The sequence below is a fragment of the Convolutriloba macropyga genome, chromosome 9 (assembly GCF_964194025.1).
Source record: "Convolutriloba macropyga chromosome 9, txConMacr16.3, whole genome shotgun sequence".
Lineage (NCBI taxonomy): Eukaryota > Metazoa > Xenacoelomorpha > Acoela > Convolutidae > Convolutriloba > Convolutriloba macropyga.
The window spans coordinates 19,745,156-19,801,772 of record NC_134476.1 but is presented as its reverse complement, the minus strand read 5'-3'; the positions used below and the strand labels follow the sequence as shown (position 1 = coordinate 19,801,772).

Sequence of the window (56,617 nt, the reverse complement as noted above, 5' to 3'; positions counted from 1 at the left end):
ATATATATAAATATATATATATATATATATATATATATATATATATGTATATAAATATATATATATATATAAGTAAATAATTAAATTTATATGTATTCTAAGAGAACCAGCTTTGGACCCGTGACATTTGCTAAAAAGAAATCTGGCTTGTCGTATCAACACAAATAAATGTTTCGCAAAAAAAAGTTTGGAACACATCCCAGGTTGAGGTCCAGACCCAAATTTTTGTCTGGTCTGATCAGACTTTCTAGACCGAAATTATCTCTGATCAGAATTTCCAGATAAAAATTCCCCTGACCTTAATCAGACTATAATCAGACTCAAGTGAGCTCGAAATAGTCTGATCAGAGAAAGATTTTACTTATGAAAAAATCTTCTAATTTTGCTATAATTTAGTCATTTCATAAAATCTGATGTTTGCAGTATTTAATTCATCTAAGGAAAAATCAAATAAGAAAGTATTGCTAAAGAAAACGAAACCCAATTGTTGAGAACAAATTTCATTGAGTGTACCATTTAGTGTATATTTCTGACTCAATGGACGAGTTTAGACAGCTTTCAACAAGAAACATCGTGGTCTACAGTTGATCAAATATTCTTCTAAGCCTAATTTCTCCATGATGATCAAAACGCTATTAATGTCATTCTCGGATCAGTACCTCAAAGTGTGATAGGAAAGCAACAAACAAGTACTCCACTTTATGCAGGAACGTCCTTTGGGAGTGAGACTTTTATAAAAAGAGATTTTTCACTATAAGTTGCTTGAGATTTAAAATCCTGACTTTTTCAATTACCTTTTTCTTTTAAGTTTCGCTCTTCAAAAACTCTTTTAAATCCCCTTCTTTCTTAGCTTTATTTTTGTATGTAACTGAAGTACAATAACGACTTCTTTTTTCAGCCAGAGGACCTCAGTTCAAGAGAAGGCTTGATACTGTCACTAAACATAAATCAGGTCTTTCCAAATGCCAAAGTGAATGCCAGGAATGCACTTGTTAAGCCTAAAATTAAACCAAGTTTTGTCATTGTAAACGTTCACCACAGCATTACTGAAGATGAGGTAAAAGAAGAACTTTTAAATAACAACGCAATGAACGTCACCAAAGTTTCACAAATAACGAGTCGAGCAACGGGCCAACCAAGAAAATTAATACGCGTGATTACGGAACCAAACATTAAAGTCAACGCAGCTCAAAAACATGGCGTCAAGGTAGGCTGGCAGCTATACCGGTGTGAAGCAAGCCGAGAACCACCACATGTTATGCAATGCTTCAAATGTCAAAAATTTGGCCACTCAGCAAGAGATTTCACTAATGCAATTCGATGTCTTCGCTGCTCGCAAGATCGTAGTGTTAAAGAATGCACTGTTGCAAAAGAAACTGCCAAATGCTCAAACTGTGGCGGTGCTCATGAGACAGTTTATCGAGGCTGTCCAGCATATCAGCATAAGTTAGCAGAGGCCGCAAAAAAGATAAACGAGAACAAACTCTCAGCCGTAGCTAATAAACTGAACTCTCAAGCAAATACTGATCTAATGCCATCCACTGAAATAATTGCTGTTCTAGTTGCTGAAGTTTTGAACAAAATACGAACAGTTTTTAACACTATATCCTACAGTGACATAATAAATATTTTCTCTAACAGCGCCTCACGTATCTTCAAGGAAAAAAATGATGGTCAGAGAATACATTGCAGCATAAAAAGCACAAATACAGCTCCTGTTATTTCAATTCAAACAAACAATTTACCAAACAGCCAAACCTTTTCGCAAAATGGATAAGCTCAAGATTTAGCAATGGAACTGTCGCGGACTAAACAAAAAATTAAGTGATCTGATTTTGTTTTCAACAGAAGAAGAAAAAGATGTAATTTGTTTGAATGAAGTAAAGAACTGGAAAAAAAGAAACTCCCTCAACGGCTACATTGTTGCGACGGAAACCTTCAACAACGGTCATCATGGCTCTGCTATCTTAGTGAAGAAAAGCATTGTTATCAAGCAAATAGAACCAGTAGAAAAAGAAACTGATAGCAATGGAAGAACAGTAGAAACACTTCAAAATTTGCCTTAGAGTGCCCTCTTTCGATGAGTTTTGGATAAGAACTGCTTACAATTCCCCTGGAAGGCTGCTCTCGACCGATAAAATATTTTCAGGAAAATTGAAAAATGTCTTCGTATGTGGCGACTTCAATGCTTCCCACTATGAACTAAACTGCTCCTACGATTCTGAAAATGGGGAAAGGCTCCTAAATATTACTGACGAGGGCACTTTTAAACTGCTGAACAACGGTTATCACACCTATCAGTCGTTTGACGGAAAATTCAAAAATATGTTAGATCTGCACTTGTGCGATAATTCACTTGTTGCGCATTTTAACGACTTTAAAGTAGAAGAAGATTTAGGCAGCGATCACAAAGTTACAGTTACGACCCTTAACCTGAGAAAAGGTGAAGTTTTTCAACTAATATCAAAAATCAACTACAGAAAGTTTAGCTTCGGTTCGAAACAGTTCAAGTCAGTTTGTCGATCTCCGTTTTAAATTCGCGACTTACACATTGAAAGAACGAAGCTTTGGATCGACAAACCTGCAGAAACATAAGTCAACTTAGTGCAGTTAACTATTATCTTGAAGAAACAGGACATCAAAACGCGTGAGTTTGATCCCCACCCACGCCCATCGAGCATTTAAAATTTTCCCATTTCAATTTTATTTCGTTTTTGTTTTTGTTCATCATACTTTCCTGAAGAAACTATCACAATCATTTTAAACAATTTCCACGGGACTAGCCAAGAACGATCCACTAGCGTTTGTATACGTCAAATTCAGCCATTAGAAGTCCTCCATGGTACTTGAAATGGCTGAGTGCATCTGAGGAAGAGGAAGTCTTCTACTGCAGTTATATAGAACTTTAATACTTAACAAGAACTTCTCAAACTCATTTTTTTAGTTAAATAAAAAACTTCTCTGACTGTGTATATAACTGTGTATATAATTTCTTTCACCTCTGGTTGTACATAAATTGTATTGTATAGTTGATCAAATATTCTTCTGAAGGGGACCGGCCTCTGCTATCAGCTGGACTCCTTTTTTCTGATTTGAGCTATTGGACTTTAGACGAGTCTCTGAGCAGACGCTGCTTTATGGCTGCCTCTTGGCAGAGCCAAAATCTCTGAGTAAAAAAACAAAAACTTGAAAAAAAAATAATGCGCTCGAAATGGTCCCTGGTCAAACCCAATTGCGTTCGAAAAGTTTTCTGATCTGATCCAAGTGGTACGCTCGAAGAGGTTATTATCAGACCCAATTGCCCTCAAATCCACCTATGATCAGACTTTTAAGACCAAATCAACCTCTGATCAGACCATCTCCAGATCATGCAAGAAAATTACACATCATCAAATCTCTGGCCTGTGAAGTATCCAAAAAAGAATAAATTTAATCAGTTTAGCACCAGTTTAATTGAATTAATACACAAATCTTTGGAAAACTCATTAACAAGAAAGATTTCCCCTACAGTGTTGAGACGCAAAAACTGATAAAAATGATGAGAAAAAGGCGAAGAGAGCTCAAAATAGCAGTTAGCGATCACTATACCTCTTTTAGAACGGAGATAACTTACCTACAGAAAGAAATTAAACAATCAGTGATGCGATCAGAAGACAGAAAAAGGGCAAAGGTCTTGGAAAATGCATGTGATAAGGGTTGCAAAGGCTTCTGGAAAGCAATAAAAGAACTAACTAATAAAAACGAGTCCAAACAAAAAACAGCAGAAAACCCAAAATTATTCTACAAAGATTGCATGGCAGTCACCGACAAGGAGAAAACAGCTGCTAATGGACACAATGAAAAATCACGCAACGGAGTCATCAATAATTTCTGAACTCTTTAAAACTGAATAATATTGAATATGAAACAGAAGCAATAATAAATACAAATGAACATGCTGAACAACTTGGCATTGTGGTTACAACAAAAGAATTTGATGAAATCTTGAAACAGACGAGAAAAGCAAGCCCTGGGCCGGACAAAATCTGCTACAAAATCCTTGAAGAATTACCTGAGAATGATAAAGCCCTTGCCTGTCTCCTCATATCTAGCTCCATAAACAACTCGTTCGTTCCAGTTAACTGGAAAGAATCCCAGATAAAAACGATACCAAAACAAGACAAAGACCGATCGAAGGCTGAAAACTACCAACCCATTAGTCTTACAAATTGCATAGCCAAAATATGTGAAACTGTTGTGAAAAATATCGTTATGGAATATTGTGAAAGCCAAAATATATTCGGCGAGACTCAGAGTGCAGTTACAGGAAACACCGCTGCAGAGTTACAGGAAACACTACTACACCACAGAGAACCTCGTTAAACTCATTCAGCACGTCAGTGAAGCCTTTCAGTGGTCAGAAATGATTGGTTTTGTATGCTTGGATATCGAAAAAGCGTTCGATGCTGTTCGAGGACTCGTGCACAAATTAAACTCGATAGGGCTAAACAATTCATTCATAAGGAGGATAAATTCCTTCTGATCGCAAAAGATTATGTTCGTGAAGATAAACTTCACTGTCAGTGATAGTTTCAGCCCGACAGCTGGAGTACCTCAAGGGAGCGTAATTGCTCCCATTCTCTTTCTCATTTACGTCAGTGGTTTGCCGAAAACAAAAGCCCAGATCTCACAGTTCGCTGACGACTTTGCCCTCTACTATAGGCCATGATACCCCAAATTAATCTAATAACATCTCCAATCATCACTGAATAGTCTAATCAATTGGTGCGACTAATTGAAAATCGAAATTAACCCAAAAAAAACTAATTACCTGATCTTTAAAAACCTCTCAAAGAAAAATTCTTCTCTAGAGCCCAACATAAGAGGAATATCCATTCAGAAGACACAATCGATAAAATTCCTGGGTATCATTATTACTCCACACGTCAAGTGGAATGAACATTGCAAAGATTTATTAAGAAGAGCGAACAGCAGGCTATTTCAACTCTGGAAGCTTAGTGGCTTCAACTCTAGTGGCTAAGATGACAGCTCAGAATAGTGATCAACTAAACAGAAGGAGGATCAATCCCAGTTTAAGCCCGGAAATCAAATATCAAAGATCTTCATCTTTCAAACAACAGAAATGGGCTCATTGAAAGAAGAAAAGCAAAAACTGAGAAAGTAAAACTAAGGAAACAGGCAATAAAATACAACAACAAACTGGAAAACAGATTGACTGATAGTGCAAACGAAAAACTGGCAGTCGGATATTCAAAAGTAGCTGTCGAATGGCACAGTTTGAAGAGCACAAAAAATTTTTATAAAGTAAACACAAGAGCACAAAAAAAGTTTACTAAAATTAACACAACTACGGTTAGATTCGAACTCCAGCAACTTTACATTTTTTTCTTGAGGCTTTTCCTCCATCCATTGAACTGCATCAAATTTCTAACGTCTTGAACAAAAGGAAAGTGGCTTAGTTGTCAACAAAACGTGGATTAATAACGATAGAAAGAATATTTCTTTTCTCCGACCGCGGTTCTAGTCCAGCTCAGTTGCCTCCAACTTTCCTTATTATAATTAATTTTTTTAAAATATTAACAATATGGAAAACAACAGAACAATCAGACGTGTTAAATGTATTCGGCCAGCCACTCACCTAGTCAATTCGGGGCTGAACAGATCACGGCTGTCATCAATATCTCTATGCGTAGTTATTGACCAACATTTACGCCTTCTTTCGAAGCTTCTCGTTTCCACTTTATTGATGACTATTTTACTATTTTGCTCAACACTCCACTGATTTAAAAAGATATCATCTGAGAGATTAAACAAAAACATTCACTCTTGTGCTGCGCGTGGTTTGGTTTCAGTGGTTTTATGATTTGGGTTACCGTAGCACTTTTATTTGACAGTTTCCTAATTCTGTCACTTTTATAATAATGCTTTTTTAAGTCAGAAACTACGATTTTGTTGATTCTTTTGCTCCCTCTCTTCATCAATCATAACCGTTCTACGTCAATCGTTTCTTTTTTAACATCGAAGCAGGACTATTTGAAATCAGGGCCACCGATCTAAGCCCTAGCTATAATTGAATCAAGCGGACAGTAACATATTTGTATGAAAGCTGAACTTTTGTAACATCATACATGACACTTAGCGCGGACCGCTAATAAAACGGCACAACTGGGAGCTTCGGTTCGAAATCATTCAAGTCAGTTTGTCGATCTCCGTTTTAAATTCGCAACGACTTAAACATTGAAAGAACAAAGCTTTAGATCGAAAAACCTGCAGAAACATAAGTCAACTTAGTGCAGTGAACTATTATCTCGAAGAAACAGAACATCAACACGCGTGAGTTCGAGTCCCAACCACGCCCAACGAGCATTTAAAGTTTTCCCATTTCAACTTTATTTCATTTTTGTTTTTATTCATCATACTTACCTGAAGAAACTATTACAATCATTTTAAACAATTTCCACGAGGCTAGCCAAGAAAACGATCCACTAGCGTTTGTATACGTCAAATTCAGCCATTAGAAGTCCTCCATGGTACCTGAAATGGCTGAGTGCATCTGAGGCAGACGAAGTCTTCTACTGCAGTTATATAGAATTTTAATGCTTAACAAGAAATTCTCAAACTCATCTTTTTAGTAAAATAAAAAACTCCTCTTACTGTGTATATAACTGTGTATATAAAACTTCTTTCACATCTGGTTGTACATAAATTGTATTGTATAGTTGATCAAATATTCTTCTGACGGGGACCGGCCTCTGCTATCAGCTGGACTCCTTTTTTCTGATTTGAGCTATCGGACTTTAGATGAGTCACTGAGCAGACGCTGCTTTATGGCTGCCTCTTGGCAGAGCCAAAATCTCTGAGTAAAGAAAAACAAAAAAATGAAAAAAAAATAATGCGCTCGAAATGATCCCTGGTCAGACCCAATTGCGTTCGAAAACGTTTCTGATCAGATCCAAGTGCGCTCGAAGAGGTTATGATCAGACATAATTGCACTCAAATCCGCCTATGATCAGACTTTTCAGACCAACTCAACCTCTGATTAGACCATCTCCAGATCATCGTCCCATGATGATCCGATAACTGAAAATAAATCCAATTTGCCACTGTGCATACCAGAAGAATCAGGCATTTCACTTGTTTCTGCTGAAACTTACGCATCAATTTGTTCAGATATAACACATTGCAAAACCCGTTGTGTTCAGCCACAAGAGTAGGTTGCCAAAATCTGAAAGAGTAGGTAGCCAAAATAGGTAACAATAAATGCGGTGGCTGTGTTCAAGATGACGTTATTTGCCAGCTTGAAAACACCAAACTGGCCGTATTCCAAATTTAGTGTTGTAGGAAACCACAAAATTCTTGAAAATTTTGCTGGATAGTTCAGAAGCTACAACAAATTAAGCTGACCTGGAAGAGTTCAAGGGGGAGATAAGGTGTCTCACGAGGGCTGTTTGGAGGATTGTGCGGTCGTGAGGAAATTCTGAGTGTTTCAAACAACAAAGAGCTCAACTGGGTCAAAGAACAGCGAAAACTCCGTTACCATCTGTTCAAACAGCGCTTAGAAGGTGTAGCTGAACTTTTAATGTCAAGGTCAGATGCTTCTGTGTTATGAAGAAAAAATTAAATGAAATAATCAACCGATCAAAAAACAATTTTTGAGCAGAATTCTACTACCAAATTAGCTAAGCAATTTTTCAGGACAATTTGCGCTGACTCCCAATAAGTTAAAACTATGCGCATTCCAATACTTCTAGATCAGTCCGCATTTGGGAAACCCTCGCATTATATGACAAACTCTTTAGAAAAGTCAAATCACGGATCACAAAGTGACTCTCATACTAACTGAGCCTGCTTTATATTGCCATAAAAAGAGAGTTTTGAGAACTTTCAAAAAACGCGAAAGGGTAGCTCTTTTGAACTTGGGTCAGAAGTCTGCAATTAATGATGAAGACCCTAAGATCATTCGAAAATTGATTTCGGACATCCGATTCCTTTTCTTTGGTAATGAATCTTGAGTTTGCAGAGTAATGACTTTATCTAAAGAAGCAAAAATTTGTTAAATTACTAAAAATCAGTTTCAAAAAAGCGTTTTTATTTGAGGGGAAAATTGGGAATTTAATAGTGAACTATTTATTCCAGAGACAAAAGAGGAGGGGTTAACGTTCATTCTCATGATCGGATGCTGCTTGACCTTTTCTTTTTATAGAATACTCCGCTAAATGACAGAAATAAAAAAAGTTCAACTCATTACAGGAAAACTTGAAGACGCGGTCATTCTCAACTTTGCGGTAGCTCCTTGATAAACGTACAAACTATTAAATATCTGGCGCTATTTGATCATATAGCTGAATCAATACGAAGAAATGAAACACTAAGGGATCAAGAAAACCTGATGCGAGGAAGGCGGCACAATGTTGTTGCCCCTCTTTAAATTGAGCTCCTTGTCCAATAGCTTGATCGAAGTCACTATCAAAAGCAAAGAGGGCATCAATTTGTCAAACAAAACAGCTGACCTAATTATGTCGAGATGTGCAGTCGCACAGCACTGTTTTGTAGTCATTGATTTTCAATCAAGCACTGAAATCCGCATTAACACAGTCGTTCTAATAAAAACTCGAACCCAACAATTGCAATATGAGAAATAGAAAATGAATGCAACATGAGAAATAGAATGACTCTGTGAGTTTAGTTTTATTTGTGCTTTTATTTAGTAATTGATTCCCATAGTTCCATCACTTACCTTTTTTTGTTTAAACAAGTAGATTGAAAATATAACCCAAGAGTTAAATATTACAAGTTTAAAATTATATTTACAAAACTAGTACAATGTTAAAAATCAAAATGAGTGGTACCGTTTTTTAAAGGAAAAATTACTTTTGAAGCCACCATTGTTCCTTTCCAACGGTACAAGTTTGAATTGTGGGAGCAGATGCTGTTTTAACATGCGTTTAAACTTCGAGCGTGATCTGATAGTCCGGACTTCACGCAGAAGTTTATTCAATTTTGGATGCTTCTTTTTTGTAATGATCGACTGCTCGACCTTAGGACAATTAGCTGTTCAGTTCTGTTGTTTTCTCTTGCTAAGACATTACCACTTAGAAAAAACTCTCAGTGCCGTCTGATTTCAATAATGAAGTATCATTCCTAAGTTTTGAAACACTCATCTGGCTTACTAAAAGTTCTGCAGGCAAAATATCAGATTTTACTAAGAAATCTGCAGATCTCTCAAACTTTTTTCTCATATAGCTTAAATCCCCAATTGATTTGTCGATTTATTCGCTGCATTGCAGAGGATTTCGAGTTCTGAAAAAATAGAGCACTGAATTTTAATGGAGAAAGGAATAGTGATTTGAATAGCATCAACCGTGCTTTCAGAGGTAACTGATAACGTAAAAGGTATATTGATCTAATCGCTAAGACCATATTTGATAGGAATTTGTTGAGTTGTACACAAAAACTTAATTTAGAATCAATCATTCACCCAAGTATCTGCAGTGACTTTATGGCTTAATTTCCTGTCCCGAAAAACTGTTGGATCAAATTTTTTCATTTTCTTTCGAGACGCAAAGAAGTTTAATTTTACAGGTATTCATGGTTAATTTGTTTTGCTTTAGATAATTATCTGCTTTTTCCAGTTATTCAGGAACACATTTTTCCGGTTTGCTAACATTGTTTCTGCTAAAATAGAACTTTTTGTCATCAGCAAATTGAATAATTTTGAATAATGTCGCAGTATCCTTGTACCTTTTCTCGAAAATCATTAATGTAGAGAAGAAAAACTGGTGGCCCTAGAACCGTTCCTTTTGCAACACCATAAATTGTTTCCAACCATTTTGAGTAAGCATCATTTATCTTAACACACTGCTGTCTGTTTTTAGGAAATGAAGCAAATAAATCAATTGCATTTTCTGAAAAACCGTAAGCTTCAATCATTTTGGGAAAAACTTCAAAAAATTTGTCCGATATTGAACTAAATGCTTTAACCAGATCATTAAAAACAGCAATTGAAATTTTTAAGTTATTATAGTTTTCTTGAAACGCTTCAATTAAGTGCAAAACAGCATCTGTAGAGGACTTAAATTTTTTAAATCCAAACTGTGTACCGCTCGAATTTTTTTCTTTTTGTATAAGTTCGTTAATCTGATTGAGAAGTGTACGCTCAAAGAGTTGTGCAAACATTGGAGTAATTGAGATAGGCCTATAGTTCTCACAAATTTTTACGTCTCCCTTTTTGTAAACTGGACTAATGAAAGCAAGTTTCAAATTTTCCGGGAAAATGTTTTGACTGATGCATGTGTTAAAAACAAACTGCAAATGGGTTCCTATTCAACATTTTGCTGCCTTGATTGTCCACGCATTAAAAACGCCTGGACCCGAGACTTATTGTTGTCGAGTGAATCAATGGCATCATAGAGTTCCTTTAGTGTAACTGTTCTGAAGCAAAACTTTTTCCTAACTTCTATGGAGCGCTCACATATTGTCCATTGTATAAGACTAGTTTTTGAAAACTTCTTTCAAGACAATTTGCAATACCATGTTCATTTTCTACTTCTATTTCACCATCGACTAGTTTGTCTATAACGAGACACTCCATTTCTTTGCCAATTCTTTTTTTGATGAAACTCCAATGTTCTTTAATTCTTGGTAGTTCTTCGAAAAAATGTTTGCAAAACTCGTTTTAGGTTGTTTTTAGACGCCTATTAACAAAATTTCTTTGATATTTGAAAATTGTATGCGCTTGCTCCGGTAGGTTTTTTTCAGATAAGAAAAAGTCTATTTTGCGTCTTGATTTCTTCTCTCATCTCTTTTTTTAGCCAAAGTTTTTCAGCAATTTTTCTTTCTGGCTGGAAGTTTTTTGTAAGTGGGGCGTGCAACTCTAGAGTAGTACTGAACACAATTATGAAAACATTGTACATGCTATTTCCTTTTTCACTTTGATATACTCCAGACCTGATTTGAAAGATCAAGACTAAGTTTATTTGCATCGAACTTTCTTTTGTTTCTACTGATAAAACTTTGTTTCCTGTTTTTAGGTTCAACAAAGAAATTGGTAGTGTACGAAACAATCAAGTGATTCATTTCAACTGATGGGGAAAAATCTGAACATCTTGATATTGGTTTTTGCTGGAAAACCCCTGATCGATTAGTGTTACGCCTTGGTTGGTGGCTCGTGTTGGTGTTTCTGTGTTTAACAAGATAAGTCCGGAATTACTCGCAAATTCATCCAATAAAGTGGATTCTCTTTTGTCGAAATAATTGAGATTATAATCTTCAAAAATCAAAACTTTGTCTGTGATTGATTACGCCGAAAATGTCTCTGATGTCAATTAATCAATGAATTAATTTCCCAAGTTTTTTATTTGGAAAATACGAAGCAATAATTAGGATTTTGCTAACCGATAGCACAGATATTTCTACCCAAAGGGACTCAAAAAAGCTTTCATTGAGTACATTTAGATCATTTCGCTGTTTTGAAGATATGTCCCTAGGAACCCAGATGGCAACGCCCATCCTTATATACCTCTGTCTTTGATTACCTTGATTTTGAATAAAACTTGTTTTTCGGACTCAAAAAATTCTCTGGATAAATATATGTTTCATTCAACCAAATTTCAGTTAGGATCGCTATTTTGTTTTGAGTTAAATTTATCAAAAAGTAAGTAAAAAGTAATATTTGTTTTTTTAAACTGCGTGCATTGAAAAGACAAATGTTTAGATTTTTGCAACCTTTTGTAACTATGTCTAACAGCATGTCCGATTCGCAAATGTGACAAAAGGGACCCGGATTTAGATGAGGAGCAAGCGCATAAAGTGTAAAAGAATAATTTTGCAAATACTCAAAAATCGAAAAAAAAGTGGAACCTAATTTTCACATTATAATAATCATGCTTTTGGTTGTTTGACATAACCCAATTGATAAATTTTTCATTTGAAGGGCTAAGTAAAAAAGCAAAAACTAATAGTTCGGAAATGCTAATTTTTGCTGACAAAAAACATTAAGTCACACAACCAAAGGATTGATTAAAAACTCTGAAATTGTCGCTGTGCAAAGTTGTTTTGTGACAAAGTAATATTATGCGGTTGATAAAAGTTCCCAATACTCTTGACATTTTTTTGTACTCCAGCCAAATTTAAGTGAACACCCTTATTAGATATTTCGAATGTTGTACTGTTGCATTTCGAAACCTCTACTTTTGTCCATTTAAATTTTCCGTTTAACTCCAAAGCAATATTTCTCAGTTGTTTATTGAACACTTCAATTTTAATTTTTTTCGATTAACGCCTAAAATGGCCATTTTTAACTTGTGGAATTCAAGAAATTAGAACTCGGTGAGGTTTCAACTTTTTGATTGCCTTTGTAACAATTTCACATAATTGAGATGCTGCGGCCGCCCCCGAAACACCCTTATCTATACTATTATGACCCGCATGAAAAATGAGTGATTGGCATTTTGCTCCTGACGAATACTGTTGGACATTTTGTCCCAAATCAATAATTGTTACAGAGGGATAAGAATGAATCCCAATATCATAAGAAATATCAGATTGTTGTATTTTTTTGTATGTGCTGTCTGAAATATTAAGATGGTTAGTGTTTCTGTTAATAAAATTTGGAATAAACTTTGGTTCCGACCACTTCAAATTATTTGTTGAGTTTTGAATAATGTGACCCATTAAGTTATCTAATTGCGAACTGTTCTGATCCCGTAAATGTCCGACTTCCGGTTGGAATTGATCAATCATTCGACACTGGTACGGGTCTGCATTATCTTTCAATTCTATCTGCTGCTTTTGTTTTTCAATGACATGATTTTGTTCTGAGATCGTTTGAGCTTGTTTGTCGATTAATTGTTTCTGTTCTTGTACCATTTCGTTTTTTTTTTGCTTTAATTGTTTTCGCATGTTCTCGATGGTGTTTGTAACTCTTGAAAGTTCATTACTCAATTCAGTTTTAGTCTGTTGAGGCATTTTTAATCAAAACCTTTGTTTGGATTTTGATTTACGCAGCAAATTGCATTTACCAACTGTTCTGCTCTTTGACTTATGCTCTTTGACATTTACCAACTGTTCCACTTTTGACCTTTCATAGTGGAAAATAACACAAACCTTTTACCGCCAGCTGATGATGATTGCCTGCACCAAATTTGTCATTCATATTAAGCCTGCCAATAAACATCAAACTTTTCACCAGAAAAATAATCCGAACAATAAATAAAAAGTTCTTGGTTGACCTATTTGGTTAACCTACTTTTTGCCGCTTTTTCAACAAAATGTTCAACGCAATTTTTCTGTTGTTTTGGAGACCGATTAGTTTGTGGGGGTTTTATGTGAGATAGAAAGATTGTTAGTCAATTATGAATCAATTTTAAAAAAAAATAGGAAAGATCTGAAAAATAGGAAAGATCTGAATGCGGCTGTTTAGAAGAGCAGTTTATTGGGTGTTTATATGAAATAAAAGAGATATAAAAATTGTTAGTTAATTGTGATTTAATTCAACAATAATTTGAAAGATCGCAAATTTTAGGAAATTTTTAAAAACACACCATCATTATTCATGGAACTAAATTGTTAGAAAGATTAACCTATTTTAATTGCCCGGTTTGAAATGTGAATTTAGTTGATGCTCAACACAAGGATGTAGGAATTTTTTTATTTTAATCTTCAACAAGCAATACACAACATTTCGTGGATGGCCCGACATTTAACGTGACAGACAGCCAAATAATTATCACTTCTAAAGAGCCACAATAAGGAAAATTTGTGTTTTTTTCTATTATTGCACAATCAAATCTGTTGTTCAATCTACTAACTCCATAAAGTTTATAAATGCTAAATTTTTCTTCACAAGCAGGACCTTATTATAATAAAAAACAAAACATTTCTTGCTATTTGAAACTCGATGAAGTCACTGTGAGCAAAGGGGCGAAGAAAAAGCAATTGCTGGTGACATTCTGAACTTTCATGAGCCCTGCTCGCCGAAACCATTTCGAGATCATTCAGAAACCAGTGAATCGAGGAACAATTTTATTTAACCTTTTGATTAGCTGATAAGATAAAATTAGAAGCTTGTTTTAAGAAAAGTTCTTGTTGAGACAATAAAAATTTGCAAATAAGAGGAGATTTCAGAAACTATTTAACTCCTCAGTACCAGGAAACAAACCTAGGTGAAATTTGTGAAAAAAAACAGAAGGCGTGTCTTTCTTCTAGAATTCCAACTCCTGTGTCCAAAACTTGACAAAAGTACGCTGGAAGTTTAACCTGGCATATGCTCCTCAGAAGTGTTCAGATATGCAGGTGAATTTCCGCAAACACAGGAAAATTTTCAGTTGTGGAGGTGTATCGTTTGTGAGCATAAAGTTCGTCTTTTTATAGTTATGAAAACCTTTAAGCGATCCGTGACAAATCAAAAAGTTCTTTTAAATGAATCTGTGACTAAAAATCTTTTTATCTGTGACTAAAAAAGATTATGTTATATTCTATCCTTCTTACTTTCAATAAACTTTCATGCATCTTTTTTGTTCTTTGAAGCGAAAACAAAACCAGTTGAGATATTGGAGCCTCAGATCCCAAGGAAGTGCACAACTCTTATTGACCGGGTTTTGGAGTCTAATGCAGAAATCGTACGAGTGGTTAAGATGAGAAGTACATAAATGTAGCACCAGACTAAACTCTGGATGTCTCGTTGAAAAATAGTTGGTTAGTCAAAAGTGATATCATTTTTCTTAAATTTTACCCTAGAGCAACGGTAACAATGTGGTTAAAAACTTCATTTCAGAAAAAATTGCTGAAATGTTTTTCAGGGAGTTTTTCAAAGAGCTGAAGTTGTTTATTTCAAAAAGATGGAATACATTCAAACCAGAATTGGAATAGAAGAGTTGAAGCGCTCGCTTGATAATTACTCTGCCAAGACAGAAATGTTCTGTATCAAAAAATGGTTTGAAGGAATTTAACATTGATCAGATACCGCATCAATACAAACAGAAAGTTAGCAATTGTAACATATTTTCATTTAAAGAGTTTTTTTGGAGAATCAAAAGAAAATTCGGGTAAATTTGTAAAAATAAAGTTTTATGCGGTGTTCAGGAGTAATCTTCATATTCTGCACCATGCTAACTCATAGTATGCAATTTGGGTGCGTTAACTTGATTACAAACAAAACAACACAAGGCTGAAAAAAAAGAACATGAAAAAAGCATATTAAACTGCTGAAAACCTTTGGGGGAAATGTGAAATTATCAGTAAATTCAAAAAACTTGTGAGCAATTTCAGAAAAAGCAAAAAGGAGAAAGCTGACGAGTACCTTGTACAGCAGATAAAGTAGCAAATGATACCAGTGAGATTAATAAAGGACTATGAAAGCACTCTACCACTTGATGTCAACGGTATCTGCTGTTACAATTGCTTTGCATCAATGTAACATCCCGTATGTTCGACATTTAGCTGAGAAAACCGTGAACTCAAGAATTGCTTCTATCTATTACTATAATTTGAGGATTGTTGCAGAGAACGTTCTTACATTAGACAGTCTACAACAAAGTGAGCTTCAATTGCGCACCTCGATGGAAACAGATGCTTTGGTCAACTGTGTAATTTTGCTACGACAGACTTGAAAATGAATGTGCCATGAGAGAGTGCAATATGAAACTGAACGAGGTTCTCGTGTTTTATTAAAGAAAATTAACAGTTATTTCCCACACTTTGCTGATTATGTTGCACGATTTGACAAAACTGCTTTTTCACAGATAAGACCGTTGTAGCCAAAGACATGTCCTCACAACAATGTTGTCCCACCAAACGAGCCCTCAGTTTGTCTGCAAAAACCTGCTATTTTAAATAATTATTTAAAATTTTGCCGCCTTCAGTCATTCAAAGCATTTTTATTAATTTATATCCTGGCAACTTTGATGAAAAGAGTTCATTAACTTTTATAAATCTAAGAATTGTTTTGATTATTCAATTTATTTCTTTTGTCCTTTAGTTTCTTTTTCAACCTGTTTATAACACCGAGTTTCATAGAAACCTTTAACCTTTTATTGTTTGTCAGACAGCCTTTTTCATAAACACAAAACTGATTTGACAAAACTGCACGATTTGCACGATTTGACAAAACTGCTTTTTCACAGATAAGACCGTTGTAGCCAAAGACATGTCCTCACAACAATGTTGTCCCACCAAACGAGCCCTCAGTTTGTCTGCAAAAACCTGCTATTTTGAATAATTATTTAAAATTTTGCCGCCTTCAGTCATTCAAAGCATTTTTATTAATTTATATCCTGGCAACTTTGATGAAAAGAGTTCATTAACTTTTATAAATCTAAGAATTGTTTTGATTATTCAATTTATTTTTTTTTGTCCTTTAGTTTCTTTTTCAACCTGTTTATAACACCGAGTTTCATAGAAACCTTTAACCTTTTATTGTTTGTCAGACAGCCTTTTTCATAAACACAGATTGATCATATTTTTAGATGTTTTTTCTTTTCATGAAATTCGAAACAATTTAAGCATTCAAATAGAGGTGTATCGCTTGTGAGTACAAAGCTCATTTTTTCATAGTTATGATACCTTTTAAGCAATCTGTGATAAATCAGAAAGTTATTTTAACTCAGCTGCGCCTAAAAAAATTATGTTACATTCTATCCTTCTTACTTTCAATAAACTTTCATGCATCTTTTTTTTCATCTTCCGGCAAAAAAATCCCAGTTGTGATATTGGAACCTCAGATTCCAAGGAAAGCACAACTCATACTGACCGGGTTTTGGACTCTATTGCAAAAATCGTAGGAGTGCTTTAGAATGCAATGGGTCTCTTTTCACATTGAGATGGAGCAGAGCTGCGTCTTGCATTGGTCATATACATGTTTGCAGCTGCAAAATGCTATGACTTCAAAAATCTCAATTTTTCAGTCCATGCAGCGCTGTATGCATTTAATACTGGAAGAACTACCCAAAGATGAGAAATACATAAATGTAGCACCAGGCTAAACTCTGGATGTCTTGTTGAAAAATAGGTGGTTAGTCAAAAGTAATATCCTTTTTCTAAAATTTGAACATTTGTTTTTCTCACTTCAGAAGAAATTAATGAAAAGCTTTTCAGAGAGTTTTTCAAAGAGCTGAAATTTTTTGTGCTAAAAAACCGGGAGAATTTCAAATCACAAATGGAATAGATGAGTTGAAGCGCTCGCTTGATAATTTTTTCTGCCAGGACAGAAATGTTCTATACCAAAAAAAAGGTTTGATTGAATTTAACAATAGCCATATACTACATCTATACAAATAAAAAGTTTTCAATTGCAACAACTTTTCATTTAAAGAGTTTTCTTTTGGAAAATCAAAAGAAAATTCGGGTAAATTTGTAAAAATAAAGATTGATAATTACTCTGCCAAGACAGAAATGTTCTGTATCAAAAAATGGTTTGAAGGAATTTAACATTGATCAGATACCGCATCAATACAAACAGAAAGTTAGCAATTGTAACATATTTTCATTTAAAGAGTTTTTTTGGAGAATCAAAAGAAAATTCGGGTAAATTTGTAAAAATTATGTTTTATGCGGTGTTCAGGAGTAATCTTTATATTCTGCACCATGCTAACTCATAGTATGCAATTTGGGTGCGTTAACTTGATTACAAACAAAACAACACAAGGCTGAAAATAAAGAACATGAAAAAAACATATTAAACTGCTGAAAACCTTTGGGGGAAATGTGAAATTATCAGTAAATTCAAAAAACTTGTGAGCAATTTCAGAAAAAGCAAAAAGGAGAAAGCTGACGAGTACCTTGTACAACAGATAAAGTAGCAAATGATACCAGTGAGATTAATAAAGGACTATGAAAGCACTCTACCACTTGATGTCAACGGTATCTGCTGTTACAATTGCTTTGCATCAATGTAACATCCCGTATGTTCGACATTTAGCTGAGAAAACCGTGAACTCAAGAATTGCTTCTATCTATTACTATAATTTGAGGATTGTTGCAGAGAACGTTCTTACATTAGACAGTCTACAACAAAGTGAGCTTCAATTGCGCACCTCGATGGAAACAGATGCTTTGGTCAACTGTGTAATTTTGCTACGACAGACTTGAAAATGAATGTGCCATGAGAGAGTGCAATATGAAACTGAACGAGGTTCTCGTGTTTTATTAAGGAAAATTAACAGTTATTTCCCACACTTTGCTGATTATATTGCACGATTTGACAAAACTGCTTTTTCACAGATAAGACCGTTGTAGCCAAAGACATGTCCTCACAACAATGTTGTCCCACCAAACGAGCCCTCAGTTTGTCTGCAAAAACCTGCTATTTTAAATAATTATTTAAAATTTTGCCGCCTTCAGTCATTCAAAGCATTTTTATTAATTTATATCCTGGCAACTTTGATGAAAAGAGTTCATTAACTTTTATAAATCTAAGAATTGTTTTGATTATTCAATTTATTTTTTTTTGTCCTTTAGTTTCTTTTTCAACCTGTTTATAACACCGAGTTTCATAGAAACCTTTAACCTTTTATTGTTTGTCAGACAGCCTTTTTCATAAACACAGATTGATCATATTTTTAGATGTTTTTTCTTTTCATGAAATTCGAAACAATTTAAGCATTCAAATAGAGGTGTATCGCTTGTGAGTACAAAGCTCATTTTTTCATAGTTATGATACCTTTTAAGCAATCTGTGATAAATCAGAAAGTTATTTTAACTCAGCTGCGCCTAAAAAAATTATGTTACATTCTATCCTTCTTACTTTCAATAAACTTTCATGCATCTTTTTTTTCATCTTCCGGCAAAAAAATCCCAGTTGTGATATTGGAACCTCAGATTCCAAGGAAAGCACAACTCATACTGACCGGGTTTTGGACTCTATTGCAAAAATCGTAGGAGTGCTTTAGAATGCAATGGGTTTCTTTTCACATTGAGATGGAGCAGAGCTGCGTCTTGCATTGGTCATATACATGTTTGCAGCTGCAAAATGCTATGACTTCAAAAATCTCAATTTTTCAGTCCATGCAGCGCTGTATGCATTTAATACTGGAAGAACTACCCAAAGATGAGAAATACATAAATGTAGCACCAGGCTAAACTCTGGATGTCTTGTTGAAAAATAGGTGGTTAGTCAAAAGTAATATCCTTTTTCTAAAATTTGAACATTTGTTTTTCTCACTTCAGAAGAAATTAATGAAAAGCTTTTCAGAGAGTTTTTCAAAGAGCTGAAATTTTTTGTGCTAAAAAACCGGGAGAATTTCAAATCACAAATGGAATAGATGAGTTGAAGCGCTCGCTTGATAATTTTTTCTGCCAGGACAGAAATGTTCTATACCAAAAAAAAAGGTTTGATTGAATTTAACAATAGCCATATACTGCATCTATACAAATAAAAAGTTTTCAATTGCAACAACTTTTCATTTAAAGAGTTTTCTTTTGGAAAATCAAAAGAAAATTCGGGTAAATTTGTAAAAATAAAGTTTTATACGGTGTTCAGGAGTAATCTTCATATTCTGCACCATGCTAATTCATATTATGCAATTTGGGTGCGTTAACGCGATTACAAACAAAAATACACAAGGCTGAAAAAAAGAGCATGAAAAAAACATATTAAACTGCTGAAAACCTTTGGGGGAAATGTGAAATTATCAGTAAATTCAAAAAACTTGTGAGCAATTTCAGAAAAAGCAAAAAGGAGAAAGCTGACGAGGACCTTGTACAACAGATAAAGCAGCAAATGATACCAGTGAGACTAATAAAGGACTATGAAAGCACTCTACCACTTGATGTCAACGGTATCTGCTGATACAGTTGCTTTGCATCAATGTAACATCCGGTATGTTCGACATTTAGCTGAGAAAACCGTGAACTCAAGAATTGCTTCTATCTATTACTATAATTTGAGGATTGCTGCAGAGAACGTTCTTACATTAGACAGTCTAGTTTTGCAGAAATTTGGCAAGAACAAACCCAGTGCCGAGGTTGACGACAATTTTGAAAAAAGGCAAACAACTCCCAGACCAGCCCAGCAACAATAACACGAAAAACGCCGAGATGCAAACAAAAATTAACCACAAGTTCCTTTTGAAAATCAAAATTTGACGGGATCTGTGATGTTGTGTCTTCGAGAATGGGACGTAAGGTGATAACAACAAAATCAGTTATAAATGGAGACATCCTCTTAGATTCTGGTGGTGTAGTTTTTCGTAGCTTCTCATCCGTTTACGATTATATCCGCAACGCAGAAAATCAGGTTTTATTGTACAATTACAACAAAGTGAGCTTCAATTGCGCACCTCAATGGAAACAGATGCTTTGGTCAACTGTGTAATTTTGCTACGACAGACTTGAAAATGAATGTGCCATGAGAGAGTGCAATATGAAACTGAACGAGGTTCTCGTGTTTTATTTATGAAAATTAATAGTTATAACCCACGCTTTGCTGATTATATTGCATGATTTGACAATACTAATTTTTCACAGCTGAAATGGGGTTATAAGAGCGTTGTAGCCAAAAACATGTCCTCACAACAATGCTGTCCCACCAAACGAGCCCTCAGTTTTTCTGCAAAAATCTGCTATTTTAAACAATTATTAAAAATTTTGCCGCCTTTAGTCATTCACAGCATTTTTATTTATTTATATACTGGCAATTTTGATGAAAAGAGTTCATTAATTTTTATAAATCTAAGAATTTTTTTGATTATTCATTTTATTTTTTTGTCCTTTAGTTTTTTTTTGCAACCTGTTTGTCACACCGATTTTCATAAAACCCTTTAACCTTTTATTGTTTGTCAGACATCCTTTTTCATAAACACAGATTGATCATATTTTTAGATGTTTTTTCTTTTCATGAAATTCGAAACAATTTAAGCATTCAAATAGAGGTGTATCGCTTGTGAGTACAAAGTTCATTTTTTCATAGTTATGATACCTTTTAAGCAATCTGTGATAAATCAGAAAGTTATTTTGACTCAGCTGTGCCTAAAAAAATTATGTTACCTTCTATCCTTCTTACTTTCAATAAACTTTCATGCATCTTTTTTTTTCCTCTTCCGGCAAAACAAAACCCAGTTGTGATATTGGAACCGCAGATTCCAAGGAAAAGCACAACTCATACTGACCGGGTTTTGGAGTCTATTGCAAAAATCGTAGGAGTGCTTTAGAATGCAATGGGTCTCTTTTCATTGAGATGGAGCAGAGTTGCGTCTTGCATTGGTCATATACATGTTTGCACCTTCAAAATGATATGACGTCAAAAATCTGAACTTTTCAGTTCATGCATTTAAAATGGGAAGAACTACCCAAAGATGAGAAGTACATAAATTTAGCACCAGACTAAACTCTGGATGTCTCTTTGAAAAATAGGTGGTTAGTCAAAAGTAATATCATTTTTCTTAAATTTGATCCTAAAGCAACAAAAAAATGTGTTTAAAAACATGGTTTTTCTCACTTCAGTAGAAAAACCATGTTTTTATACCACTTATACCACTTCAAATATACCACTTCAATTATGTAGCAAAAATCTATACTTTGGACGTCAGATGTCTGGCAGTTTCTCACCCCAGTCGAGGTTTCAACGCCATTTAACACAAATTTATGTAGGAAAAGCGTTCAATGCGGGAAATTTCGTAAGATAAGCGGTGAATGCGGTGAAATTACATAAATCGGTCGATGAATGCAGTGAAAAAAAAACAACTTCTCACCACTCATCTTGCACAATTGTTTTTTATCTTTCTTCGATCCGGGACTTGTCTAAGTAATGTTGCTGGGATCATTTTAAACACTGAGTTTGAGATTTTGTCTTCAAAATTATACCGTTCTTTCCTTTGAGAAGGTTATGCAGTGAGCATCAAACATTGCTGTCAAAATAGGAATGCGCTGATATAAACCTTTATCGCCTGGTAGCGGTGGAATTACATTAATTCTCTGCTGTGAAAAAAAAATGCCCAATTTATGTAAGATAACAGATGAATGCGATGAAATTACATAAATCCACCGCTTAACATATTGGTGATAAAACAGATATTCACCTCTTAAAAACAATTTAAAAAACAAGATTATGGGGGCTATTTTAGTTTAGGCTGTAGAAAAAATATGGAGAAAAGTGGAGTAAGGGAGGCAATGTTAGATTTAACCCCCCTGAAATAACCCCCCCCCCCATCTTACTTCTTTTTGACACGTTTATCAAAACGTTGAGTTTATGTAATTTCACCACTAGAGTAAGCGATGAACTTACAAAAAATCATCACAATTCACCGCTAAAATATGTAACTTCACCGCTAAAAATTGCAAATTTTACAAAATTTCAACGCTCTTACTTTACAGAAAGTCGAGTGAATTTGATTTATATTCAAAACAAAAACCCTTGAAGCTGGTGAGAAAAAGCGCAGTGGAAGAATAAGTCACAGACATAAAGGGGGTGAGAGGTTCCACTCCGTGTCAGGTCGGTAAATTGTAGTAAGTGATGAAATGTGGTGACTTTTGATTTCACCGGTTACTCTAGCAGTGAAATTACATAATTTCACCGCAATTCACCGCAAATTTGTGTAAGAAATTTGCGGAAAAACTAAAAGCTTTTCATCGCTCACCTTACAGATTTCACCGATTTTTCCTCAACCCGGTCAATCGCTTTTTCAAAAAAAGCAATCAATCAAAACACACTTTCTAACAGTTGAAAGGATTGAATTAATTTACACCCCTTGAGCTGTCTCGTTGACAAAGAAACTTTGGAATTCGAAATTTGTTTACAAACTCAACTGGGGATGTTCGCTTGCGGTTCACATTTTTGCCAATTATCCACTCGTTTTCATTGAAACTCAAATTTTTTTTCATTTTAACGTTTGAGCAGCCAGCAATCACTTGGATGTTTTCCTAACATAAAAAACCCTAACCTTTTTTCCAAAATTTCAACCCATAATTACTCATTAATTAGCTGTGTAAATTCAGAGAGTAAAGGTATTCACTTTCTTCTCCACCAATTGTGAGTTCTGATTCTAGCAATTTGGTCTCAGCTTCTCAATCGAGGAAATCGTTTGTCATAGTTTGACCAAGTTACGATAAGACGGGGAAAGAAAAAGGGCCGCAACTCATAAGCATTTCTCGATGATCCGATCATCTACAACAGTTAGCAATAATTTAATAAAAAATTCTCTCTTCCAATTTCCATCAACTGAAGATAGAAAACAGTAGAGGTGTAACGGAAACGGTTATGGGAAGCATTTTCTATCCAACTTTTCAATGCCTACCTCCAACTTTTGGTTCATAAGCGTATTCTTTGCATCATATTTGATTAAAATAAATTTCAGTTAAATTAATTGCAAAATTCCACAATTTCAAATCTGCAAAACCGGCAATGACTATCAACCAGTGTCCAAATAACTATGAAATACTGTTTTTCAACTCGTTGCGTGGGAAATCCAACTTTTCTGTTTATTGCATAGGCTAGACTACAATAAAAATAGCAGAAGTATTTTGATTGCATAATTATTTCCTTTTTTTTCTTTTTCAAAGATGTTTGAATGAAAATGTAAATTGTTAGAATGTGAAAACTCATTCGCCCGTTGGTCAATTCTGAAAAACCACCATTTCAACTGCAGGAGGCAACAGACGCAGGTGGCTTGTGCAAAGTACTGCACAAATTGCCGCGAATACCCAAAGGACGATTAGAAGCAAAAAGGCGCAAGAAGACAAAGCTCTGTGCAAAGCAGTGGCTCCGGATACTGGCAGAAGTGGCTCTCAAGTACTTTGATGTTAGTTGCTATATCTTTATTGTTACCAAGATATTGATAGCTTTATGAATAGCTTTCTTATGGTTAGCGGAACCTGGCTGGAAGCCAAAGTGATTAGAGCCATGGCAGACCAAAGACGAAAACCGTTTATCTCAACCTTTTCAATAGCGACATCCACAAGTTCGGCTGCTCACGTGTCAATGGCTCCTTAAACAATTTCTGCTCTTCAATTGTTCGAAGAGTCTGATAGCTATATGACGAGAACCAGTCAGACATAGGTGAGCCAGAGCAGAAGCCAAACCGAGAGAATGCAGTGCTGGAGAAAAGGTTGAAGAGGTTGAAAAGGTTGACCCAATGCTAGGATAGCAAAAGAAGGCACCCACGAAATGTCTCCATCTGATTACAGTTGGTTGTTTCCGTAGGCAAAGAGCCCTCGAAAAACAATCCCTCGGTAAAGATTAGCAAAAGTTGATCTGAAAAAAAAATAAAACAAGAACTCCACCTTTAGAAAAAGCATACAGTTAGAGATCGAATTGCAGCTGTAGAACACCATACTTGTGATGACTGCTCACTCGTTGCATCACTTTATCAGCTTGATTTCAGAATCTGTGAGTAGACAATTGACGACGAGCACAACTGATTTGCCGAATGAGTTGAACAACAAGCTAGTAACTGTACCCAATTCGTCATTCTCTGCCGGACTCTCTAGAGTGTTACAGGTTTGAAAGAACTAACAATTCTATTTAAAAAACGCTAATTTTTGTCGAGCACTTATCCTCCATGTCGATTATACGTCAATGTTTTCAATTGTCTCAAAACCAAAGGGTCGTCATGAGTTTATTTCATTGCTGTGAGAAGTGACTTTCAAAATTTTCCACAACTTGGGAGATTAGAAGTTGCTGATAGAATTGGTCTTAAAAATAAGACTTTTAAAAGATGTTCTACTTCACCAGATTTTAAGCTTCTCAACATGCAAAGCAAATAATCGCTCAAAACTGTCAAAGCTTGCCATTGACGTCTGATACAAACGAAGAGGCGTTCGCACATAATGTTCCGACCCCGCTCTTACCCTTTGTCAACCTATTTGTCTTCCAAATGATATATTTTTCAAAATGGATCAATGGAAATTTTATTAATTTTTTTGAAATTTAATTTTTTCGAAAATGAATTGCGTATGAATAACAAAATTGCTTCAAAACCAAACCTCTATGCAAGGTAAAAACGCAATTGGAGAGGGTCTATGAGATATACCTATAAAAAGACTACAAGACAAGAAAAACAACAAAACACCAACAAAACACCAAAACAACAAACAAAAACAAACGTTGTTTAAAACCAAAACTCATTGTTTTTTCCTAAAATTATTTAACAAAAGCAAAAGAGCGTCAAATAAAGCCCAAATTAGTTAAACTCAGCATCTGCGACCTGTCCTCAATGAGTTTAGTTAGCAAGTAAACAAAAAATAACAAAAACAATTTATTTCGAGGTCAAGAAAACCAATTACTATTACATGATTTCATTAAAAAGATCCAATCAAGACATCACAGGAATCAAATAAGAACTGGTTATTCCTGAAATTATCCTATGATTGAAAAAAAAACGAAAAGTATTACCAACGAATAAAAAATTTGAAGATAATTGCTATAATTGGTGTCAAAATCATTAAAATCATGAATTATTAAATGCATCAAAACTATTTGTTTACAAATGGGTCGTAGTTCAGCACCAATGGAACCTGGTTTCATTATTTTGTTGTTAAAATACATCAAAAAAAGTCTCAAAGATGAGCAATTAAAGCATGACCACAAAACTTTTATGGAAGCTATTAGAACCAAAACTAGAAAATCATTAATGATACCGCAAAACGACAAATTAGTATTTAACTCAATTTCTATTTAAATCGATAAAAATATATTTTGTCATTAACAAGTTCAAATTACAAGGTGACAACATGAATATTAGTAAAGTTCAAAAAGTTAATCATAATTTTCGTAACACAAATGTATTCGAAGCCATTATTGCTCTTGTCTACGGTTACCTGTGGATTAAAATTGTCAACGTCTTTTTTTCTCCTCTGCAAGAAACCATTGACAGCTCAAATCTTTTATAATTTATCAGAAGCCTACAAAAAGAGTGACAAATTTATTCATAATTAAAAAAGACTCAATCAATTTTTTCAAGAAAACGGTGTCGAAGCCGTCGAAAACCAAAGCCTACCGAATGAGATTTTTTGTAATTTCAACTGAATATATTTATCGTTGTTACAGTGACGACCCGTCAATATTGTAGCAATATGACCAGAGAAAAACCCTTAAAAAGGGGAGACGTCCAAAAACAAAGAAAATTACAAAAGCACAAAGCCAAAAACAATCGAGGAACTTAAAAACACATTGACGAATAAACTTTTCTTTGAGAATAGGTTACACTGTTACAGAGAAGAAAGATAAAATGCAATGCAAAAAAAGCTCAAAACTTAAACAAAATTTTTCGAAAAACAAAAACATTAATTTTTAATTTAAACCAAACCAAACAAATTAACTTATAGTTCCCTTGGACACAATATTAGTGTGATTAAGTTATAAACATAGCCGGCAGATTGCCGGAAAAAAACCACGATAGACGCCTGTGCCCTTCCATGAATTAAAACAACTAAAGAAATAAGATATACATATCGACTACCAGTCCATTAAGGATTACTAGACTTTTGGGTTAGAATCGGACTGGCAGTTTTATGACACATACGGTCTATAAGTAAAAGGCCCTAAAAAGTTTTTTTAAAACTGATATTCGAAATCAAAAACGCAAGATAAAGACTCAACAATTAGGGCATATAAATATTGCACTACTAAGATGCACACTATTGATATTAACTGGTAAATGTTCATAAAATTTAAAGTTCTATAAGTGAGTTCAGAAGTCATTTTTTTTCATTTGAGGTAAGTCATGCAATTAATCGTAGAGCATAAATGACGCCACGCACACAAATTTTAACTGCAAAGCAGTAGAAGTCACTGAAGTCATTGAAAAAGTCAATTCCAGGAAGTCAGGTTGTAAGAATCATCAATGGAGTGACTAATTAAAAAACACAGCAGGACAGGTCCTGACGTACTATTCATAGAATTTTCATTTTCTAAACAAAAGACTAGACCTAGCAGGGCCTATGAGTGAGTTGGGAAAACCATTTCTAAAAAGAATCAGATTAAAAAATTTAAAAAAAGAAAATTCAAGTTAAAATGCAGCATGTGAACAGAAAAACCACTAGCGAAAAAGTGAAATTTGGTTCAAACGAAAAATTAGGCCTAGAATGAACTATAAATGGATTGGGAAAACCACTAAGAAAAAAATCCGATCCAAAAAATTGAAAAAAGAGTAAAAAACAAAATGAAAGTGTTAGCGAGAAACCGAATTTTTGTTCAAATACTGTTTTCTGACTCTACTTTAAAATTATTGTTGAAAAATTTTACGCCACAAAACCACTCGCTTTTACGCTCCACTTCTTGTTTCGGCTTGATCAAAATCACTACTCCAATTTGACTTCAAAAATCATGAAAATGCGTGAACAGATCTTAAAAAAAGACAATGCCCCAATACAATTCAAATTCTTTAGATTGTAAAAAAAACGATCTCCCCAATAATAGCCACTATCGCTTTGCGGCTATTAAAAAACAAATACAAAACTCAAAATTTTGTATATTATTATACAAAACGAGATATGAAGCCATAAAACACCACCCGCTTTTGTATCTCTATATATACAATGTATTCGTTGGGCGTCATTTGCACTTAAATTGAATGCTTTATTAACTGAGCAATAATTAAATTCCTTTTATTCCAAAAACATCTGAACAGCACATCTTAGCATATTTTGAACAAAAACGCCTGAAAAGTTCCAAAAAGTTATACAATTCAAAAAATTATACAATTCAAAAATCTTTATAGTAAAAACCTACAATTTGACTAAAACTATTATATATAATTTATAACTACTATCAAATGTATAATTTGACAGAAGATTTTGTTATATCAAAAACCCAATGAGCAGTTTTGGCCAATATCCACCTAAATTAGAAAACAAACGGAAAAAGTTTTTAATTCCGGAACACTCTCATAATTTGAGTTTAGTAGTTCAATAATAATAAGTAACGAATGAACTAAGACTTCTAAACACTTTTTCGAAATCTAAATTGAAATGTTGGAGAATTCGTAGGATGCCTAAATTGAAAAGCAGAGAAATTGTGAAAACGAACAAGAATTTTCTTGTACGCACAAAACGCAAACTGTGAGTTGAGACAGAGTTCCATTAGAAATTATGACGACTGGGCATATTTCAATCAGTTTCAAAAATAAATGCTTGAAAACAGTTATTTAAAATATTCTCTGCGTCATTGTTTTCCCATGCCATGTGATGTGAGCTCAGCGGGGGGGGGCAGCACCGTGGGGTAGGGGCTGATGGGGAGCAAAATTGGGACACAACAGTGGTGGAGGGATTGGGGGTGATGTGAGGGGGTAATGTGGGGGGTGAAGTTGGGGGGGGGGGGGGGGGGTTGAACGTCTAAGAATGTCAAAATTATATTTGTTGCGAACAGAGGCATTCTCAGTAAGGATCAATTGTTTTCTTAAGCTGAAGGAGTAGAGGATGATTTGCTAACTCAATAAATTCAGCTGCTCACCTAGTTATTTGACTCTATCAAATTTCTTCAAACGAATGCAATAAATATCGCATTTCCTGAGATGTTTTTTGTCTTTCTTCAAATTCTGTTAATTGAAGAATTCATCTTTTTTCTTTTCTGTTCTCAGTGAAAACAGAAGTCCGTAACACAGATTAATTTAAGGAAAACAATCTGTTTTGATATTTAAAAAACAGAAAATTATTGGATTTGCACTGATCACCTTTGCAACCATTAACGCCAGTAACGTTAACATCATCAAATACCAAAACCTTGTTTAGTGTATTTTCACAATTCTTTGATCGCTGCATATTTCAACGTATCAATGTATATCAAAACATCTGAAACTAAAAAATCAAACATTGGCAGAAATTCCTAGATGAGAAGACCGAGCAAAAACGACAAAAAAAGTTGTTAAAAAAAAGCTTCGTTATGTTCGGTTTTGAACTTAAGAAAGATTGGGCATTGTAATTTGTGGACGCAAGAGAGATTCGGTACATTGGGATCGTGTCCGGACAAAACAGTCCCAGACAAAACAGTCCCAGACAAAACAGTCCCAAATTGCAAAATATTCCCAGACAAAACAGTCCCAGACAAAATAGTCCCAAGAAACCAGACAAAACAGTCCCAGACAAAATAGTCCCAAATAAAATGTACCTAATGCCATTATACCCAATGTACTTTGAAATGTTCGTTCAATAATCCGACAACAAATTAGCAGTCGCTATTACCCGTATGTTTTAACATACTTAATGGCCATGGCCATGCCTCAGCGGCCCGTGGGACTTGATATGAAACTATCACAACCGAACATGGGATTAAATTATCCACTTGTTAAATCATACGTGTGAGAGCTATTATAATGGCCTTGGGACTATTTTGTCTGGGACTGTTTTGTCTGGTTTCTTGGGACTATTTTGTCTGGGACTGTTTTGTCTGGGAATATTTTGCTATTTGGGACTGTTTTGTCCGGGACTGTTTTGTCTGGGACTGTTTTGTCTGTTCACCATTGGGATTTAGAATATTTGGTATGTTTAGTATTTAAATGTAAGAGATCGTCGGTATGTTCGTTTATTGAAAGCACCCAATGCCAAACGTTTTTGCGGTCTGCTGGACCAATCTGCTTTAAAGACACGAAGTTTAAAATTTTTTGGTGTTTCTCTCAACGAAACCGAATCTCTCTTAAAATTAAAAAAAGACTATACCGAATCTGTCTTACGTTTAAAAGACGATGGTACAAATTCATTCTTAAATTAAATACAGATCAAAAACGACGATACCGACGAAAAAAATTGAAGAAAAATTTGTCGTTTTTGGCTATATTTAAAGGACAATACCGACAATTTATGTTTGGAAACAGAAAATATCTCAGCTAGGGATTGGTCAGCGAAATTTTTCAACAGCATTGTTTGACAAATCTTAAAGAGTGTCACTTAGCAGAATTTATTTTAAACTGTTTGATCACATTATGTTACCTTTGTTTTTTATTCACATGGAGTTATTAAAAACTTATAGATAAGTGTCATAGTCCACTTGGCAAATATATCCCCCAGTGAAATCACACTGTATTCTCTTCAATAGAGGTTGGCCAGCGCTGATAGCGACACAACTGCCTTCTTCACTTGCTTCGTTAGACAACCCCCAATCTCCTTCTGGCATTGGCAACAAAGTCTGGAAACTGTTCCAATGTGCATGCTCCAGTGAAATGTTGACAGAGATGATATACTTACGAATTAAAACATAGCCAGTCCAGAAGTCAAGAACTGCTGAAACAGAATTAAGATTTTAGAGAACAGTAAGCTCACCTCGGGCTCACCTCGGGGCAAAAACTTGAGAATGATTAGTTCCTTCAAATTTTACGCCGCCAATTGTACAATTTTTTCAAGTAAAAATTAATCGAGTTTTGTCATATTGTTTTCAAATAAAGCTCTTAAAAACATGTCAATTGGAAATAAAGGAAAGAAATCCCAATTTGTAAAAAAAAATGTGCTTGGTTCAATCACTTAGGGTTGTCGTATTGTACGTCTTAGAGCAAGCAAGTAAGCGCAAAACCAAGTTTTAGCATTGAAAAACCGAGAAATATTTTTAATAAAAAGTTCAACTTAGTGGACATATGAATGACGTAAAACTGCGCATACATTTTTCGCATTCAAATTAATGGCCAGTTAGCTTATTTTGAGTAATCTAAAAAAGGAAGGCTGCTTGACAAGAAAAACAGCTATTAAATTTTAAAAATTAATAGCTGTTTTTCTTGTCAAGTGATTACTGCAAATCAATGTGAAACCACTCAAATTATTTTGGTTTTAAAATAACAGATACCGTGTGCTATTTGACACTTCATTCAAACAATTTCTACTGAGGACATTAATCTGCAACTGATTGATTTTGTAGCGCTAAAAACTTTTTGATTCGGATTTTATAGACTATGACATTTAAAGAAAATGACCAATGTATACGATAGCAAAAAAGATGTTGGTTAGATGTTTTAAAGTTGAACGCTACAAGGAAGACTCAGCAAATTCAACCAAAATTACTCTTTTAATGACAGATTATAATTTATTGGTCAAAAGTGCCAGATGGGAAAAAGCAAGATCTATTTGAATTAAGAAGTAACAAGACGGCTCGTTAATGTGCGTTCGCACATGATGTTCCGACCCGAGCTCATCTACATTTTTGACTAAATTGTCAACCAAATAAAGAGATAACAAAAAAAAATGTTTGAGTTTAAAGCAATCGTTACACAACTTATCTACTAATTGAATTCCATAATGCCATGCCTCATTACAGCACCAACGTGATTTGACATTAAAGAGACTAAGAGACAAAAGAAAACAAAAAACAAAATTAGCACAAACAAAAAATTCACGGCAAAAAATGAATATCTAAATTTAAAAGCACCTAGTAACAACGTCAAAGTGCAGCCAAGTAAAACCTTAACAACACAAGTTTACTTTTTGAAAGGTGAAGATGAAAGGTTTTCTTAATGAGACTGGGCAACAATTTGACAAAAAGAACGAACAGTGAGGCGAAACTTAAAAATTAATCAACATTTTTTACACCAAGAAATTTCAAAAATCCTAAAAATTATTAGCTTTTAACTAAATAATCCTTAATAAATTACTAAAAACTCATTACATAACCAAAAGGACCTGTCTTGGGTTAGACTAAGCCATAGAAGCGAACGAAAGAGAAACTCAAAAAATTACAAACGATTTGCGAAAACACAAACTATTTCTACCATTAAAGTTATTAGCTATCATCTGAATTTTATGTATTTTTAATTTAATTGTTCGATTCTACTGATATAGCTGAAGGATTTAAACTGAGAGATTAAATAAGTTTGTTTGCTCGACATTTGACAACCATTGGGATCTGTTATTACGCGATTGTTCTGAAAGAATAGAAAAAGAAACACAAAAATTGACCAATCAATAAACGTTCAGAAAAACGCATATTGTCCAACAAACAAAACATCAGTGACAAACAGTAACAAACGATATGTTACCTCTTGAGATACAAGAAATTGGATGGGGCCTCTCATTGATTAAAATAAGTTACAATTTGACGAAAAGAACAACAAAAACTGAAAAATTTGAAAAAACTTCAATATGTTTATCATAAACTTTAGGATTATTCGCTATAAGCTGACTGCTTCGGGTAACATCACTAATTCAATTCTCAATGGGAAGCCTTGGAGAACTGTCAGCAATTTACGAAATTAACTGAAATTTTCACAAAAATCTCTTCTATTTTCAATTAATTTTTAAAAGCAATTGGATTTCTGTTATTTATCAGTATAAGTTTAAGAAATCAACAAACATAAATAAATACATTAGAACCACGAAATCTTCGAGAAAACACTATTATCAACACAATTAATTTCATTAGCTTTTAACGCAAGCCAGTAAATACGCTAAATTATTCCTCGATGGGACAATAATTTTGTTTGCCAATCATATTTCATCAGAAAGAACTTACAACAAGTTATTGACTATGAAAACGACAATAGAGACAGGCAAAATCCAAAAATAGAAAAGTGCCAGAAGAATATGTCGAAGCAATTCAAATCATAAGCTCTTCTCTGAAAACTTTATGTATGATCCGTTGAACTTTATCCCTAAAACCATGGGGATCATCAGCATTAGGATGATGTGATAAGATTTCAAAAGGATCCAAAAATAAAATAAAGTACCCGAAAATTTAAAAAAAAATTATGAAATCTCGTGGCATTGAAGTTTTAAAACTAATAGGTGGAAGATAAAACTGCTAACAAGATTAGTTTTGTCTGCAGTAGAACGGAATGCGATTTTGCTAATACTGACATTGATCAACAGTTCAGGAAAAAAAATAGGATTGGTTAATATTCAAAAAAAATATTCGAAATTTTTTTTAAACTCATAACAGCCATTAAAATCAAAATCCCTCAACGGAGCTCAATATCAACGCTCAGATATAACCCGATGGGAGGGAAAAAAAGTTTGATATGCATTGATAATTAAAATCACACACCAATAAGTCTTTTGACTGTGAAAACAATAACAAAAACAGGCAGAAACAAAAATTCGGTAAAAAAGAGAAGTACGAGAAGAAAGTGTCGAAGCCAATTAAACCATTAGTTTTTCTCTGAAAATTTTATCTGTGATCCACTGAACGTCCTTTTGAACCAAAAAATGTTTGAATAATGTGTATAATGTTTGGAAAATGTGATAAGAGATCAAAAGTAACCAATAATACAAAAATATCAAAAAAAAATTTAAAAAAAATTGAAATCTTGAGTCATTGAAGTCATATAACCAATAGTTAGAAGATAAAGCTGCCAACCAGAATAATTTGAGTTGCAGTATAAAGCAAGTGGGACCAGTAAATACTGACACTGACTAAAAGTTCACAAAAAAGTTTTGACATTTGTTAAGGATCAAAAAAAAGTTTTCGAAAAATTATTTTTACATTCTTAACAGCCCTTAAATTCAATAGCTTTCAACGGAATCCAATAATTACCATTGGAATTGGGAGTATATTACCATTCCAACGGGACTAAATTTATGTTTGTCATGCATAGGTAATCAACAAGACATCACAATAAGTCTTATGACTATTGAAACAAAAACAAAAACAGGCAAAAACCAAAAACTGAATAAAGTGCGAGAAGAACGTGTCAAAGCCATTTAAACAAAAAAATTATCAATGAAATTTTTATCTTTGAGCAACTGAACATCTTCTTTAAGCCGATGGGAGCTATCAATATTTGGATAATGAGATAAGATTTCAAAAGTAACCAATAATACGGAAATACCCAAAAAGGTTTTTTTAATTTTTTGAAATCTTGTGTCATTGAAGTCATATAATCATTAGTTAGAAGATAAAACCGCTAACAAGATAAGTTTGGTTTTAATAGGAAGGATGAGGGTGCTGTCATCGTGGAATAACTTACAGTTCACGATAATAAGTTTGGTTCTTTTTTGTTAAAAAAAAATTGAAAAATTATTTTTCTTAAGTCTTAGCAGCCATAAGCTGTCCCCTCAAAGCATTAGATATGTTAACTAAATGCTCAATATGGAACATATTGCACTGGAAAATAATGAATCCTTGTCATAGGACTTCAAAAATTAGTAGAAACCTCAAAAAGAAATTCAAAATTTCATTTGAAAATACGAAAACTCAGAATCGAAGCCAAAAAAACATGAGCAATTCCTTGAAAACGATGTTTCTGTTCATTGGGCTTAATTGGTCTGTAAAGGAGGTTTGTCATTAATAGAACATTGATTTAAAAAGTGATTTGTCTCTAGGTGACTTAAAAAAAGCAAAAAAAAGAAGTTTTATAAAAAGAGAGCTCGCAAATATAATTCGATTTTTTTTGATAGTGAACTTCCCAATGAGACCAGAACTAGTCTTTTTATCGCCTTCAGTCTATTAGGAACAAAAAATTGGTGCATACTTAGGAGTTAAGTTTAATTTTGAAATACTTTTTTTATTAAAATATTTTTATTTGGAGAAAATTACACTAAAAGTGAACAAACATCACGTGTTCACACAAAATTTCAATCATCGATAACTTCTCAAAAAAAACGAAAATCAAAAAAAATCTGTTAAATTTTGAATTCTACGCTGAACCAGCTTTTTAATGATACCACTCACATTTCTCTACGACGAATATATCGATCGGCCAAATGGACTGAACAAAAAAAACCCATTTGAGTATATAGTTCCTCCCCCCCCCCACAAGTGAGGTCGGACCAAGTTAAAATTAGGTAAAATAAGGAAAATAATTAACGCCCGTAGAGATATTAGACTAAGCGATTGACCCTGGATACATTTGTTCTGAAAACTTGAATGAGTTTCTTGAATTTTTAGTTATCAAGTCAATTTTTTTAGTCATTTTCTCCTTAAAAAACTATTTTCTTTTCTGAACTTATGCAAGATAACTCAGCAATGCAACCAAAAACGTTAAAATGTTAATTAAATGCTACGAATGCAATTTTTTTCAACATAACAAGCAACTAGTAAAATTGATGAAACAATTAAATTTTTAGTATATTGACATATAAATTGTGGCTTAAGGAATCACGACTTGTTAATGTATTACTGCATTCGACTTTTTCGTTTTTTGCTAATATGTATTTAATGATCGAGGTCCAGAGCATCATTTTGAGAAGTTTAAATTATGATTTTTTATTCAAAAAAGTTCTGATTAAAGCAATAGGAAATTATTAAGATTATAACGCTACCATACCATAACGCGAGACTTCATAAAGAGATAGCTCAAAATTTTTCCCTTGAAAAATGATACTTTTTCCGTTTCAAAACCCAACATACCGACAATCGGCAATTGTCTATAATTTTTTTTTTTAAAAATTAAAACATTTCTTTTTTTTTTTTTGCAACAAGTAAATTAAAATTATAACCATACGGTTAAATATACCTGAAACAAAAAATAATTCAAATCATTCAAACAAAATAATATAATAAACATCAACAATCTTCTTAAAGAATCACATTTTAAAATTTTCTTTCGATTGTTTTCTTCCTAAAAATAAAAATAACTTTTAAAAGCTCCTACGTTACTATTCAAAGGAATTTTTTCATGTTGTGAGAGCAAGAAATCATTCAACGTTTTCTTAAAAACTTTTCCATTTTTTTGCCAACCGAAGCCAATGTGGTAACTTATTCCATTTTTGTACGCATTGACGAACAATCGAATTCATTCCAAAGCTTGTTTCGGCATTTTGTCTAACTTTGAATTGTTTTGTTCGAGTATTTTGATGAAGACTCAGATACCCGTGAAAATTTTCAGGATTTTCTGGCCTAGCGATATCATAATAAAATTTAATTAGCGACATTTTCGCTATTATCAGCTCAGCTGGTAGGGTTTTTGTCTGGATTAGCAGATCTCTCGCTTTGTCATACTTTTTGCGTAGAAAACACACCTTTATACCCCAGTTAATCTGTCGGTTAAGGCGTTTTAGGTTTTTTGCAGATAAATTTTGAAAAAAGATTGCCGAAAATGATAAGTGCGAAAGCACAAGTGATTTTAGAAGAAGAATGCGCGCGTTCAGGGGAACTTGATGTCTTATAAGGTTCAAGTTTTCTTGCTTAAGAAACCGATGATACCCACAAAACTGAACATTAATTCGTTTTCTCTGATCATTCCAAGTTTTTCTCAGAAAAAATTGTCGTTTTTATTTGGTGTTGTGCACTAGGGATAACAAGGATGACTGATACCTCAAGCTTGATATAACTAATCTTAATATTCAAATGGGGATGTTAAATATGGAGTTCGTTACAGCATATATATTTTTTGCCAATAACGGAATTTCATTCAATTGAGGCAGAGTTTTTCAAATTCTCAGAACTTACTGTTTACGATACTAACGTTTTTCGGGAAACGTTTTGCTCAGTATTTTTGATACTGCCGCTAGCTCTTCTGTTGTTTCGGGCTCAAAAACTTTTCCTTTCCTGAAACACAAGCTACCCGTTATAGTCTGGGGGAAAGAAATTTTTGTTCATATTCGAGTTGTGGGCGTTGTTTAGCGCAAAATATTCAGCTTACTGTATTTAGTATATATTTTTATCCAAATATATACTTGTCCTTGCTTTTGTTACGCATTTTATTATGTATTTAGTCGCATTTCTGTATAAGCAGTTTCTGATGGCAAGCAACATTTCAGCAAGACAAAAATAAAGCCCAATAAAGACATAAGAGCCTAAACAAGTACCTCGAACTTCAAATTAGGGATAAAAAGACGGCTGACTTCTGAGATACAGATAAGAAAATAAATACTAACTAGTAAACATATTACCTATGAAACAGATTTTTGGTCATGTAGTCGCTCTTGTTGCTGTTTTTCCCGTAAGATTTTCGAGGACAGGATCAAAAACTTGAGGTTGGCAATTAGTGAGAATAGCAGAATTTAGTGACGTAATCTCTTCAAATAAACAGTTGCTATTATATGTAGTGTCTGTCCGTTTCTGTATTAGAAGTAGATTGAATCAATACCATTTCATTGCTTTCCGTTAAAAAAGTTACTTAAGCCTCAGCTTGTTTTTACTTTTTTAAGAGCCGAGTTATGATTGAACCCCAATCAGTAATTAATTATTATTGACCCGCTTAAAACACGCATGTGCACATTTTAAAATGCCGAAAAACAACAGTGCCATAAGACAAAACGCCAGAAGTTCCTACTTAGCCAAAAATTGACTTCCGTTGACTTTCGTCATTTTAAAACGTGTACATTTTGTGTTTTAGGTAATGGTTACGTGACTGTGCTTGAAGTCACTGAGAACTTCCGGCGTTTATCGAGAACTGCGAAACGGTTCGAGATATTAAGTCAGAATTTTGAAGTGACTTCCGCAGAGTCACGTAACCATGCTTAAAACATGAAACGCGCACGTATTAAAATGACAACAATCAACGGAATTCAACTCCTGGCTAAGTAGGAACTTCTGGAATTTTAATTTCTGGCACTGCAGACTTTCGGCATTTTAAAATGTGCACGTGAGTGTTTTAAGCATGGTTACCAGACACAGCAGGATTCACTTCGAAATTCTGACTTAATATCTCGATAAATGCCAGAAGCTCTCAGTGACTTCAAGCAGAGTCACGTAACCATTACCTATTACACCGAGGTACTCTTAAACAATGGTTAGCAATTTACGATTTTTGTCCAAATCAGCTCCACTTTCGGTAATAGGTAGCACCGTTCAAAAAATGGCTGCAAAAATTTTATGCGAAAACGTATTGAGCCATCACTGAATGCAATATATGGATCAAAGCAATTTCATTAACAACTCCGTTGGTGTATCACCGATGGTTAATTGCAGTTTTTCTCTGATCATAAAAAATCAATCGATGGGATATCTCTGATTTTTTTCTGGACCATAGAAAATCAATGAAAAATGATTTGAAGCCTTATATAAACGTTAAGCTGTCGTCGCCATTCGTTTTTTAGTATCCCGTCAACATTCGAAATTTAGTATTCGGTCAGAAAATGATATCAGAGTTTGTTTTTTGGACATGTCGCCTGGCTAATGGAAGATCCCTGTTAAATATCAACGAAAAACAGGACTCCAGTCTCGAATCCTAGATGCCATGTGGAGATTCGTAGAAAGAAGATTCAGCGAAACCAAAAATACACCTGCCAGATTGCGTGTTACTGTCACATGGACCGAGACAAAAATATTTACACTAATGTCTCCGGATAAAACCCCTCAGTACCTGCTGTAAAATCTCTAAAACGACAACAACAATAATACTGTGAATATATCATAATAAGGAGGTATAATATCAGTAGGAGGTGTAATAGTAAATACTCCTTCATTCCCAATGATCATTTGCTGCGACTCTCTTCATGGTAATAGTTAGGAAAGATTTTAGAAGTTTTTCCCATTATAGTCCCCACGAAATTTATAGCCTCATTATGGTATATGAATTCAGTAACTAATTCTCAATTACCGAATTCATGCCATAATGAGGCTATAAATTTCGTGGGGGCTATAATGGGAAAAACTTCGAAAATGTTTCATGAAGGATTTCATGTTTCCTGGGCTGGGTGAGGGCTATAGAAGGAAAGACCCTATTCTATAGTTGTACATAGTTTACCATCGTCTGCATTGATCAACTGCTTGGGGAAGTGTCAGGAATTCTCCGTTACCAAGATAGTAGCACGTGCCATTCGCACCGTCAGCCCCTTGATGAGTTCCAGGCAGACATCTAGATTCTCCTCTTTCAAATAAATCCATCAACTGCATATAGAAGGCAGCCAATAAAAGTTTCATAACTGTCTCTTTAACTTGATTCTCTTCAGTTTTATTATGTCCCCCGCCGCTTAATGGACAAAAAACTTGTACGCCACATGCCTCATTTTTACGTAATGGTTAAGTGACTCTGCTTGAAGTCGCTGAGAACTTCTGGCGTTTATCGAGAACCGCGAAGCGGTTCGAGATATTCAGTCAGAATTTCGAAGTGACTTCTACAGAGTCACTTAACCATGCTTAAAACACGAAACGTACACGGTTGAAAATGACGAAAGTCAACGAAATTCAACTTCTGTCTAAGTAGCAACTTCTGGCATTTTGACTTCTGGCACTGCTGACTTTCGGCATTTTAAAATGTGCACGTGAGTGTTTTAACTGTGATTGGGGGCGGCCATAGATTATCTGACCACTAAGCTGGGGGGGGGGGGGCTATAATGGGAAAGACGCGAAAACAAACCCAATTTTCCTTTCAACTTCTCTGTGTAGAGTTAAATCTAAGGTCCTGTAGGCTGATATTCAATTTTCACAGTCTTTCTCCTCTGGCTGATTGATTAGTGTTCTTAACAATGTTCAAATAGCATCTTATAGCCCTCCAACTATTATTCTAACAAAAACACGTAATGGCTGAGCTACATGTTTCGGGGGTAGTTGTAGCATGGGATCTCTCCATTTACCCTCACCCCACCACCCCTCCCCCGCGCTTGCTGGACATATAACGTATCCCCCAATCCAACTAACAAACAAAACAAGGGGCAACTCATCTTTTCGTGCCCACGGATCTCTCCAATGATTGATCGCGCTTATCCCCATCAAAAAACCCTCCAGCCTACCCAGGTCCAGGTCATCGTTTTAACAGTTATTTATGATCAGAAGACCATCAAAGACGCATCCAAAATTACAAGGCTGAGGAACGAATTCTCTGAGAGCGAGCCAAAGTCTGATCATTGGCAATTTTGAACGAGGACCTCAACTTGGGTCGTGGAAATGTAACATACAGCCCATCAATTATCATACTTTGAAAAAATAGCAAAGATTGCGTTTGTTGCGTAATAATAACCAGCACAGCATTAGGCCAGAGCGGTCTGTTCTCAACTGCCCTTTTTTCTTGTTATTCTTTTTTATCATAAATATAACTATATGAAATATATTTAATATATGTATAATTAAAATTATTATTTTGTTGGAGGGGTTATATCTTAAAGGCGGGGCGAAATTGCAATGGAATTTTAGAAAATAAAGCGGTAAAATTACGACCATTCGGGGGATGCCTATTCTGGTCGGGGTGTCTCTACACAGAAAGAAGGACTGCAATGTTTTTGGGTCTTTGATTATTTAGTTGTCTTTTGCCACAGTTCTTAATTGGTTGAAATAAAATCTTCACCAGCTCTGCTCTTCGTTCCTCGAAACACACACGTGCAAGTTTTAAAAATGGATTTAACTTAGGTTCCTGACTCCACTAAAGTCACAAACCACCTATATACAAAAATACACGATCTTTTCCGTTTGTTCCCCTCCCCTCAGTACGTTATGCACCATTAGTAGATGGTGCAGATCATTTGCACCCCCCCATACACCATATTTTTACAATGACTTTCTATCAAATGGCACGTCCCGGACCCAACTCTCAGAGCACTTCAGTGCTGTTGCATTTTATATGTCACATACATTTCTGAAACATTGTAAACCAAGCTTAAAAAAGAAAAATAGAATAACCAGAACGTCCTCCGACTGCTTTTGATCAGGCCAGAGCTGATTGCCGAGTGCCACCCGGGTCGAGGTTTTTGGGTAAATTTTTGTAAGAAGTGCGGCGAATGCGGTGAATTTTTGTAAGAAATGCGGTGATTGCGATGAATGCGGTGAAAATAAATATTTCACCGCATTTAACCGCATTTCTTACAAAAATTCACCGCAAAATTCACCGCATTTCTTACAAAGATTCACCTCATCGACTTTTGGGGCAAATTAATGTAAGAAATGCGATGAAAGCAGTGAATGCGATGAAAAAAAATAATTCACCACATTTCACCGCATTTCTTACAAAAATTCACCGCATTTCTTACATAAATTCACCGCATATGGTTTCCAAAGTTTACTCAATGTGACTTAAATTCACAAAAAATTTCAAAGCAGTACGTGAGAGTTGGCGCTGTGGACTAAGCAGACGAAGGCATGCAGGAGGTCACATGTTCAAACCCGGGTAGAGGACCACCGCGATTCACCCAATTCACCGCATTTCTTTTTTCACCGCATTTCTTACGAAAATTCACCGCCAAACCTCGACCCAGGCATTGATCTGGCTAGACTTTTTTGCCGAACGCCCTTTCCATGACCAGTGATAGAGACCGACTGCCTGATCACTAACCAGTTTATTTTGCAGAATACCACAAAAGGCAGACTATTCAGTGCAATAAACATCACAAACAGTGTAGGGTGTGTGTTTCAGTCTATACATGATCGATCCAAAAAAAAATTGAAAATTTCGAGTTTCTCACATGAGTTGCAAAATTCAAATTGGCCGCCCCCCGAAATACCTGAAAACAGCATTTTCGAGGTATTTTTTGGGTATTTCCTTTAGATTTAATATGATAATTATATCCGGAATATGATAATAATATCTGGAAGCTATTCAAGCGAATCCTCCAATGATGCATCAGCCAAGAAAAATCTGACGAACCATTGACAGTTGTCAGTAATTAGTCTGTATTGGGGTGGTGAGCGATTGAACGTGACACAGTAATATGGCAGCTATTTGTATTCGTCATCATCTTCGAGGGTTCTTTTCTGGAAGCCATGACGTTTTTCCCAACCTTAACTTTAATATTCCCATAAGTTATACGCGCCTCCAACTGCTGAAGTGTAATAAAAAAGTGTATAACAATAATTAGCTACAAATGGAACTATAAGAATACGCTCCTCGCTATCTTACAAAAGACTGTTTCCGCGAAGCTGTTTCTTGCCCGTACTTAACGCCAAGTCAATATCAGTACTGGGCAAGTCTAATTTCAAGTCTAGATATCAGTACTGATTCAGAGCTAAGATCATAACATATTTAAGACTTGTCAGACTTGGCAAGTCTAAATATAAGTGCGAAAATAAAGTTGAGTACGGGGATCGCACCCACGCTCTCCATCTCCTTAGGTCTTTGTCCTTCTTACTGCGCCACCGTGACTGTTAAAATAATGTCTTATGCGCTGTTCTAATACGCTTGAAAGAAGCAAATTTCAAGCGAGAAAGCGAGCAAATTATATTACATGGGAGACTTGCATTTACAATTGCCCAGTACTGATTAACACTTGGAGTTCGGTACGGGTGTGTACATTATCCTTTTTATTTTTTTCCAATTCCCTCCCTCATGTGTCTTGCACCATCCCCTCTTTCCTTGCTTTTCATCTCTGTGAGATGTAATGGCATGACATCCAGCTCGTCCATAGTTTGTGAAGGCTCGGCCTGATACTGGCAAAAAGAGCCCACGTCAGAAATTAGTTACGAAAACAATAGATAGAGCCTCTTTGTAAGAAATACATCAAGATAAGCACATCAACTGTCCTCCGTTGAAACACATAATCAACGTTTAAACATCATCTAAAATAAAGAACAAAACGAGCAGGGCACAAGTAGGTGAGCTGAAAGTAGGAAGAAACATTAAAACATATCAACTTTAAAATGATTCCGCGGCACTAATTCGCACGTACCAAATGACTAACAAAACATTTAACAATCAAGCCGAAGATAAAAGATTGTTATAGAAAGACAACAAAGCAGCTAGCCAGTGTATTTTTGGTTTCGGCTCATGTATAGGGTAAAAACGATCAATTTGCGCAAAAAGAAAAGATTTTTAATTAAAACTAATTCTTAGGTAAAAGTATCAGCAAGTACCAAACAAAACTTTGAACATGATTCATGAAACTCACGAAGCACTGAGAAAACTAATACGGCCATATGCCTATAACCCTCGTTATACCGATCAAAATGAAACCAACAATTATCGTCGAAGTCCTCCCTCCGAATTACTCTTGTACTTTTTAATTTGAACTCAAGCTTGTTTCTAAAAACATGTTGTTACTGACGAAAAGATTCGGACACATGTCTTTACGCCTCTGCTGGCCTGCAAATGTTACTCTAGTCGAATAGATGGCAACTGCAAATTGCTTAAATTGGTTACAATTGAAATTTGCGGTTGAAGTTCTTTCAGCATTGTCTCCGCCAATTTACAAAAACGTGACTGTACAATGACTGGCAATTTACTAATAAAAGTCAAAACATAGCCGAGAGATTGCCGGAATTGCTGCGAAAAAACTTACGTGCCACTGAAAACAGATAGAATTAGATACAGAAACAGGTAGCAAAGTTATTGATATCGCTTAAAAAATATGTACACGATTTTTCGGCAATTTATTCACAAGAGTTTTTAAAACTGACTCCACAGAAGCCTTTTTAGTGACCTTTTTTACATCAATGAGTTCTTTTGACCTTAAATTAACTCAAATTCAACTTAAATTTCAAATTTCAAAGTCATTTTTTGAGTGAGGTAAGGCACGTATGATCAAAATCTAAATCACGCCAATAACCTATACGCCTATTTGCTAGAGAGAGCGACAAATGGCGTCACGGGCGGAAGTACTGTCAGAGAGAAAGGAAAAGATAGTTAAAAACATTGATTTTTCAGGTTTGTTGAGTGAGCAAAAGTAAAAAAAAAAGCGTCAGACGACGAAACAAAAAAAACAAATACACCGCAAAATAGCTACGCTCAGCTGACAGCTTTGCAGCTATAATGATAAGTGGTCCTTTTCTACAGAATCTTAAATTGTTTTGTAGGAAAAGTGTCTGAACATCGTTAAGTCTAATTTAAGAGATGCAAAACCGTATCTTGAACCAGATGAACCTTTACAATATCGGTAAATCGTTCAATTTCATAAAAATTCTTAGATATCACAAACACTATGATTTTTAAGAAAAATTTCTTCTCCAATCCCGTCTACGAACGTCAGGGTGAGAGACGTGTGGGCGACTTGTTGGGTTTAGTCAAGAAAGCAAAAAGTACAGTCACGTTTTTTAAATTGTCTGAGACAATGAAGAAAAAACTTCCACCGCAAATTACATTTGTAAACAGTTTAAGCAATTTTATATGCCATCTATCCGACTCTAATATAATTTGCAGGTCACGTGAGGCGTAAATCCCTGTGTTCATTTTGTGTTGCCAGCAACAACCTGTTTTTTAGAAACATACTCTCTTTCAAAATAAAAAGTACAAGAGTATTTCGGAGGGAAGAAAGGGACGATTTTTTTTGTTCCATTTTGATTGGTATGGCGAAGGTTAAAGGCATATTAAAAGTCTTTTATTAATTCTCTCAGTGCTTCGTGTGTTTAGTGAATAGTCTGATCAAAAAATTAATGTTGATTCAATTCTTTTTCTCAAATTGATCATTTTTACACGATATATGTGCTGAAACTATAATTACATTAGATGGCAAACCCGTGAAGATATATTTGGCTGCTGTGATGTCTTTCTATAACACTCTATAACCTGTGGTTCTCAGGTATGTAATCCTTGTTAAACAGACTTAGACTAAATGAGAAACTGCAAAAAGACTCCACAAAATGGACATGATGGTCTGAACGCGATTACAAAAAGCGACTCATCAAAATAGAACTGTTACCATTGTCACTCTACGCTGAACTACAAAGTCTTTTATTGTACTGCTCGATTAATGACGGAAGGTACGACATCGAAAATAGCAATTTCATCAAAATCAAGGCTAACAAGAGAACAAGACAAAGAACGAAAAACGAGATTTTAGGACAGAAGAACAGATTACATAAAACCGAAAAAAATTTTTGGCATAGAGTAGCAATTATTTTTAAAATTGTATCGAAGTCAGTCGTCAACCTGCAAGAACAAATCGGGAGAAAAGCTAGAATCACGAAAATCTACCGGAATTTTTTCAAAAGCACTACAAGGAACATAACATAACTTATGCACCTGGAGAATACTCTGTTTTTGTAGAAACTGCAACCCGCACAACAAACTCATTTTGCACTGAAGATACAAAAGGGGTACTAACAACACCCCTGGCATGAAGCCGCAAACTTGACCTACTACTACTACTACTATTAATCTTTTAAGTGTTTCATGTGTTGTCGGTCATTGGTACGTGCGAATCACCGAAGCAAAATCATTTTAATGTTGATATATTTCAATTTTTCTTCCTATTTTCCGCTCACCTACAAGTGCCCTACTCGGTTTGTCCTCTATTTCCGATACTTTTTTAGCTTTTTTGATGTGTTTCAACGAAGGACAGTTGATGTGCTCATCTTTAGCTAGTTCACACACAGAATGCTTATCTCATGTTTTTCTAAGAGTTTCTGACGTGGACTTGTTCTCCCAGTATCAAGCCGAGTCTTCACAAACCCTGGACGAGCTGTATGTCTTACCATAACACCTCACAGAGATGAAAACCATCGAAGTAGAAGATGGTTGAAGACACGTGAGACTTAAGGGAAAAGGTAAACTGTGAATGCTACGTTTCAAACTGCTCAGCTGTTCTAAACAGTTACGTTTTAAACTGAGCATACTGTTTCTTATTTGCATCGTTTGACAATGATATCATATAATTTAATCATTTTCAAATCTGACATTCGAATAATGTTAAACAAATTTAGACCTGTTATTTATGTTACTGGTATTCATTTGATTTTGTTACATTTTTTACATTATTTTACCACAAGTGACAGAGTTGTTTCGAATCCAAATCATTGAAACAAGACTAGATTTTTTAGCTGCATCGAATACATTTTTGGATTTCAAATAAAATGGGTTTTGATTAAAATTGCATGCATATTCTTATTAAAACATGAGTTTAGAGTAGGGCAAATCATTAGCTTTAATTAGGCATTAGATTTGTTCACTATCACCCTTCACAATTCATTACCCCTCTTAGCCTAATTGTTGTGATAAACTTATTAAATAGTGTGATTTCAGTGGTTGATGATCTGCGAGGCAGCAGTTGTGGCCTCTGAAATCTTGTTATAACCTGTTATATTATTTACTCTTGGAGCCAGCAGTTTACATCATTCATTGCAGAAGTGGTCCCAAGTTACAAACCGACAATTATTTGACGAAAATATTATTGCTGTCCCGGGCCTCAGCCTACATCCAGGAAGCAAAGCGAAACTCAAAGTAATACAGAATCGTCTAGGCGAAATCCCGGTTGGCGAAACAATTATTTTAAGGCACGACGTTATTAACAACTCGATCACAAAGCACCCGTCAGATCCGAGACAACCGCTAAACGCCAACGAACTTATTACTGAGTTACAAAAAAACCGAGTATTCATCAGTGGTATAGTCTACTGTCGAAGAAAAGGAGCAGCAAGCGTCTTTGAAAGACTTTGTTCAACGGGAATTCCAACTCTCCACATTATCAAGGACCTGCTGTCAAAAAAAAAGCAGAAAGATACCAAAATTACCTCTCGATGTTCAGAGTTTCATCAATATTGGAGAATTGAAATCAAAACATTGACGATCGTTAGGAAATATAACGGTGATCTGAAGCAAATAAAGCAGAAGAAGCAGTGTCCATCAAAAATAAAAAGAGAAAAAGGATTAAAGTGACTTTGTTGGTAGTTTCCTTCCGTAGTTAGGTTAACGGTACCAATAAGTAAAATCAGTTTTTTCCTGCTAACTGGTGTCCTTGATTAAGTTTTTGGGCTAAGGTTAGCAAGACAAGCATTAACTCTTCCTCGCATTACCGCGTGATGAAATGCCTAGAAGTTTCATAACCTATACCAAAAATATAAACTTGAAGTGCAAAGCCTTGAAATGACACCCAGATCAGTAAATTGCGATTCATGCAGCAGCAAATTAAAGAAAGAAAAATTTGTTTATACTTTTTGCAATAAAACGTTACGCATGACTCCAGAATGCACGGGCTTTACCGTAGAAGAAATTAAAGTCTTGATCAAATTAAATGCAAATATACTTCACGTCTGCAATAGTTGTACAGAAAAAAGGGGTCAGGTGACCTAAGTCAGTCTCTCTCAACAAAAACGGATGGAAAACTAGATGATCTCAATTTGAAAGTGGAAACATTGAATAAACAAATCGAAAAATCAAACGAATTCATTAACTCAATCAAAGAAGAACTCTCAGAGTTAAAAAATATGCCGCTTCTCTAGGGACAATTGCGAAGGGGAAAGTGTTCTACCAAAGCGCAAATGACAATGGAATGGGTATTCGAGTAAGAGGAATCCCAGAAAATGAATCAAAGTCACCAGACGAAAGACTTCATGCCGATATGAATACTATTGAAGATATCTTGTGTTACCTAAAAGTAGAAGACAAGCGACTCTGCAAAGTCACGCGTATTGGAAACTATAACCCAGAAAAGCGTCCGAAAACCATCCTCTTAAATCTAGGAAGCCCTATTAGCAAAGAGCTAGTGCTGAAATCAGCTTTCAGGCTTAAAAATTTCAGTCGACGAGTCTTCATAATCCCTGAGCTCACTCCAGAGCAGTTAAAAATTGAAAATGAGTGTCTGAGAAAAAGACGACTGCTGATTGACAACCACATGTTCCCAAACACAGATGTTAGAGTCCGAAACCTGGTCGTCGAGATCAAACAAGATGACAAATGGGTGGAATACAAAGAAAATCTGATTGAAAACGACGTTGCTGGCGCATCGTCAGCCGACGAAAGCTGACTACGAAAAATAACAATCTTATCTTATAACGTCCGTAGTGTCCTGATACCTGGGCGTCGAATGAAATTAGCAAACTGCCTGACAACTTTTGACTTTGATATTATCTTTCTCACGGAAACCCGGCTGACAGCTGATATTTCAGATAGTGCGCTTTTTAAACCAAACTACGTAATCAACAGAAAAGACAGACAGTCAACTGAAAGCAAATCAAAACACGGCGGTGTTTTAGTAGCTGTCAAAAAAAGCATCCCATTTGAAAAAGTTAACCTAAAATTAACTCATGACAACTTTTTGGCACTGAAAATAACAATTAGTGAGACGTCAATTCTACTGGTCTGCATATATAATCCCCCGCACGGAAGTCGCTATCAATGGACTACTGAAAACCTTTTAACAGCTACTGACTAAATTATGCAACTTAACAAGTCAGGAAATGATTCAATGCACTCTGATTGTAGGCGACATCAACCTCTCGGGAACAAATTGGGAAGCAATGGACTCTAACGAAAACTATGAATCAGAGATCCTGGATAAACTGATAGAATCAAACTTCTCAAACATATCCAATCAAACGTTAGATGTTTTCCTCACAAATAATCCACATCCAGTGATAGAATGCTATCAACATCAAAACCTTCATAGGAGCTTTGAGGTAAACAAGAAGCTGTGTTCAGATCACCTACCAATTCTGACTTCTGTTGTGTTTCTCGGTACAATTGTCAAAAACTCAAACACTTGCCGTAAATTTGCTTTCAAAAGAGTTGACTGGAAAAAACTGAATCAAGCCAATCAGAAAAACGCCTTCAAACCCTGCTGTTTTAGTAATGTTGACGCATGATTAAACCAATGGTACACATGGATTAGACACCATATCAACAATCATATTCCTAAAGTAACGAAACATCGAGCAGCACTGCCTCCTTGGCCCAGTAAGGAAACTTCTCTTATGATTAAGCAGTTGAAAAAAGAAAGGCTTGCAAAAACTTGAATCTTAGTAGACTCCTCAAACTAAAGAAGCTGGAGAAGCAGATTTTGAAACAACTGGACATCGATCTAAATATTTTCGAAGACAAAATTTTCACAAGCAGGCGTTTTAGCAGTATACAAAAATACCTGACATGTATCCGAAAGCCATCTGTTTTGCCAGCAACAATCAAGTTCGGTAACGAAAAAGCTAGAAGTGACAGCGAAAAAGCCACCCTTTTCAATTTGTTCTTCAAAAGTGTATATAACAGTGAAGAACCTTCTCAAATGATTTACACTAAAAGTAAACTCAACTTTATAAAAACTTCGCGCCTGGAAATTGAAGAGCTCTCGCAAAACATAGACCTGAACAAAACAACAGGCCCTGATAACCTAGGAAATTTTATCCTCAGAAATTGCGCTTAGACTTTGAGTAAATCTCTCCTATTACTGTTCCAAACAATCCTGAATAAAGGAATTTTTCCGGAACTCTGGAAACTAAGTCAAATCATGCCAGTATATAAAGAGGGAAGTATAGCTGATGTCAACTGCTATAAAACCATAAGTTTTTTATGCTGCGTCTCAAAGCTTTTGGAAAGAATAGTTTTCAACCAAATATACTCACATTGCAAAGACAATTTCTTTGAAAACCAATTCGGATTTAGACAGAGGAGGTCTGCAACAACTCAACAACTACTTTTTTTTGTAAACTCTTTGTATGCCAAACCTGACGATGTGAAAACGAAAGAGCTGTCAGTCCTCTACTTAGACTTTGCAAAGGCCTTCGACAAAGTCTCCCACAGCAAACTAATTGAAAAACTGCATTTTTTCGAAATTGGAGGAAATCTTTTAAAACTGATTGAAAGCTACCTTAATAGAAGGAAACAGTGCGTCAAGATAAATAATGCACTGTCCGAAAAATTAGAAACCACTAGCGGTGATCCACAAGGGTCAATCTTAGGTCCTCTGCTCTTCCTCATCTTCATAAATGACCTTCCATCAGAAATTCCTCTCACTGAAAATTTTGGTTTCGCAGATGACTTCAAAATTGATTAGCGTAAACCAGAAAGAATTAAAATAGAGGGTGGAAGGAATCGAAAACTGGTGCGCTCAAAATCACATGACACTAAATGCATCAAAATGTAAACTTCATTCTCTCAAAAGCGAACAAAAAGACTCACTAAAAAATCAGGAGCTAGGAGAGGTTCATAGTCAACGGGACCTTGGTTTGCGAAAGCAACAAAAGCGTTCTACCAAATAAAACGAAGCATGACCGACAGCGCCTTATTAAAAAATAAGTTGATGCCTACACTGGCTATGTCGTGCAAATACTATCATACTGTTCTCAAGCTTGGCTCCCAAAAAAACAGCACATGGAGAAAATTGAAAAACTACAAAAAAGAGCCACTTCATGGATACTAAGTGGAAGGAACTGCACCTACAAAGAAAAGTTAATAGCACTTAAACTGTTGCCCCTAAGCCTGTATGTCGAAATGCACGATTTACTACTTTTACTATCGTTACTTGACAATAAATTCGACATCAAAGTAAACTTCGAATATCAAGACTTCGAAAAGACTAGACAAAGCGCAAGAGGTGAATTAAAAATAGCAAAACATCGTCTCAGGAAGACTGATGAAAACTTCCTTCACAGAGCCAAACTACTTTACAACATCTTTTCCAAAGTTCCTTCTAATGCAACACAACTACCGAGCAAAAAAACTGAGTGACATCTACTGGAACTTCTTTCAAGCAAAAGACGACTTTAACAACAAATACACGTGGAGAATCTTATGCAAATGTGGGATGTGCAACCCACGATCGAAAATCGAATAGAAATAGGACACGAAAACAAGGGTGCCTTGGAGCACCCCTGGGAAGACCCTAAAGCCTGAACTACTACTACTACTACTACTACTCTGTTAGCGATTAGGTTTGCTGAAATTCTGACCAGATGAAAGACAGTCTGCAACTAAATCTGCTCCGATAAGAAACAATCAGCAATTAAATGTGGTCCGACAAGAGGCAGTCGGCAATTAAATCAGCTCAGATAAAAGGCAGTCGGCAATTAGAGCTGGCCAGATAAACAGCAGCCGGCAATTGTGTCTGGCCAGATAGAAGGCAGTCGACCAATAGTACTGAGCAGATGAGAATCATCATTAAAAGATTCATTGAGCGGATGAACGGCATTATATTGAGTCATTTTATTTGCAAAATACATGCTATATACTTTAAGATGTGATTGCAAAATACATGCTATATATTTTAAGATATGACATAATCGTAGAAATGCACAGTTAAAAAGACATAAATTATTTAGAATGATTCAGTGGTGATTTTCGCCGCAATTTTCCCCCAGGGTGCTCTGTTACTGGATTGTTGCATAACTTACAAAAGAGGCACAAATGGAAAAAGATCAGCAGTAGATCTGTATATATTTAGAAATCAGAACAAGTAGCTTCTGTATGGTGCCCCAATTTGTTTAGCAAGCGCGAAACTTTCCATTAACTGTGGTTAATTGAAAATGAGACAAGCAAATTTCATTATTTTTTCAGCAATTAACCTAATGTTTAACAAGAAGCTCTGTTCAGATCACCTACCAATTTTGACTTCTGTTGTGTTTCTCGGTACAATAGTCAAAAACTCAAACACGTGCCGTAAATTTGCTTTCAAAAGAGCTGACTGGAAAAAACTGAATCAAGCCATTGAGAAAAACGCCTTCAAACCCTTCTGTTTTAGTAATGTTGACGCATGATTAAACCAATGGTACACATGGATTAGACACCATATCAACAATCATATTCCTAAACAAACGAAACATCGAGCAGCACTGCCTCCGTGGCCCAGTATTGAAACTTCTCTTATGATTAAGCAGTTGAAAAAAGAAAGGCTTGCAAAAACTTGAATCTTAGTAGACTCCTCAAACTAAAGAAGCTGGAGAAGCAGATTTTGAAACAACTGGACATCGATCTAAACATTTTCGAAGACAAAATTTTCACAAGCAGGCGTTGTAGCAGTATACAAAAATACCTGACATGTATCCGAAAGCCATCTGTTTTGCCAGCAACAATCAAGTTCGGTAACGAAAAAGCTAGAAGTGACAGCGAAAAAGCCACCCTTTTCAATTTGTTCTTCAAAAGTGTATATAACAGTGAAGAACCTTCTCAAATGATTTACACTAAAAGTAAACTCAACTTTATAAAAACTTCGCGCCTGGAAATTGAAGAGCTCTCGCAAAACATAGACCTGAACAAAACAACAGGCCCTGATAACCTAGGAAATTTTATCCTCAGAAATTGCGCTTAGACTTTGAGTAAATCTCTCCTATTACTGTTCCAAACAATCCTGAATAAAGGAATTTTTCCGGAACTCTGGAAACTAAGTCAAATCATGCCAGTATATAAAGAGGGAAGTATAGCTGATGTCAACTGCTATAAAACCATAAGTTTTTTATGCTGCGTCTCAAAGCTTTTGGAAAGAATAGTTTTCAACCAAATATACTCACATTGCAAAGACAATTTCTTTGAAAACCAATTCGGATTTAGACAGAGGAGGTCTGCAACAACTCAACAACTACTTTTTTTTGTAAACTCTTTGTATGCCAAACCTGACGATGTGAAAACGAAAGAGCTGTCAGTCCTCTACTTAGACTTTGCAAAGGCCTTCGACAAAGTCTCCCACAGCAAACTAATTGAAAAACTGCATTTTTTCGAAATTTGAGGAAATCTTTTAAAACTGATTGAAAGCTACCTTAATAGAAGGAAACAGTGCGTCAAGATAAATAATGCATTGTCCGAAAAATTAGAAACCACTAGCGGTGATCCACAAGGGTCAATCTTATGTCCTCTGCTCCTCCTCATCTGCATAAATGACCTTCCATCAGAAATTCCTCTCACTGAAAATTTTGGTTTCGCAGATGACTTCCAAATTGATTAGCGTAAACCAGAAAGAATTAAAATAGAGGGTGGAAGGAATCGAAAACTGGTGCGCTCAAAATCACATGACACTAAATGCATCAAAATGTAAACTTCATTCTCTCAAAAGCGAACAAAAAGACTCACTAAAAAATCAGGAGCTAGGAGAGGTTCATAGTCAACGGGACCTTGGTTTGCGAAAGCAACAAAAGCGTTCTACCAAATAAAACGAAGCATGACCGACAGCGCCTTATTAAAAAATAAGTTGATGCCTACACTGGCTATGTCGTGCAAATACTATCATACTGTTCTCAAGCTTGGCTCCCAAAAAAACAGCACATGGAGAAAATTGAAAAACTACAAAAAAGAGCCACTTCATGGATACTAAGTGGAAGGAACTGCACCTACAAAGAAAAGTTAATAGCACTTAAACTGTTGCCCCTAAGCCTGTATGTCGAAATGCACGATTTACTACTTTTACTATCGTTACTTGACAATAAATTCGACATCAAAGTAAACTTCGAATATCAAGACTTCGAAAAGACTAGACAAAGCGCAAGAGGTGAATTAAAAATAGCAAAACATCGTCTCAGGAAGACTGATGAAAACTTCCTTCACAGAGCCAAACTACTTTACAACATCTTTTCCAAAGTTCCTTCTAATGCAACACAACTACCGAGCAAAAAAACTGAGTGACATCTACTGGAACTTCTTTCAAGCAAAAGACGACTTTAACAACAAATACACGTGGAGAATCTTATGCAAATGTGGGATGTGCAACCCACGATCGAAAATCGAATAAAAATAGGACACCAAAACAAGGGTGCCTTGGAGCACCCCTGGGAAGACCCTGAAGCCTGAACTACTACTACTACTACTACTACTACTACTACTACTACTACTACTACTACTACTACTACTACTACTACTACTACTACTACTACTACTACTACTCTGTTAGCGATTAGGTTTGCTGAAATTCTGACCAGATGAAAGACAGTCTGCAATTAAATCTGCTCCGATAAGAAACAATCAGCAATTAAATGTGGTCCGACAAGAGGCAGTCGGCAATTAAATCAGCTCAGATAAAAAGCAGTCGGCAATTAGAGCTGGCCAGATAAACAGCAGCCGGCAATTGTGTCTGGCCAGATAAAAGGCAGTCGGCCAATAGTACTGAGCAGATGAGAATCATCATTAAAAGATTCATTGAGCGGATGAACGGCATTATATTGAGTCATTTTATTTGCAAAATACATGCTATATACTTTAAGATGTGATTGCAAAATACATGCTATATATTTTAAGATATGACATAATCATAGAAATGCACAGTTAAAAAGACATATTTCGTTTTGTCATGCACAAAATGTTTTTTGCCCTATGCATTCTCATTTAGTCAAAATTATGATTTGAACTAATATTTTAGCGTGAGTTCCCTCCCCCTATATTCGTCGCGTGTGTTTAGTGCCGGCTTCAGCTTGCTGATATATATAGCTTCGATGATCACTAGTTTTTCTACTGACCGACAGGCGTCCAGAATTCTCCATTCAATGTCATTCGTGGCGCCACGACATTCAACTAGATGTTGACCCACCTGTGAATCCTTCTTTTGATGTTCTGTTATCCTTGTGGTAACATGCCGGCTTGTTTGCCCAACATAGATGGATCCGCATCCATTACATTTAATTTCATAGACCACGTGGGATTTCAGATCTCTATCAAAGGATAATTTCAGGGTGGGGAGGCACGATCTTAATTTTCGCGTTGTAAAAACTACTTGCAATTCGCATAGTTTCTTCAATTTGCTTGCGAAGTTTTGAGTGAGGTTGCCTCTGTATTGTAGAAAAATAGTTGGCTTATCATTAGATTTAGTCTTGCTTTTTTGATGCTCTTTTGGTGTTGTTCTTAATTGGTCTTTACCGCCACTTATTATTTTTTCTAGAGTCTGATTCACAATTTTTGAAGACCATTCCTCTGGATATTGATTTTTGGTCCAGCAAGATTTGTTCTTTTCAAGAGCCTGATCGAAGGCCAACCAATTAGAGGTTGCATTAAAAACCCTGTGAACCGTCCCTTGAATCACATTTTTCTTATGTTGAAGCGGTGCACAGCTGCGAAAATTTAGTATTATTCCAGTGTCAGTTGGTTTTTGATACCAATGACAGGTGATATTATTTTTGCTGCTCACATTTACGTTAATGTCAAGAAAAGCCAAACCCCCATCCATGTTCACTTTTTCTAAGGTAAATTGCAGGTTGTTGTGTAATGAATTTGCAAATTTTAAATACTCATCCGGGTCACCACGAACCGTGCAGATAATATCATCCACATACCTTTTAAACAATTTCATCTCCTTATCGTGTCCCACTGTCTGTTGGTTGCTGCAATAAGTACAAATCCAAACCACATCCTGCATGTTGGCGTATTCCTCATTCGATATTTTTTGGCATCTTGCATGAAACCAGTTTTTGCATGACTCACATTCCACTCCTTTTCCTCGGTAGGTCACTCTCCGGTTACAGTCTTTGCAATTCCCGTTTTGGTCGCATCTGGAAAAGTTTTTATTGAGCTCTGGTTTTTGAAGTGATGCCTCAAACGAATTCATCCACACATTTGCTAGTATTACAGCCAGTGATGCACCCATAGCCAGTCCCTCTGATTGTACATACCAGATCCCATTACATTTGAAATGAACATTCGTCACCGCAAGCTTTAGCAAACTTTTCATGGCGGACCTTGGGATATCTGGAGCTAGGTTGCTTGAATAGAGATCTCTTAGAGCAATTTCTATAGCCTCTCCAACTGGAACGTTGGTGTACAAACTTTTTACGTCAAGAGATACTATCTGCTCGTCATCTTCAAGAGTGAGAGACTCTAAGGCTTTTCTAGCATCTTGCGTGTTGGTTTCAATGTTTGCGCCCGGTAGTTTCTGGAAAAATGGTGTCAAAAATCTGTTCAAGTTTTCGTAGCTGCTACCCGGTATTGAAAGAACAGGTCGGAGAGGTGTATCTTTTTTATGTACCTTTGCCAGGCCATAAAGCCTCGCTGGTTGTGAACCTGTTGACCTGAGTCTTTGATAAATTTTGTCACTAATTTTCCCTTGCTTCATTAAATTTTGCAGGCTGTTATTGATCTGTTTTTCATTTTTGATCACAATTTCATCTTTAGCTACTTCGATTTTTTGAAATTGATCTCAGTTCAGTACCTCATCAAGTTTTTCCCTGTACGTTGACTTCTTCATCAAACAGAAACCGCAACCTTTGTCAAATGGTACCGCCATCAAATCATTGGCTTTTAGGTAATCATGCACTTTTTTGACCCCTCTATCCAATGGGGTTTCACGTACATTTTTTGCATACCATTTTGCGGACGCCTCAATTTCACAAAGTTTCTCACCCTCAGTGTTATTCTCGCGTAACTCACGTACAAGTTTGTCTACATCTGCGAGAAAGTGCACCTCATTAAACTTGTCTCTCACTGGGTGTTTAGGTCCCAACGATAGGATGTCAAGTACAAACTTTGGAAGTTCCGCGCCATCCATTATCACAACATTACTGTGGGAGCCATTCCGCAGTGGTCTATCCTGTCTCTCTGACAGTTTATCAAGTTTTCCAAAAAGTCTGTTCTGAACCATTGCGGAGTGACCCCTCATTCACGCTTAATGCAGCTAACAACGGATGGCATCAGTTCTGGTCTCACCCTCTCCCTAAAACTACTCCTATCTGTCTCAAAGTTTTTCCCTGAACACTTTACGGCCTTTCTCCGCACGGTTTATTTCTTGTTTTAGGAGCTTTAATTGAAAACTGTGCACCGCTTGTTTCAGAAAAAATTTCATTTTTAGGAGCGCGAAACCTCAAAAAATCCGGAATTATATCATTGTTAAGGCATTGTTTTAGAAATTCAATTCGGTAATTGCAGCTAGTGACCTTATTTAAAGATTTCAAGTATTCAAGATAAAGTTTGAAACAGTTTGATTTTTTCAAAATATACCTGAGCCACGTCTTCGGTAGCAGCAACCACATACCTCAAAGAAGCTCAAGGACAGGGGGCAATGAAGTCCGATTGTTCACACAGACTGAGGAGGAGCTCCTGAACAATCGGGCTTCCATTGCCCCCCGTCGAAGCCCGATTGTTCACACAGACTGAGGAGGAGCTCAAGGACAGGGGGCAATGAAGCCGATTGTTCAGGAGCTCCTCCTCAGTCTGTGTGAACAATCGGGCTTCGACAGGGGGGCAATGAAGCCCGATTGTTCAGGAGCTCCTCCTCAGTCTGTGTGAACAATCGGGCTTCATTGCCCCCTGTCCTTGAGTTTCTTTGAGGTATGTGGTTGCTGCTACCGAAGACGTGGCTCAGGTATATTTTGAAAAAATCAAACTGTTTCAAACTTTATCTTGATTACTTGAAATCTTTAAAT

At 35.5% G+C, this 56,617-nt stretch overlaps 1 protein-coding gene across 1 annotated transcript; it reads right to left on the bottom strand.

The window, feature by feature from the left end:
* Positions 1-29,799: 29,799 nt before the first annotated feature.
* On the bottom strand, positions 29,800-40,048 carry LOC142346305 (uncharacterized). Its single transcript, XM_075398831.1, has 5 exons — positions 39,919-40,048; positions 39,084-39,104; positions 38,472-38,696; positions 36,246-36,328; positions 29,800-30,141 (listed from the first exon to the last, which is right to left on the bottom strand). The coding sequence occupies exons 3-5, from the start codon at positions 38,645-38,647 to the stop codon at positions 29,885-29,887; spliced, it is 516 nt and encodes a 171-aa protein (XP_075254946.1). The 5' UTR covers positions 38,648-38,696; positions 39,084-39,104; positions 39,919-40,048; the 3' UTR covers positions 29,800-29,884.
* Between the last annotated feature and the right edge of the window lie 16,569 nt (positions 40,049-56,617).

Bases quoted from the DNA above. Each gene is read 5' to 3' on its own strand.
- LOC142346305 (XM_075398831.1), bottom strand. From the start codon at position 38,647: ATGAAACTTTTATTGGCTGCCTTCTATATGCAGTTGATGGATTTATTT. The intron at 36,329-38,471 runs GTAAACTATGTA...CTTGTGTTTCAG, and splicing joins GTTGATCAATGCAGACGATG to GAAAGGAAAAGTTTTTGAGC. The intron at 30,142-36,245 runs GTTAGTATCGTA...ATTCTGTTTCAG, and splicing joins CAAAACGTTTCCCGAAAAAC to CAGTTCTTGACTTCTGGACT.